Consider the following 60,948-nt stretch of genomic DNA (forward strand, 5'->3'; position numbering starts at 1 on the left):
ACAGATTTGTATGTGTACCAATAAAGACATGTGATCAATTTTAAATGCTTCTATTTCTTAAACATCAGCATAATTCTCTTGTACCACTGACGTTACTGGGAGCTGGATTAGTTCTGAACTGGGATTATAATCAGACTCCACTGACACTGACAGAGCAGTCTGAGACTCTCCAGGCTGGACTGGACTGACTGGACTGGGAGCTGGATTAGTGATGAACTGGGATTATAATCAGACTCCACTGACACTGACAGAGCAGTCTGAGACTCTCCAGGCTGGACTGACTGACTGGACTGGGAGCTGGATCAGTTCTTTACTGGGATTATAATCAGACTCCACTGACACTGACAGAGCAGTCTGAGACTCTCCAGGCTGGACTGGACTGCCTGGACTGGGAGCTGGATTAGTTCTGAACTGGGATTATAATCAGACTCCACTGACACTGACAGAGCAGTCTGAGACTCTCCAGGCTGGACTGGACTGCCTGGACTGGGAGCTGGATTAGTTCTGAACTGGGATTATAATCAGACTCCACTGACACTGACAGAGCAGTCTGAAACTCTCCAGGCTGGACTGGACTGACTGGACTGGGAGCTGGATTAGTGATGAACTGGGATTATAATCAGACTCCACTGACACTGACAGAGCAGTCTGAGACTCTCCAGGCTGGACTGGACTGACTGGACTGGGAGCTGGATTAGTTCTGAACTGGGATTACACTCAGACTTCAGGCTGGACTGTTGTGTCTTGTTTGCGAAGCCCTATAGCTGCAGGACAGTAATGTTAATGCCAAACCTCAGCACTAGGTGGCAGCACAGCGCTATTGTACAAAGTTCAGCGCTTTTCCCGCTGTCAGTGTATGAGGACTGCTGTGTGAGTGTATGGGGACTGCTGTGTGAGTGTGTGAGGACTGCTGTGTGAGTGTATGAGGACTGCTGTGTCAGTGTATGAGGACTGCTGTGTGAGTGTGTGAGGACTGCTGTGTGAGTGTATGGGGACTGCTGTGTGAGTGTATGGGGACTGCTGTGTCAGTGTATGGGGACTGCTGTGTGAGTGTGTGAGGACTGCTGTGTGAGTGTGTGAGGACTGCTGTGTCAGTGTATGAGGACTGTTGTGTGAGTGTATGAGGACTGCTGTGTCAGTGTATGAGGACTGTTGTGTCAGTGTGTGAGGACTGCTGTGTGAGTGTGTGAGGACTGCTGTGTCAGTGTATGAGGACTGTTGTGTCAGTGTGTGAGGACTGCTGTGTGAGTGTATGGGGACTGCTGTGTGAGTGTATGAGGACTGCTGTGTGAGTGTATGGTGACTGCTGTGTCAGTGTGTGAGGACTGCTGTGTGAGTGTATGAGGACTGCTGTGTGAGTGTATGGGGACTGCTGTGTGAGTGTATGAGGACTGCTGTGTGAGTGTGTGAGGACTGCTGTGTCAGTGTGTGAGGACTGCTGTGTCAGTGTATGAGGACTGCTGTGTCAGTGTATGGGGACTGCTGTGTGAGTGTATGGGGACTGCTGTGTGAGTGTGTGAGGACTGCTGTGTGAGTGTATGAGGACTGCTGTGTGAGTGTGTGAGGACTGCTGTGTCAGTGTATGGGGACTGCTGTGTGAGTGTGTGAGGACTGCTGTGTGAGTGTATGAGGACTGCTGTGTGAGTGTATAAGGACTGCTGTGTGAGTGTGTGAGGACTGCTGTGTGAGTGTATGGTGACTGCTGTGTGAGTGTGTGAGGACTGCTGTGTCAGTGTGTGAGGACTGCTGTGTGAGTGTATGGGGACTGCTGTGTCAGTGTATGAGGACTGCTGTGTGAGTGTGTGAGGACTGCTGTGTCAGTGTATGGGGACTGCTGTGTCAGTGTATGAGGACTGCTGTGTGAGTGTGTGAGGACTGTTGTGTCAGTGTATGAGGACTGCTGTGTCAGTGTATGAGGACTGCTGTGTGAGTGTATGAGGACTGCTGTGTGAGTGTGTGAGGACTGTTGTGTGAGTGTATGGGGACTGCTGTGTCAGTGTGTGAGGACTGCTGTGTGAGTGTATGGGGACTGCTGTGTCAGTGTGTGAGGACTGTTGTGTCAGTGTATGAGGACTGCTGTGTGAGTGTGTGAGGACTGCTGTGTGAGTGTATGGGGACTGCTGTGTGAGTGTGTGAGGACTGCTGTGTCAGTGTGTGAGGACTGCTGTGTCAGTGTATGGGGACTGCTGTGTCAGTGTATGAGGACTGCTGTGTGAGTGTATGAGGACTGCTGTGTCAGTGTATGAGGACTGCTGTGTGAGTGTGTGAGGACTGCTGTGTCAGTGTGTGAGGACTGTTGTGTGAGTGTGTGAGGACTGCTGTGTGAGTGTATGAGGACTGCTGTGTGAGTGTATGGGGACTGCTGTGTGAGTGTATGAGGACTGCTGTGTGAGTGTATGAGGACTGCTGTGTCAGTGTATGGGGACTGCTGTGTGAGTGTGTGAGGACTGCTGTGTGAGTGTATGAGGACTGCTGTGTCAGTGTGTGAGGACTGCTGTGTGAGTGTATGAGGACTGCTGTGTGAGTGTATAAGGACTGCTGTGTCAGTGTATGAGGACTGCTGTGTGAGTGTATGAGGACTGCTGTGTCAGTGTGTGAGGACTGCTGTGTGAGTGTGTGAGGACTGCTGTGTGAGTGTATGAGGACTGCTGTGTCAGTGTGTGAGGACTGCTGTGTGAGTGTATGAGGACTGTTGTGTGAGTGTGTGAGGACTGCTGTGTGAGTGTATGGGGACTGTTGTGTGAGTGTGTGAGGACTGCTGTGTGAGTGTATGGGGACTGTTGTGTGAGTGTATGGGGACTGCTGTGTGAGTGTATGGGGACTGCTGTGTCAGTGTATGGGGACTGCTGTGTGAGTGTATGAGGACTGCTGTGTCAGTGTGTGAGGACTGCTGTGTGGGTGTATGAGGACTGTTGTGTGAGTGTGTGAGGACTGCTGTGTGAGTGTATGGGGACTGCTGTGTCAGTGTGTGAGGACTGCTGTGTGAGTGTATGAGGACTGCTGTGTCAGTGTGTGAGGACTGCTGTGTCAGTGTATGAGGACTGCTGTGTGAGTGTATGAGGACTGTTGTGTGAGTGTGTGGGGACTGCTGTGTCAGTGTATGAGGACTGCTGTGTGAGTGTATGGGGACTGCTGTGTCAGTGTATGAGGACTGCTGTGTGAGTGTGTGAGGACTGCTGTGTGAGTGTGTGAGGACTGCTGTGTGAGTGTGTGAGGACTGCTGTGTCAGTGTATGAGGACTGCTGTGTCAGTGTGTGAGGACTGCTGTGTGAGTGTATGGGGACTGCTGTGTCAGTGTGTGAGGACTGCTGTGTGAGTGTATGAGGACTGCTGTGTGAGTGTATGGGGACTGCTGTGTCAGTGTGTGAGGACTGCTGTGTGAGTGTATGAGGACTGCTGTGTGAGTGTATGAGGACTGCTGTGTCAGTGTGTGAGGACTGCTGTGTCAGTGTATGGTGACTGCTGTGTGAGTGTGTGAGGACTGCTGTGTGAGTGTGTGAGGACTGCTGTGTGAGTGTGTGAGGACTGCTGTGTGAGTGTGTGAGGACTGCTGTGTGAGTGTATGGGGACTGCTGTGTGAGTGTGTGAGGACTGCTGTGTGAGTGTATGAGGACTGCTGTGTCAGTGTATGAGGACTGTTGTGTCAGTGTATGAGGACTGCTGTGTCAGTGTATGAGGACTGTTGTGTCAGTGTATGAGGACTGCTGTGTCAGTGTATGAGGACTGCTGTGTGAGTATATGGGGACTGCTGTGTCAGTGTGTGAGGACTGCTGTGTCAGTGTATGGGGACTGCTGTGTCAGTGTGTGAGGACTGCTGTGTGAGTGTGTGAGGACTGTTGTGTCAGTGTATGAGGACTGCTGTGTGAGTGTGTGAGGACTGCTGTGTGAGTGTGTGAGGACTGCTGTGTCAGTGTATGAGGACTGCTGTGTCAGTGTATGAGGACTGTTGTGTGAGTGTGTGAGGACTGCTGTGTGAGTGTGTGAGGACTGCTGTGTGAGTGTATGGTGACTGCTGTGTCAGTGTATGGGGACTGCTGTGTCAGTGTATGGGGACTGCTGTGTGAGTGTGTGAGGACTGCTGTGTCAGTGTGTGAGGACTGCTGTGTGAGTGTATGAGGACTGCTGTGTGAGTGTGTGAGGACTGCTGTGTCAGTGTATGAGGACTGCTGTGTGAGTGTATGAGGACTGCTGTGTGAGTATATGAGGACTGCTGTGTCAGTGTATGAGGACTGCTGTGTATGAGGACTGCTGTGTGAGTATATGAGGACTGCTGTGTGAGTGTATGAGGACTGCTGTGTGAGTGTATGAGGACTGTTGTGTGAGTGTATGAGGACTGCTGTGTGAGTGTATGGGGACTGCTGTGTCAGTGTGTGAGGACTGCTGTGTCAGTGTATGAGGACTGCTGTGTGAGTGTATGAGGACTGCTGTGTGAGTGTATGAGGACTGCTGTGTGAGTGTGTGAGGACTGCTGTGTCAGTGTGTGAGGACTGTTGTGTGAGTGTGTGAGGACTGCTGTGTGAGTGTATGAGGACTGCTGTGTGAGTGTATGGGGACTGCTGTGTGAGTGTATGAGGACTGCTGTGTGAGTGTATGAGGACTGCTGTGTCAGTGTATGGGGACTGCTGTGTGAGTGTGTGAGGACTGCTGTGTGAGTGTATGAGGACTGCTGTGTCAGTGTGTGAGGACTGCTGTGTGAGTGTATGAGGACTGCTGTGTGAGTGTATAAGGACTGCTGTGTCAGTGTATGAGGACTGCTGTGTGAGTGTATGAGGACTGCTGTGTCAGTGTGTGAGGACTGCTGTGTGAGTGTGTGAGGACTGCTGTGTGAGTGTATGAGGACTGCTGTGTCAGTGTGTGAGGACTGCTGTGTGAGTGTATGAGGACTGTTGTGTGAGTGTGTGAGGACTGCTGTGTGAGTGTATGGGGACTGTTGTGTGAGTGTGTGAGGACTGCTGTGTGAGTGTATGGGGACTGTTGTGTGAGTGTATGGGGACTGCTGTGTGAGTGTATGGGGACTGCTGTGTCAGTGTATGGGGACTGCTGTGTGAGTGTATGAGGACTGCTGTGTCAGTGTGTGAGGACTGCTGTGTGGGTGTATGAGGACTGTTGTGTGAGTGTGTGAGGACTGCTGTGTGAGTGTATGGGGACTGCTGTGTCAGTGTGTGAGGACTGCTGTGTGAGTGTATGAGGACTGCTGTGTCAGTGTGTGAGGACTGCTGTGTCAGTGTATGAGGACTGCTGTGTGAGTGTATGAGGACTGTTGTGTGAGTGTGTGGGGACTGCTGTGTCAGTGTATGAGGACTGCTGTGTGAGTGTATGGGGACTGCTGTGTCAGTGTATGAGGACTGCTGTGTGAGTGTGTGAGGACTGCTGTGTGAGTGTGTGAGGACTGCTGTGTGAGTGTGTGAGGACTGCTGTGTCAGTGTATGAGGACTGCTGTGTCAGTGTGTGAGGACTGCTGTGTGAGTGTATGGGGACTGCTGTGTCAGTGTGTGAGGACTGCTGTGTGAGTGTATGAGGACTGCTGTGTGAGTGTATGGGGACTGCTGTGTCAGTGTGTGAGGACTGCTGTGTGAGTGTATGAGGACTGCTGTGTGAGTGTATGAGGACTGCTGTGTCAGTGTGTGAGGACTGCTGTGTCAGTGTATGGTGACTGCTGTGTGAGTGTGTGAGGACTGCTGTGTGAGTGTGTGAGGACTGCTGTGTGAGTGTGTGAGGACTGCTGTGTGAGTGTGTGAGGACTGCTGTGTGAGTGTATGGGGACTGCTGTGTGAGTGTGTGAGGACTGCTGTGTGAGTGTATGAGGACTGCTGTGTCAGTGTATGAGGACTGTTGTGTCAGTGTATGAGGACTGCTGTGTCAGTGTATGAGGACTGTTGTGTCAGTGTATGAGGACTGCTGTGTCAGTGTATGAGGACTGCTGTGTGAGTATATGGGGACTGCTGTGTCAGTGTGTGAGGACTGCTGTGTCAGTGTATGGGGACTGCTGTGTCAGTGTGTGAGGACTGCTGTGTGAGTGTGTGAGGACTGTTGTGTCAGTGTATGAGGACTGCTGTGTGAGTGTGTGAGGACTGCTGTGTGAGTGTGTGAGGACTGCTGTGTCAGTGTATGAGGACTGCTGTGTCAGTGTATGAGGACTGTTGTGTGAGTGTGTGAGGACTGCTGTGTGAGTGTGTGAGGACTGCTGTGTGAGTGTATGGTGACTGCTGTGTCAGTGTATGGGGACTGCTGTGTCAGTGTATGGGGACTGCTGTGTGAGTGTGTGAGGACTGCTGTGTCAGTGTGTGAGGACTGCTGTGTGAGTGTATGAGGACTGCTGTGTGAGTGTGTGAGGACTGCTGTGTCAGTGTATGAGGACTGCTGTGTGAGTGTATGAGGACTGCTGTGTGAGTATATGAGGACTGCTGTGTCAGTGTATGAGGACTGCTGTGTATGAGGACTGCTGTGTGAGTATATGAGGACTGCTGTGTGAGTGTATGAGGACTGCTGTGTGAGTGTATGAGGACTGTTGTGTGAGTGTATGAGGACTGCTGTGTGAGTGTATGGGGACTGCTGTGTCAGTGTGTGAGGACTGCTGTGTCAGTGTATGAGGACTGCTGTGTGAGTGTATGAGGACTGCTGTGTGAGTGTGTGAGGACTGCTGTGTGAGTGTGTGAGGACTGCTGTGTGAGTGTGTGAGGACTGCTGTGTGAGTGTATGGGGACTGCTGTGTGAGTGTGTGAGGACTGCTGTGTGAGTGTATGAGGACTGCTGTGTCAGTGTATGAGGACTGTTGTGTCAGTGTATGAGGACTGCTGTGTCAGTGTATGAGGACTGCTGTGTGAGTGTATGAGGACTGCTGTGTCAGTGTATGAGGACTGCTGTGTCAGTGTATGAGGACTGCTGTGTGAGTGTATGGTGACTGCTGTGTCAGTGTATGGTGACTGCTGTGTCAGTGTGTGAGGACTGCTGTGTCAGTGTATGGGGACTGCTGTGTCAGTGTGTGAGGACTGCTGTGTGAGTGTGTGAGGACTGTTGTGTCAGTGTATGAGGACTGCTGTGTGAGTGTATGAGGACTGCTGTGTGAGTGTGTGAGGACTGCTGTGTGAGTGTATGAGGACTGTTGTGTGAGTGTGTGAGGACTGCTGTGTGAGTGTATGGTGACTGCTGTGTCAGTGTATGGGGACTGCTGTGTCAGTGTATGGGGACTGCTGTGTGAGTGTGTGAGGACTGCTGTGTCAGTGTGTGAGGACTGCTGTGTGAGTGTATGAGGACTGCTGTGTGAGTGTGTGAGGACTGCTGTGTCAGTGTATGAGGACTGCTGTGTGAGTGTATGAGGACTGCTGTGTGAGTATATGAGGACTGCTGTGTCAGTGTATGAGGACTGCTGTGTATGAGGACTGCTGTGTGAGTATATGAGGACTGCTGTGTGAGTGTATGAGGACTGCTGTGTGAGTGTATGAGGACTGTTGTGTGAGTGTATGGGGACTGCTGTGTCAGTGTATGAGGACTGCTGTGTGAGTGTATGAGGACTGTTGTGTGAGTGTATGGGGACTGCTGTGTCAGTGTATGAGGACTGCTGTGTCAGTGTGTGAGGACTGCTGTGTGAGTGTGTGAGGACTGCTGTGTGAGTATATGAGGACTGCTGTGTGAGTGTATGAGGACTGCTGTGTCAGTGTGTGAGGACTGTTGTGTGAGTGTATGAGGACTGCTGTGTGAGTGTGTGAGGACTGCTGTGTCAGTGTATGAGGACTGCTGTGTGAGTGTGTGAGGACTGCTGTGTGAGTGTGTGAGGACTGCTGTGTGAGTGTATGAGGACTGCTGTGTGAGTATATGAGGACTGCTGTGTGAGTGTATGAGGACTGCTGTGTGAGTGTATGGTGACTGCTGTGTGAGTGTATGAGGACTGCTGTGTCAGTGTATGAGGACTGCTGTGTGAGTGTGTGAGGACTGCTGTGTGAGTGTATGGGGACTGCTGTGTGAGTGTGTGAGGACTGCTGTGTGAGTGTATGGGGACTGCTGTGTCAGTGTATGAGGACTGCTGTGTCAGTGTATGAGGACTGCTGTGTGAGTGTATGGGGACTGCTGTGTCAGTGTGTGAGGACTGCTGTGTGAGTGTATGAGGACTGCTGTGTCAGTGTATGAGGACTGTTGTGTCAGTGTATGAGGACTGCTGTGTCAGTGTATGAGGACTGTTGTGTCAGTGTATGAGGACTGCTGTGTCAGTGTATGAGGACTGTTGTGTCAGTGTATGAGGACTGCTGTGTCAGTGTATGAGGACTGCTGTGTGAGTATATGGGGACTGCTGTGTGAGTGTATGAGGACTGCTGTGTGAGTGTGTGAGGACTGCTGTGTGAGTGTATGAGGACTGCTGTGTCAGTGTATGGTGACTGCTGTGTCAGTGTGTGAGGACTGCTGTGTCAGTGTATGAGGACTGTTGTGTCAGTGTGTGAGGACTGCTGTGTGAGTGTGTGAGGACTGCTCTGTGAGTGTATGGGGACTGCTGTGTCAGTGTATGAGGACTGCTGTGTGAGTGTGTGAGGACTGCTGTGTGAGTGTATGGTGACTGCTGTGTGAGTGTGTGAGGACTGCTGTGTCAGTGTATGAGGACTGCTGTGTGAGTGTATGAGGACTGCTGTGTGAGTGTATGGGGACTGCTGTGTCAGTGTGTGAGGACTGCTGTGTCAGTGTGTGAGGACTGTTGTGTCAGTGTGTGAGGACTGCTGTGTGAGTGTGTGAGGACTGCTGTGTCAGTGTATGAGGACTGCTGTGTCAGTGTATGAGGACTGCTGTGTGAGTGTATGGGGACTGCTGTGTCAGTGTGTGAGGACTGCTGTGTCAGTGTATGGGGACTGCTGTGTCAGTGTGTGAGGACTGCTGTGTGAGTGTATGAGGACTGCTGTGTCAGTGTATGAGGACTGTTGTGTCAGTGTGTGAGGACTGCTGTGTCAGTGTATGGGGACTGCTGTGTCAGCAGGTGTGAGCTCTGGACACGATACAGACTGACTGACACACACCTGGACAGAGAGAGAGAGACAGGCAGGCAGGCGGACAAGCACGCAGACAGACAGGCAGCTAGACAAGCAGGCAGGCAGGCAGACAGACAGACAAGCAGGCAGACAGGCAGGTTGGCAGACAGGCAGGTAGACAGGCAGACAGACAGACAAGCAGGCAGACAGACAGACAGGCAGAGAGACAGACACACAGGCAGGTTGGTGGTTAGACAGGTGTTGGTCTGATCGACAGGGAAGCACAGACAAACGGAGCGACAGAGGGGATTCAGGATGAGGCACACAAATGGAGTCTGACGGACTGACAGAGAGAGATCGATACATCGGCGGAGTCGACGGACTGGCGGGAGATCTGATTGACTGATCGATTGATCGATCGCGACAGGAAGACAGAGAGCGAGGCTGATAAGGCGGCGCAGTCGACGGACCGGCGGGAGATCAGATGGATCGATCGATCGACCGACCGATCCCGATCGGCTGCCGGAGCCCGGGAGCGGGCGGCTCCGAGGCGGTGTCGCTGTAGCAGCAGAACCGAGCCGCCGGGACCGGCGCCGGAACCTCGGATTGCTCCTCTCCCTCTCTCGCGCGCCGCCGCCGCCTCCTCCTCCTCCTGTCGCGCGCAGGTCCGCTCCGTTCCCGTGCCGTCTCGCCCTCGCCCCCCCCCTTCCTCCTCCTCCTCCTCCCCCTCCCCCGCAGGCTCACAGACAGAGAGACAGACAGACAGACAGGCAGACAGGCTGTTCCGAGCTCCTTCGCCGGACCACAGCGCAGCCGCGACCCAGCCGGACCGGGACCAGCCCCGAGGGGTCCAGTTTGCGAGGCGCGGCGGGGATGTAGTGTTCTGCCGGTTCCGGACGGACTGCGGATCGGCCACAGGCGAGTTCCTGTCCTCCTCGTTCTGATCCGATCGCGGGTCTTTCATTCGTGTTGTAATAACGATGCGAATATTCCGGTACTTCATCATCTAGCTCTTTGTGTCTGTGGGGTGTGTGTGTGATATATGTGGGGGTGTGTTTGTGATATATGTGGGGGTGTGTTTGTGTGTGTGTGTGATATATGTGGGGTGTGTGTTTGTGTGGGGGGGGGGTGTATATGTGTGGGGTGTGTTTGTTAATGTGGTGTGTGTGTATGTGGGGTGTGTGTGTGGGGTGTATGTGGGGGGGGTGTCTGTATGTGTGTGTAAATGTGGAGTTTGTGTGTGTATGTGGGGTGTGTTTGTGTAAATGTAGGTGTGTGTGTGTTTGTGTAAATGTGGGGTGGTTGTGTGTAAATGTGTGGTGTGTGTGTACAGTGTGTGGGGGGGGGGTGTCTGTATGTGGGGTGTGTGTGTATATGTGGGGTGTGTGTTTCTGTGTGTGTGTGGGGGGGGGTGTACATGTGGTGTGTGTGTGTGTTCCTGTGAGAAGGCAGCGTGTGTAACTGTGGGGTGTGTGTGTATGTGGTGTGTGTGTGTTCCTGTGAGAAGGCAGCGTGTGTAACTGTGGGGTGTGTGTGTATGTGGTGTGTGTGTGTTCCTGTGAGAAGGCAGCGTGTGTAAATCATTACCGTCTGCAGTTTCTCTGGACATGAACATGAAACAGACGCAGCTCGTGGGGTGTGTGTGTGTGTGTGGGGTGTGTGTGTGTGTGTATATATGTGGGGTGTGTGTGTGTGTATACAGAAAGACGCAGCTCGTTTTCACTGCTGTCACACGAATGGGTGTGTCTGCTTGGTAGGAGCACGTGTCTCGTCTGCACCCCGTCTCAGACAGACTGACCGCTGGACAGACTGACCGACAGACTGCTGGACAGACTGACAGACTGCTGGACAGACGGGTGAACAAACACAGACTGACAGACTGGCTGACAGACACACAAACTGACATACACACAGAGATACACAAACCGACATACACAGGGACACACAGACTGACGGAGACACAGACACACACACACAAACACACAGACTCATAGACTGACAGACACACAAACACACAGACTCACACAGATACACACACAGGCACACACACAGACGCACAGACGCACAGACGCACAGACTGACAGACTGACAGACTGACAGACACACAGACTCACAGACTCACAGACGCACAGACACATAGACTGACAGACACACAAACACACAGACTCATAGACTGACAGACACACAAACACACAGACTCACACAGATACACACACAGGCACACAGGCACACAGACACACAGACTCACAGATGCACAGACGCACAGACACATAGACTGACAGACACACAAACACACAGACTCATAGACTGACAGACACACAAACACACAGACACACACAGGCGCACACACAGACGCACAGATGCACAGACTGACAGACTGACAGACACAGACACAGACACACAGACTGACAGACACAGACGCACAAACTGACAGACACAGACGCACAGACTGACAGACACAGACGCACAGACACACAGACACACAGACGCACAGACTGACAGACACAGACACACAGACTGACAGACACAGACACACAGACGCACAGACTGACAGACAGACGCACAGACTGACAGACACAGACGCATAGATGCACAGACACGCACAGACGCACAGACACGCACAGGCTGACAGGTTTATAAGGGGCTCATGTTGAACTTGGATATAAACAGAGTTACAGGCGTTTGGGTGACTGGTGATGGATTATTGTGCTGTAAAAACTCCTCTGAGAATTACTACTGCATCCCTCTCTCTCTCACCCCCCTCTCTCCTCCTCTCTCCCCTCTCTCTCCTCCTCTCGCCTCTCTCTCACCCCCCTCTCCCTCCTCCTCTCGCCTCTCTCTCCCCTCTCTCTCCTCTCTCTCACCCCTCTCTCGCCCCTCTCTCCTCCTCTCTCTCCTCCTCTCTCCCCTCTCTCTCCTCCTCTCGCCTCTCTCTCACCCCCCTCTCCCTCCTCCTCTCGCCTCTCTCTCCCCTCTCTCTCCTCTCTCTCGCCCCTCTCTCGCCCCTCTCTCGCCCCTCTCTCACCCCTCTCTCCTCCTCTCTCCCCTCTCTCTCCTCCTCTCGCCTCTCTCTCACCCCCCTCTCTCTGTCCTCCTCTTGCCTCTCTCTCCTCTCTCTCTCCCCTCTCTCGCCCCTCTCTCCTCTCTCTCTCCCCCTCTCGCCTCTCTCTCCTCTCTCTCCCTCAGACCATCTGTCTCCCTCTTCCTCCATATGTCTCCTTTCTACTCTTATTTCTCAAACCCTCTCTCTCTCAGTGCAGTGTTAATGTACTGGAGTGTCCAGTCAGTGTGTCTGTATTAACCCCTCTCTCTCTCAGTGCAGTGTTAATGTACTGGAGTGTCCAGTCAGTGTGTGTGTATGAACCCCTCTCTCTCTCTCAGTGCAGTGTTAATGTACTGGAGTGTCCAGTCAGTGTGTCTGTATTAACCCCTCTCTCTCTCAGTGCAGTGTTCATGTACTGGAGTGTCCAGTCAGTGTGTCTGTATTAACCCCTCTCTCTCTCAGTGCAGTGTTAATGTACTGGAGTGTCCAGTCAGTGTGTCTGTATTAACCCCTCTCTCTCAGTGCAGTGTTAATGTACTGGAGTGTCCAGTCAGTGTGTGTGTATTAACCCCTCTCTCTCTCAGTGCAGTGTTAATGTACTGGAGTGTCCAGTCAGTGTGTCTGTATTAACCCCTCTCTCTCTCAGTGCAGTGTTAATGTACTGGAGTGTCCAGTCAGTGTGTCTGTATGAACCCCTCTCTCTCTCAGTGCAGTGTTAATGTACTGGAGTGTCCAGTCAGTGTGTCTGTATTAACCCCTCTCTCTCAGTGCAGTGTTAATGTACTGGAGTGTCCAGTCAGTGTGTGTGTATTAACCCCTCTCTCTCTCAGTGCAGTGTTAATGTACTGGAGTGTCCAGTCAGTGTGTCTGTATTAACCCCTCTCTCTCTCAGTGCAGTGTTAATGTACTGGAGTGTCCAGTCAGTGTGTCTGTATTAACCCCTCTCTCTCAGTGCAGTGTTAATGTACTGGAGTGTCCAGTCTGTGTGTATTAACCCCTCTCTCTCTCAGTGCAGTGTTAATGTACTGGAGTGTCCAGTCAGTGTGTGTGTATGAACCCCTCTCTCTCTCAGTGCAGTGTTAATGTACTGGAGTGTCCAGTCAGTGTGTGTGTATTAACCCCTCTCTCTCTCTCAGTGCAGTGTTAATGTACTGGAGTGTCCAGTCAGTGTGTCTGTATTAACCCCTCTCTCTCTCAGTGCAGTGTTAATGTACTGGAGTGTCCAGTCAGTGTGTGTGTATGAACCCCTCTCTCTCTCAGTGCAGTGTTAATGTACTGGAGTGTCCAGTCAGTGTGTGTGTATTAACCCCTCTCTCTCTCAGTGCAGTGTTAATGTACTGGAGTGTCCAGTCAGTGTGTGTGTATTAACCCCTCTCTCTCTCAGTGCAGTGTTAATGTACTGGAGTGTCCAGTCAGTGTGTGTGTATTAACCCCTCTCTCTCTCAGTGCAGTGTTAATGTACTGGAGTGTCCAGTCAGTGTGTGTATTAACCCCTCTCTCTCTCAGTGCAGTGTTAATGTACTGGAGTGTCCAGTCAGTGTGTCTGTATGAATCCCTCTCTCTCTCAGTGCAGTGTTAATGTACTGGAGTGTCCAGTCAGTGTGTCTGTATTAACCCCTCTCTCTCAGTGCAGTGTTAATGTACTGGAGTGTCCAGTCAGTGTGTCTGTATTAACCCCTCTCTCTCAGTGCAGTGTTAATGTACTGGAGTGTCCAGTCAATGTGTGTGTATTAACCCCTCTCTCTCTCAGTGCAGTGTTAATGTACTGGAGTGTCCAGTCAGTGTGTCTGTATTAACCCCTCTCTCTCTCTCAGTGCAGTGTTAATGTACTGGAGTGTCCAGTCAGTGTGTGTGTATTAACCCCTCTCTCTCTCAGTGCAGTGTTAATGTACTGGAGTGTTCAGTCAGTGTGTGTGTATTAACCCCTCTCTCTCTCTCAGTGCAGTGTTAATGTACTGGAGTGTCCAGTCAGTGTGTGTGTATTAACCCCTCTCTCTCTCAGTGCAGTGTTAATGTACTGGAGTGTTCAGTCAGTGTGTGTGTTTTAACCCTGTTGAACACTGAAATGAATGGCTGTGAGACAGGATAAATAGCTATCGTGTCTCCCTCTGCCTGTCGTCGGTAGTGCACTGCACACTGATCACTCTGTCCTTCTCTCCTCTGCTCTCTTGCTGTCACGCTGTACAGACTGGGATCTGGGACAGAGGAGAGAGAGACTAGACATCTAAAGGCAAACCTCTGAAGACACAACAGCTCGAGATGGCGTTGAATACGGAGAGCGGGCAGCCAGCCCTGGAGCAGAACAGCGCCCCCACAGTCGCGGAGGAGCAACAGCGGGACACCCAGGAGGAGGCGGAGATCCAGCCGCCGCCGGCCGCAGACCCCGCCCCCGCCTCCCAGCCAACCGCGGAGCAGCCCGCGGCCGAGCCCGCCCCCTGCCCGAGCCCCGCCTCTCCGGGCGCCGGCCCCGCCCAGCCCGAGCAGGAAGTGGTCGTGGTGAACGAGAAGAAAATCGAAAACGGTCAGTGGTGGGCGCTGCCCCCTCCCCGCCCGACCCGACCCGACCCGACCGACGTCGAATTCAGGGACCCGGGGGGGGGAGGGGAGCCGGAGCCTATCCCAGCATGCAACAGGGAGAAGAGGGGGTTTCTACGCCCTGGACGGGGGACGGGGGACGGGGGACACCAGTCCGTTACAGGACGAACACGCACAGAGACACAAACACCCCCCCCACACCAGGGCCAGTTCCCCCCAAACCGCAGCGAACTTACTGGTCAGCATGTCCAGGGCACCCAGACAAAACCCCAACCAGCATGGGAGAACGCGCGAACTCCCCACAGACAGCACCCCAGGCCCGTGATCCGGTCTGGGGCGTGAGCCCTGTGAGACAGGACTGCTGGCCCCCACAGCACCCTGCCTCACTGGGCTTCTCCAGTAATGAGTTAATTACAGCTTACTGATTCCTCAATTTTCTTCCTCTGTTAGTGTCTGAGCACTGTAATTTGCAGTCAGTGTGTCTGTATTAACCCCTCTCTCTCTCAGTGCAGTGTTAATGTACCGGAGTGTTCAGTGTGTCTGTATTAACCCCTCTCTCTCTCAGTGCAGTGTTAATGTACTGGAGTGTCCAGTCAGTGTGTCTGTATTAACCCCTCTCTCTCTCAGTGCAGTGTTAATGTACTGGTGTGTCCAGTCAGTGTGTCTGTATTAACCCCTCTCTCTCAGTGCAGTGTTAATGTACTGGAGTGTCCAGTCAGTGTGTCTGTATTAACCCCTCTCTCTCAGTGCAGTGTTAATGTACTGGAGTGTCCAGTCAGTGTGTCTGTATTAACCCCTCTCTCTCTCAGTGCAGTGTTAATGTACTGGAGTGTCCAGTGTGTCTGTATTAACCCCTCTCTCTCTCAGTGCAATGTTAATGTACTGGAGTGTCCAGTCAGTGTGTGTGTATTAACCCCTCTCTCTCTCTCAGTGCAGTGTTAATGTACTGGAGTGTCCAGTCAGTGTGTCTGTATTAACCCCTCTCTCTCTCAGTGCAGTGTTAATGTACTGGAGTGTCCAGTCAGTGTGTCTGTATTAACCCCTCTCTCTCAGTGCAGTGTTAATGTACTGGAGTGTCCAGTCAGTGTGTTTGTATTAACCCCTCTCTCTCTCAGTGCAGTGTTAATGTACTGGAGTGTCCAGTCAGTGTGTGTGTATGAACCCCCCTCTCTCTCTCAGTGCAGTGTTAATGTACTGGAGTGTCCAGTCAGTGTGTTTGTATTAACCCCTCCTTCTCTCAGTGCAGTGTTAATGTACTGGAGTGTCCAGTCAGTGTGTGTGTATTAACCCCTCTCTCTCTCAGTGCAGTGTTAATGTACTGGAGTGTCCAGTCAGTGTGTCTGTATTAACCCCTCTCTCTCTCAGTGCAGTGTTAATGTACTGGAGTTTCCAGTCAGTGTGTCTGTATTAACCCCTCTCTCTCTCAGTGCAGTGTTAATGTACTGGAGTGTCCAGTCAGTGTGTCTGTATTAACCCCTCTCTCTCAGTGCAGTGTTAATGTACTGGAGTGTCCAGTCAGTGTGTCTGTATTAACCCCTCTCTCTCTCAGTGCAGTGTTAATGTACTGGAGTCTCCAGTCAGTGTGTGTGTATTAACCCCTCTCTCTCTCAGTGCACTGCTAATGTACTGGAGTGTCCAGTCAGTGTGTCTGTATTAACCCCTCTCTCTCTCTCAGTGCAGTGTTAATGTACTGGAGTGTCCAGTCAGTGTGTCTGTATTAACCCCTCTCTCTCTCAGTGCAGTGTTAATGTACTGGAGTGTCCAGTCAGTGTGTCTGTATGAACCCCTCTCTCTCTCAGTGCAGTGTTAATGTACTGGAGTGTCCAGTCAGTGTGTGTGTATTAACCCCTCTCTCTCTCAGTGCAGTGTTAATGTACTGGAGTGTCCAGTCAGTGTGTGTGTATTAACCCCTCTCTCTCTCAGTGCAGTGTTAATGTACTGGAGTGTCCAGTCAGTGTGTGTGTATTAACCCCTCTCTCTCTCAGTGCAGTGTTAATGTACTGGAGTGTCCAGTCAGTGTGTCTGTATTAACCCCTCTCTCTCTCAGTGCAGTGTTAATGTACTGGAGTGTCCAGTCAGTGTGTCTGTATTAAACCCTCTCTCTCTCAGTGCAGTGTTAATGTACTGGAGTGTCCAGTCAGTGTGTGTGTATTAACCCCTCTCTCTCTCAGTGCAGTGTTAATGTACTGGAGTGTCCAGTCAGTGTGTGTGTATTAACCCCTCTCTCTCTCTCAGGTAATGGTGTCCCGGAGATGCCCCATGCCACCCCAGACATGAAGCGCTGTATGCGAGAGTCGAACGGCCGGCCTCGCGGGGGCAGTCGCTCTGGCTCTCTGAGTCACCTGTCAGGGGGTGCCGGCTCCCCTCGGCCCAGCCTGTCCCGCCAGCCCAGCACGGCCACCAGCAGCGCTCAGGATGGCGAGAAGCCCCGAGACTTCCTCATCCCGGCCATCTTGTCCTGCTTCTGCCCTGTCTGGCCCATCAACATTGTGGGGTTTGTCTACTCCCTGATGGTGAGATTTTATTTCACTACACAATTTCTTACTCCATTTCTCTCTCAGTGCAGTGTTAATGTACTGGAGTGTCCATTCAGTGTGTCTGTATTAACCCCTCTCTCTCTCAGTGCAGTGTTAATGTACTGGAGTGTCCAGTCAGTGTGTCTGTATTAACCCCTCTCTCTCTCAGTGCAGTATTAGTGTACTGGAGTGTCCAGTCAGTGTGTCTGTATTAACCCCTCTCTCTCTCAGTGCAGTGTTAATGTACTGGAGTGTCCAGTCAGTGTGTCTGTATTAACCCCTCTCTCTCTCAGTGCAGTGTTAATGTACTGGAGTGTCCAGTCAGTGTGTGTGTATGAACCCCTCTCTCTCTCAGTGCAGTGTTAATGTACTGGAGTGTCCAGTCAGTGTGTGTGTATTAACCCCTCTCTCTCTCTCAGTGCAGTGTTAATGTACTGGAGTGTCCAGTCAGTGTGTGTGTATGAACCCCTCTCTCTCTCAGTGCAGTATAAGTGTACTGGAGTGTCCAGTCAGTGTGTGTGTATGAACCCCTCTCTCTCTCAGTGCAGTATTAGTGTACTGGAGTGTGCAGTCAGTGTCCTCTCACCCTCAGTCCAGGAACAGTCTCCTCCAGGGGGATGTCGATGGGGCTCGTAGGCTTGGCCGGGTGGCGAAGCTGCTCAGTGTGGTGTCCCTGGTTGGCGGGATTCTGATCATCATTGCCTGCATCATCAACTGGGGCAGTGAGTCTGTGTTTTCTCTCTCTGTCCGTCTCTCTCTCCGTCGATCTCTCAGTCGGTCTGTCAGTCCTTGTCTATTTGTTTATTAACCCGTTTCAGTTTCCTTTTCTCTCGATGTTCTAGCGTTTGAGTGTGAGAGTGTGTGTGAGTGTGCGTGTGTGTGAGTGTGCGAGTATGAGAGTGAGTGTGTGTGAGTGTGCGAGTATGAGAGTGAGTGTGTTTGTGAGTGAGTGAGTATGAGAGCCAGTGTGAGTGTGCGAGTATGAGTAGGAGAGTGAGCGTGTGTGAGTATGAGAGTGTGTGTGTGTGTGAGTATGAGAGTGTGTGTGTGTGCGCGAGTATGAGTAGGAGAGTGAGCGTGTGTGAGTATGAGAGTGTGTGAGTGTGCGAGTATGAAAGTGAGTTTGTGTGAGTGTGCGAGTATGAGTGGGAGAGTGAGCGTGTGTGAGTATGAGAGTGTGTGTGAGTGTGTGAGTATGAGAGTGAGTGTGTGTGAGTGTGCGAGTATGAGAGTGTGTGTGAGTGTGTGAGTATGAGAGTGAGTGTGAGTGTGCGAGTATGAGAGTGAGTGTGTGTGAGTGTGCTAGTATGAGTGGGAGAGTGAGCGTGTGTGAGTGTGCGAGTGTGTGAGTGTGCGAGTATGAGAGTGAGTGTGTGTGAGTGTGCGAGTTTGAGAGTGTGTGTGAGTGTGTGAGTATGAGAGTGTGTGTGTGAGTGTGCGAGTATGAGAGTGAGTGTGCGAGTATGAGTGGGAGAGTGAGCGTGTGCGAGTGTGTGAGTGTGCGAGTATGAGAGTGAGTGTGTGTGAGTGTGCGAGTTTGAGAGTGTGTGTGTGTGTGAGTATGAGAGTGAGTGTGTGTGAGTGTGTGAGTTTGAGAGTGTGTGTGAGTGTGTGAGTATGAGAGTGAGTGTGTGTGAGTGCGAGTATGAGAGTGAGTTTGTGTGAGTGTGTGAGTATGAGAGTGTGTGTGAGAGTGAGTGTGTGAGTATGAGAGTGAGTGTGCGAGTATGAGTGTGCGAGTGTGTGTGATTGTGTGAGTATGAGAGTGTGTGTGAGAGTGAGTGTGTGTGAGTGTGTGAGTATGAGAGCCAGTGTGAGTGTGAAATGTGTGAGAATGTGAGGGAGTGTGTGAGCATGAGTGAGTGTGGATTCTGTGAGTGCAAGAGTGAGCGTGAGAGAGTGTGCGTGTGAGTTAGTTTGGAAGTGTGTTTGTGTGTGAGTATGAGAGTGAGTGTGTGAGTATGAGAGTGAGTGTGTGTGAGTATGAGTGCGAGAGTGAGTGTGTGAATGTGAGAGGGTGAGTGTGAGTGAGTATGTGAATGTGAGAGGGTGAGTGTGAGTGAGTATGTGAATGTGAGTGTGTGAGTATGAGAATGTGAGAGGGTGAGTATGAGTGTGTGAGTGAATGTGAGAGTGAGTGGGTGTGAGTATGAGTGTGTGAGTGAATGTGAGAGTGAGTGGGTGTATGAGTGTGTGAGAATGTGAGAGGGTGAGTGTGTGTGTGTGAGTGAATGTGAGAGGGTGAGTATGAGTGTGTGAGGGTGAGTATGAGTGTGTGAGTGAATGTGAGAGTGAGTGTGTGAATGTGAGAGGGTGAGTATGAGTGTGTGAGTGAGTGTGAGAGGGTGAGTATGAGTGTGTGAGTGAGTGTGAGAGAGTGAGTATGAGTGTGAGTGAGTGAATGTGAGAGGGTGAGTATGAGTGTGTGAATGTGAGAGGGTGAGTATGAGTGAGTGAGTGTGTGAGTGAATGTGAGAGGGTGAGTATGAGTGTGTGAGTGAATGTGAGAGGGTGAGTATGAGTGTGTGAGTGTGTGAGTGAATGTGAGAGGGTGAGTATGAGTGAGTGAGTGAATGTGAGAGGGTGAGTATGAGTGAGTGAGTGTGTGAGTGAATGTGAGAGGGTGAGTATGAGTGAGTGAGTGTGTGAGTGAATGTGAGAGGGTGAGTATGAGTGTGTGAGTGAATGTGAGAGGGTGAGTATGAGTGAGTGAGTGAGTGAATGTGAGAGGGTGAGTATGAGTGAGTGAGTGTGTGAGTGAATGTGAGAGGGTGAGTATGAGTGAGTGAATGTGCTGTTACCTGTAATATTTGTGTTGATTTTCAGGTATATATTTTCTCTGCCCCCCCCTTTACATCTCCCAGTTATTTTAAAGTCCTGAACTCGATCGGTCAGCAGCTCTGACTGGGTCCAAAGCCAACAGAAACCACAGCAGCAACATCGACTTCGACCACTTCACCGCTTCAGAGATCCCCTCCACCAGATCCCTGGCTCTGCCGATCCACTGGATCCCCTGAAGTGGACCTTGCCCTGCATCACCAGCCCACTGCTGAGCCGCCAGCCCGTCACCGGATCGCCGGGGATCGACGGGCACCGGTTCTGGGACCCATCCACAGTTGACCCAGTGGATCCCCTTCAGAAGCACAGAGATCTGCCCGATCGAGGAACGCCCTCAGGCAGCTTGCCTGATCCGGACGGCCCGGGGACTGGTGGTGCAGTTTGGGTGGCTCTGGCTTCTGTGATTCGGTGATCCGCTGGCAGAGACATCATCTGACCTCCTCTGAGCTAGTGACCTTACCCCTGGCCAGCCCAGACTGACTCTCCCCAGACCGAGCACACCCCAGAACTGGATCTACGAAGGACGCACACTGACACCGACTGATCGCCTTAACTCTGATGCTCAGTCTCACGCAACCTGCACCCTCACACACGCATGCTCTCACACCAGCGCACACGCCTCTCTCCAGCCCCTGGTCCCAGATCCCAGATCCCTGATTCCGTTCACTCCAGATCTAATTGCTGTTTTCTCCCCTCACACACACTGTCACACCTGTGCACATCTCTCTACAGTTTCTGATCCCTGATCCCAGATCCCCGATTCCAGATTCCTGATCCAATTTGCTGCAGATCTAATACTCTTTTTCTTCCTCTCACACACTCTCACACCAGCACACCCCTCTTTTCAGTCTCTGATCCCCGATCCCGGATCCTGGATCCAATTCACTCCAGATCTAATCCCGGTTTTCTCCCTACACTCCCACACTCACACCAGCGCACAAGACTCTCTCCGATCTCCGACCTCTGCTACCTGATCTTAGATCCCAGGTCCCAGATCCCAGATCCCACATCCTGGATCCAATTCACTCCAGATCTAATCCCGGTTTTCTCTCTACACTCCCACACTCACACCAGCGCACAAGACTCTCTCCGATCTCCGATCTCTGCTACCTGATCCCAGATCCCAGGTCCCAGATCCTGGATCCAATTCACTCCAGATCTAATCCCGGTTTTCTCCTTACACTCACACTAGCGCACAAGACTCTCTCCGATCTCCGATCTCTGCTACCTGATCCCAGATCCCAGGTCCCAGATCCTGAATCCAATCCAGCAGTAATCCCAGCAGGACAGGAGACACAGTGAGAGAGAGAGGAGATCACAGAGACTCCCTCAGTGATAAACACACACAGCAGGACAGGAGACACTGAGAGAGAGAGGAGATCACAGAGACTCCCTCAGTAATACACAGACACAACAGGACAGGAGACACAGTGAGAGAGGAGATCACAGAGACTCCCTCAGTAATAAACACACACAGCAGGACAGGAGACACAGTGAGAGAGAGGAGATCACAGAGAGTCCCTCAGTAATAAACACACACAGCAGGACAGGAGACACAGTGAGAGAGAGGAGATCACAGAGAATCCCTCAGTAATAAACACACACAGCAGGACAGGAGACACAGTGAGAGAGAGGAGCAGAGACTCCCTCAGTAATAAACACACACAGCAGGACAGGAGACACAGTGAGAGAGAGAGAGAGGAGATCACAGAGACTCCCTCAGTGATACACACACAGTGGACAGGAGACACAGTGATTAAATGCTGCATGATGTTTACACAGAGATCCAGCAGGGTGTGATTTGCCGAGATCACCCTGTTGGAGACGAGGCTTGTTTACAAACCCCAGGACTGGGACCCCGACCGGAGACGGGGGACAGAACGGGGGCTGACCCCCCAGTCCTGACACACTCAGCCAAAATCCGTCCCCGGTCCTTGTCCAGACCAGACAGTATACTTCCGTGCCAAAAGTGATCGTGTGTGTGTGTGTGTGTGTGTGTGTGTGTGTGTGTGTGTGTGTGTTTCAGGGCGTCTTTTGATAAATTTCTGCACAACTTTTTATCCTAGCTTCTGAAAACCACAAGTGTACAGGAAGAGACATAGTGGAGCAGAGTGTACACAACACAGCACAGATACACAACACACAGACAGACACACACACAGAGACAGACACACAGCACACAGACACAAACAGATATAACACAGAGACAGATACACAACACACACAGATACACAACACACAGACAGACACACAGCACACAGACACAAACAGATATAACACAGAGACAGATACACAACACACACAGATACACAACACACAGAGAAATACACAGACAGCTACACAACACAGACAGATACACAACACACAGTCAGATACACAACAAAGCACAACACAGACAGATACACGATACACAACAAAGATACACAACACACTGTTACACAAACAGATACACCACACACACAGTCAGATACACAACACACAGACACACAAACAGATACACAACAAACAGGCGCACACAGACAGATACACACACACAGGCAATGCATGTGTGTGCCTGGAGCCGTACCAGAACCAGACCCAATAGTAGACCCAATACTGGGTCTGATACTGGACCTGATACTGGACATGTAACCAGACCCAATACCGGGCCTAATACCAGACATGTTACCGGACCCAATACCGGACCTGATACCGGACATCTTACCAGACCCAATACCGGGCCTGATACCGGACCTGCTACTGGACATCTTACCGGACCCAATACCGGGCCTGATACCGGCCCCGCGTGGACGAGCTCCCGGCGCTGCTCCCAGAACCCCCTGCTTGTCGTTGTGCTCCTTGGCGGTGCTGCTGTCTGTGTGCGCCACTCCCATCCCTGCGGCGCCGGCGGGGCGGGGCGGGCCGGGCCCCCAGCTCTCCCCCGGCATGTTTACAGTCTTCTCCTGAACCGATCAGCCGCCTTCACTACAGCCTGAGGCCACGACGGAGCCGGCGAGCCCCCGCGAACGGACAGCCCGCGTGCGCGTGTGTGCACGTGTGCGCGCGTGCGAGCACGAGAATCCACCGGGAGAATTCCACACCTTCGCGAAACACTCGCTGTCGGTCAGCCTCCCTCGGACTGGACCGGACCGTGGGGCTGTGTTACAGTCCCTTTTGGGGTTGGCGTGAGTGTGAGTCCTGTGTAGGGGAGGGGTTGGCGTGAGTGTGAGTCCTGTGTGGGGGAGGGGTTGGCGTGAGTGTGAGTCCTGTGTGGGGGGGGAGGGGTTGGCGTGAGTGTGAGTCCTGTGTGGGGGGGGGGTTGGCGTGAGTGTGAGTCCTGTGTAGGGGAGGGGTTGGCGTGAGTGTGAGTCCTGTGTGGGGGGGGGTTGGCGTGAGTGTGAGTCCTGTGTGGGGGAGGGGTTGGCGTGAGTGTGAGTCCTGTGTGGGGGGGGGGGTTGGCGTGAGTGTGAGTCCTGTGTGGGGGAGGGGTTGGCGTGAGTGTGAGTCCTGTGTGGGGGGGGGTGTTGGCGTGAGTGTGAGTCCTGTGTAGGGGGGGGGTTGGCGTGAGTGTGAGTCCTGTGTGGGGGAGGGGTTGGCGTGAGTGTGAGTCCTGTGTGGGGGGGGAGGGGAGGGGTTGGCGTGAGTGTGAGTCCTATGTGGGGGGGGAGGGGAGGGGTTGGCGTGAGTGTGAGTCCTATGTGGGGGAGGGGTTGGCGTGAGTGTGAGTCCTGTGTGGGGGGGGGGTTGGCGTGAGTGTGAGTCCTGTGTGGGGGAGGGGTTGGCGTGAGTGTGAGTCCTGTGTGGGGGGGGGTTGGCGTGACAGCAGGTGTTTCTGTACGGGACAAGTGCCCTCCCCGCCACAGCCATCATCCACCAAGAAAAACCTTCAAAAATGAGCACCAAAACGACGCCCCAGCATTCTCACAGAGCGCCCCTGTTCTCACCAGGCAGAGATCCGCACAAGTTCAGCTCTGCGGGATTGTCACTCTCAGGATCGTGCTGTGGGTGTGGGAGGGTGCTAGGACTGCCGTTCGCCGGGGCGAGAGAGAGATACAGAAGTGGTGGAACAAGGATACTTTTTCACAATGTTTGGTGGCCAAATTCACTGGCGTTTTGTAAAGTCTGCCTGTGCATGTGTTTTGCAACAACAATGTTTGGAAAGAGAAACTGTTTAATATATTAAATGCATGAAGACATGTCAGCAGGAGTCAGTGCGTAGTTACTGATCTCTGAGTGAGGGTGTTCACCCGCAGTGTGTGGTCACCTGCAGCGTGTGAGCGTGTTCACCTGCAGCGTGTGAGCGTGTTCACCTGCAGTGTGAGTATGTTCACCTGCAGTGTGAGTGTGAGTATGTTCACCTGCAGTGTGAGTGTGTGAGCGTGTGTGTTCACCAGCAGTGTGTGAGCGTGTGAGCTCACCTGCAGTGTGTGTTCGCCTGAAGCGTGTGAGCGTGTTCACCTGCAGTGTGTGAGTATGTTCACCTGCAGTGTGAGTGTGTGAGCGTGTGTTCACCAGCAGTGTGTGAGCGCGTGAGCTCACCTGCAGTGTGAGTGTGTTCGCCTGCAGTGTGTGAGCTCACCTGCAGTGTGAGTGTGAATGTGTTCACCTGCAGTGTGTGAGTGTGTGTTCACCTGCAATGTGAGTGTGTTCACCGCAGTGTTTGAGTGTGTGTTCACCTGCAGTGTGAGGTCACCTGCAGTTTGTGTGAGTGTGTTCTCCTGCAGTGTGTGAGTGTGAGTGTGTTTACCGCAGTGTGTGAGTGTGTGTGTTCGCCTGCAGTGTGAGTGTGTTCGCCTGCAGTGTGAGTGTGTGAGTGTGTGTTCACCTGCAATGTGAGTGTGTTCGCCTGCAGTGTGTGAGTGTGTGAGCTCACCTGCAGTTTGAATGTGTGTGTTCTCCTGCAGTGTGTGAGTGTGTTTACCGCAGTGTGTGAGCTCACCTGCAGTGTGAGTGTGACTTTCACCTGCAGTGTGAATGTGTTCACCTGCTATGTGAGTGTGTTCACATGCAGTGTGTGTGAATGCATGTGGGAGTGTGTTCACCTGCAGTGTGTGTGAGTGTATTCACCTGTAGTGTGTGTTCACCTGCAGTGTGTGTGTGAGTGTGTTCACATGCAGTGTATGTGTTCACATGCAGTGTGTGAATGTGTGTGAGTGTGTTCACCTGCACTGTGTGTGTTAACCTGCAGTGTGTGTAAATGTGTGTGTGTTCACCTGCAGTGTGAGTGTGAGTGAGCTCTCCTGCAGTGTGAGTGTGTTCTCCTGCAGTGTGAGTGTGTTCTCCTGCAGTGTGAGTGTGAGTGTGTTCACCTGGTGTGTGTGTGACTGTGTGTTCACCTGCAGTGTGAGTGTGAGCGTGTGTGTTCTCCTGCAGTGTGAGTGTATTTTCTCCTGCAGTGTGTGTGAGCGTGTGTGTTCTCCTGCAGTGTGTGTGAGTGTGTGTTCACCTGCAGTGTGAGTGTGAGTGTTCTCCTGCAGTGTGAGTGTGAGCTTGTGTGTTCTCCTGCAGTGTGTGTGAGTGTGTGTTCACCTGCAGTGTGAGTGTGAGCGTGTGTGTTCTCCTGCAGTGTGTTTGTGTTCACATGCAGTGTGTGAATGTTTTCACCTGCAGTGTGTGTGTTCACATGCAGTGTGTGAATGTGTGTGTGAGTGTGTTCACCAGCAGTGTGTGAGTGTGTGTTCATCCGTAGTGTGAGTGTGTGTGTTCACATGCAGTGTGTTTGTTCACCTGTAGTGTGTGTGTGTTCACATGCAGTGTGTGAACATGTGTGTTCACCCGCAGTGTGTGAGCATCTGTATTCACCTGCAGTGTTAGTGTGTTCTCCTGCAGTGTGTGTGCGTGTGAGCTCTCCTGCAGTGTGAGTGTGAGCGTGTGTATTCTCCTGCATTGTGTGAGTGTGTTCACCTGGTGTGTGAGTGTGTGTTCACCTGTAGTGTGAGTGTGAGCATGTGAGCTCTCCTGCAGTGTGAGTGTGTTCACCTGGTGTGTGAGTGTGTGTGTTCACATGCAGTGTGAGTGTGAGCATTCATCTGCAATGTGTGTTCACCCGCAGTGTGTGAGCTCACCTGCAATGTGAGTGTGTTCACATGCAGTGTGTGTGAATGCGTTTTCATCTGCAGTGTGTGTGTGTGAACGTTTTCACAACGTGTGTGAATGTGTGTGTCTTCACCTGCAGTGTGAGTTTGTGTTTGTTCACCTTCAGTGTGTGTGTGTGCATGTGTGTGCTCACCCGCAGTGTGTGTGTGTTCACATGCAGTGTGTGAATGTGTGTTTTTACCTGCAGTGTGTATGTGTGTTCACATGCAGTGTGTGTGAATGTGTGTGTGAGTGTGTTCACCTGCACTATGTGTGTTCACTCACAGTGTGTGAGTGTGTTCACATGCAGTGTGTGAATGTGTGGGTGTCTTCACTTGCAGTGTGTGTTCACATGCAGTTTGTGAGTGTGAGTGTGTTCACCTGCTGTGAAAGTGTGTACTCACCTGCAGTATGTGTTCACCTGCAGTGTGTGTGTGAGTGTGTGTGTAAACTCACCTGTAGTGTGTGTGTTCACCTGCAGTGTGTGTCTGTAAGTGTGTATGTTCACCTGCAGTGTGTCTGTGTGAGTGTGTGTGTGTTCACCTGCAGTGTGTCTGTGTGTGTGTGTGTGTGTGTGTGTGTGTGTGTGTGTTCATCTGCAGTGTGTCTGTGTATGTGTTCACCTGCAGTGTGTCTGTGTGTGTGTTCATCTGCAGTGTGTGTCTGTGTGAGTATGTGTTCACCTGCAGTGTGTCTGTGTGTGTGTGTGTGTTCATCTGCAGTGTGTGTCTGTGTGAGTATGTGTTCACCTGCAGTGTCTGTGTGTGTGTGTGTGTGTGTGTGTGTGTGTGTGTGTGAGTATGTGTTCACCTGCAGTGTATCTGTGTGTGTGTGTGTGTGTGTCTGCAGTGTGTGTCTGTGTGAGTATGTGTTCACCTGCAGTGTCTGTGTGTGTGTGTGTGTGTGTGTGTGTGTCTGCAGTGTGTGTCTGTGTGAGTATGTGTTCACCTGCAGTGTATCTGTGTGTGTATGTGTGTCTGCGTGTGAGATGGAGAAGAATGGTTTTTGCTCCAAGACATGGGGTTGCCTAGGTAACCACACTGGAAAAGTGCTGAGAGGGTTAGAGACAGAGAGGAGAGAGGAGAGAGGAGGTGAGAGAGAGGAGAGAGAGGAGAGAGAGGAGAGAGAGGAGAGAGGAGCAGGAGAGAGAGGGGAGAGGAGGTGAGAGAGAGAGGGGAGAGGGGAGAGAGGAGGTGAGAGAGAGAGGGGGGAGAGGGGAGAGGAGAGAGGAGAGAGGGGAGAGAGGAGAGAGAGAGGAGAGAGAGAGGAACAGGAGAGAGGGGGGAGAGAGGAGAAAGTGAAGACGACAGTTTGATGGAAGAAACTCAGTTAATTTGCTCGTGAAGGTCTCATGAATAATTGAGTCCTCCAGCCCAGAGGAAGGAGTGGGAACAGGGGGGTGAGTGTGTTCCCCCCCCCCACTGAGACTCAGCAGAGAGAGAGAGAGGTTGATAAACATACAGAAGAGAGTATTCAAGTATTGGCTACACCTAAAATACAGCGACCAAAATTCCTACCACCACAGAGCCCTGCTGAGCCAAGAGCTGAGCCCAAAACACAGCCCCCTGAGCCAGCTGGTCCTGAGGCTCACCGACCTGAGCCACACCGACACTAACCAGCCTCAGGACAACACTGCAACAACACAAGACACACAACACTGCCTCACACACGGACACACGAGCTGAGCCCAAAACAGAGCCCCCTGAGCCAGCTGGTCCTGAGGCTCACCGACCTGAGCCATACCGACACTAACCAGCCTCAGGATAGCACTGCTAGTGCACCACAACCCAGACTCCACCACATCACAGCACAACACACACAACACACAACCAGCCTCAGGACAACACTGCTAGAGCACCACAACCCAGACTCCACCACATCACAGCACAACACACACAACACACAACCAGCCTCAGGACAACACTGCTAGAGCACCACAACCCAGACTCCACCACATCACAGCACAACACAAACACACAACCAGCCTCAGGACAGCACTGCTAGAGCACCACAACCCAGACTCCACCACATCACAGCACAACACACACAACACACAACCAGCCTCAGGACAGCACTGCTAGAGCACCACAACCCAGACTCCACCACATCACAGCACAACACACACAACACACAACCACCCTCAGGACAGCACTGCCAGAGCACCACAACCCAGACTCAACCACATCACAGCAAAACACACAACCAGCCTCAGGACAGCACTGCTAGAGCACCACAACCCAGACTCCACCACATCACAGCACAACACACACAACACACAACCAGCCTCAGGACAGCACTGCTAGAGCACCACAACCCAGACTCCACCACATCACAGCACAACACACACAACACACAACCAGCCTCAGGACAGCACTGCTAGAGCACCACAACCCAGACTCCACCACATCACAGCACAACACACACAACACACAACCAGCCTCAGGACAGCACTGCTAGAGCACCACAACCCAGACTCCACCACATCACAGCACAACACACACAACACACAACCAGCCTCAGGACAGCACTGCTAGAGCACCACAACCCAGAATCCACCACATCACAGCACAACACACACAACACACAACCAGCCTCAGGACAGCACTGCTAGAGCACCACAACCCAGACTCCACCACATCACAGCACAACACACACAACACACAACCAGCCTCAGGACAGCACTGCTAGAGCACCACAACCCAGACTCCACCACATCACAGCACAACACACACAACACACAACCAGCCTCAGGACAGCACTGCTAGAGCACCACAACCCAGACTCCACCACATCACAGCACAACACACACAACACACAACCAGCCTCAGGACAGCACTGCTAGAGCACCACAACCCAGACTCCACCACATCACAGCACAACACACACAACACACAACCAGCCTCAGGACAGCACTGCTAGAGCACCACAACCCAGACTCCACCACATCACAGCACAACACACACAACACACAACCAGCCTCAGGACAGCACTGCTAGAGCACCACAACCCAGAATCCACCACATCACAGCACAACACACACAACACACAACCAGCCTCAGGACAGCACTGCTAGAGCACCACAACCCAGACTCCACCACATCACAGCACAACACACACAACACACAACCAGCCTCAGGACAGCACTGCTAGAGCACCACAACCCAGACTCCACCACATCACAGCACAACACACACAACACACAACCAGCCTCAGGACAGCACTGCTAGAGCACCACAACCCAGACTCCACCACATCACAGCACAACACACAACACACAACCAGCCTCAGGACAGCACTGCTAGAGCACCACAACCCAGACTCCACCACATCACAGCACAACACACACAACACACAACCAGCCTCAGGACAGCACTGCTAGAGCACCACAACCCAGAATCCACCACATCACAGCACAACACACACAACACACAACCAGCCTCAGGACAGCACTGCTAGAGCACCACAACCCAGACTCCACCACATCACAGCACAACACACACAACACACAACCAGCCTCAGGACAGCACTGCTAGAGCACCACAACCCAGACTCCACCACATCACAGCACAACACACACAACACACAACCAGCCTCAGGACAGCACTGCTAGAGCACCACAACCCAGACTCCACCACATCACAGCACAACACACACAACACACAACCAGCCTCAGGACAGCACTGCTAGAGCACCACAACCCAGACTCCACCACATCACAGCACAACACACAACACACAACCAGCCTCAGGACAGCACTGCTAGAGCACCACAACCCAGACTCCACCACATCACAGCACAACACACACAACACACAACCAGCCTCAGGACAGCACTGCTAGAGCACCACAACCCAGACTCCACCACATCACAGCACAACACACACAACACACAACCAGCCTCAGGACAGCACTGCTAGAGCACCACAACTCAGACTCCACCACATCACAGCACAACACACACAACACACAACCAGCCTCAGGACAGCACTGCTAGAGCACCACAACCCAGACTCCACCACATCACAGCACAGATCAAACAGCAATATCTCACACACTGGGACACACACACACAAACACAATACAAACTGGAATGCTACAGAACCCTAAACAGACAATACACACTAGCTGAATATTTGACCAAGATAAGAAACAACAAACAGAAACAGACCCTGAAGAAGTACAGGCTCAGTGACCACAGCCTGGACACACACACTGGACACAGGCAGACCTGGCTGTCCAGAGAGGACAGGCTCAGTGACACAGCCTGGACACACACACTGGACACAGGCAGACCTGGCTGTCCAGAGAGGACAGGCTCAGTGACCACAGCCTGGACACACACACTGGACACAGGCAGACCTGGCTGTCCAGAGAGGACAGGCTCAGTGACCACAGCCTGGACACACACACTGGACACAGGCAGACCTGGCTGTCCAGAGAGGACAGGCTCAGTGACCACAGCCTGGACACACACACTGGACACAGGCAGACCTGGCTGTCCAGAGAGGACAGGCTGTGCTCCCACTGCCAGCGGGGAGAAATAGAGACAGAGGTGCACTTCCTACTGCACTGGGACAGATACTCTGGGATTAGAGAAACATTCTTCCCTAAACTCAGAAATCTAGTCCCAGAGTTCCCACACCTGCCAGAATCACAACAGGTCCCAATCCTACTGGGAGAGGGAGGAGGGAACTCAGTTGAACTGGCAGCCCAGTATGTGATCTCCTGTCCCAGCCTGAGGAACAGTGAGGCTGTCTCCCAATAATGCTCCAGCCGCCTACAGAATATGTCAATATTTTATAATATGTCTCTGTTGTAAATGTCTGTAACGTCTGTAGATTTTATTTTACTTTTATTTTTTGTTTTGTTCCATGTTAATTTTATTATTTTTATCTGCTTTGGCAACACTGATTGTACCCATCGGTCATGCTAATAAAGCACCTTGAATTGAACTGAATTGAGAGAGAAAGTGTGTGTGCGTGCGTGTGTGCGTGGGGAGCTGCTCCTGTCATAATGCGGCGCAGGAGAGCCCAGGAATGGGAGGAGTGTGGAGAGGAGGAGAGAAACATCCCCCAGAATCACAATTGATTATAATCCCAGTTCAGAACTAATCCAGCTCCCAGTCCAGTCAGCCCAGTCCAGCCTGGAGAGTCTCAGACTGCTCTGTCAGTGTCAGTGGAGTCTGATTATAATCCCAGTTCAGAACTAATCCAGCTCCCAGTCCAGTCAGTCCAGTCCAGCCTGGAGAGTCTCAGACTGCTCTGTCAGTGTCAGTGGAGTCTGATTATAATCCCAGTTCAGAACTAATCCAGCTCCCAGTCCAGTCAGTCAGTCCAGCCTGGAGAGTCTCAGACTGCTCTGTCAGTGTCGTCTGATTATAATCCCAGTTCATCACTAATCCAGCTCCCAGTCCAGTCAGGCCAGTCCAGCCTGGAGAGTCTCAGACTGCTCTGTCAGTGTCAGTGGAGTCTGATTATAATCCCAGTGAAGAACTAATCCAGCTCCCAGTCCAGTCAGTCCAGTCCAGCCTGGAGAGTCTCAGACTGCTCTGTCAGTGTCAGTGGAGTCTGATTATAATCCCAGTGAAGAACTAATCCAGCTCCCAGTCCAGCCTGGAGAGTCTCAGACTGCTCTGTCAGTGGAGTCTGATTATAATCCCAGTTCAGAACTAATCCAGCTCCCAGTCCAGTCCAGTCCAGCCTGGAGAGTCTCAGACTGCTCTGTCAGTGTCAGTGGAGTCTGATTATAATCCCAGTGAAGAACTAATCCAACTCCCAGTCCAGCCTGGAGAGTCTCAGACTGCTCTGTCAGTGGCAGTGGAGTCTGATTATAATCCCAGTTCAGAACTAATCCAGCTCCCAGTCCAGTCAGGCCAGTCCAGCCTGGAGAGTCTCAGACTGCTCTGTCAGTGGCAGTGGAGTCTGATTATAATCCCAGTTCAGAACTAATCCAGCTCCCAGTCCAGTCAGTCCAGTCCAGCCTGGAGAGTCTCAGACTGCTCTGTCAGTGTCAGTGGAGTCTGATTATAATCCCAGTGAAGAACTAATCCAGCTCCCAGTCCAGTCAGTCCAGTCCAGCCTGGAGAGCCTCAGACTGCTCTGTCAGTGTCAGTGGAGTCTGATTATAATCCCAGTTCAGAACTAATCCAGCTCCCAGTCCAGTCAGCCCAGTCCAGCCTGGAGAGTCTCAGACTGCTCTGTCAGTGTCAGTGGAGTCTGATTATAATCCCAGTTCAGAACTAATCCAGCTCCCAGTCCAGTCAGTCTAGATGTATTTTTAATGCCCTTAGGGGCAGTAAAGGTTAATTTAATCTCCATCCAAACAGCTTTACTTTGTATCAGTTTCAGGCAGATGGACACATTCAGCTCTGGCACCACCTGGTGGTGATATATGACCACTACACCGTCCACAGAGCTACACAAAGATAAAGAAACAGGTAACCGATTACAGAAATGATCCCTGACAATACAGAGAAACACACGTGTAAAACTGATTACACTACTCTCATGAGATCCCCACTTCTCAATACTAAGAACATTCTCAGCTACGAATGCTCAGCGCAGAGATAGCCTGGAGTCGAGAGGAGAGTCCAGCACATTGCAGTACACTCAGTGACGCAGAGCACTGAGACCAGTACAATACAGTAGGAAGAGCTGTGCGCTGAGTACCAGTACAGTACAGGAGGGAGAGCTGTGTGCTGAGACCAGTACAGTACATGAGGAAGAGCTGTGCGCTGAGACCGGTACAGTACATGAGGAAGAGCTGTGCGCTGAGTACCAGTACAGTACAGGAGGGAGAGCTGTGCGCTGAGACCGGTACAGTACAGGAGGGAGAGCTGTGCGCTCAGACCGGTACAGTACAGGAGGGAGAGCTGTGTGCTGAGACCGGTACAGTACAGGAGGGAGAGCTGTGCGCTCAGACCGGTACAGTACATGAGGAAGAGCTGTGTGCTGAGACCGGTACAGTACAGGAGGGAGAGCTGTGCGCTCAGACCAGTACAGTACAGGAGGGAGAGCTGTGTGCTGAGACCAGTACAGTACATGAGGAAGAGCTGTGCGCTCAGACCGGTACAGTACAGGAGGGAGAGCTGTGCGCTCAGACCGGTACAGTACAGGAGGGAGAGCTGTGTGCTGAGACCAGTACAGTACAGGAGGAAGAGCTGTGCGCTCAGACCGGTACAGTACAGGAGGAAGAGCTGTGCGCTCAGACCGGTACAGTACAGGAGGGAGAGCTGTGCGCTCACTGGTACAGTACAGGAGGGAGAGCTGTGCGCTCAGACCGGTACAGTACAGGAGGAAGAGCTGTGCGCTCAGACCAGTACAGTACAGGAGGGAGAGCTGTGCGCTCAGACCGGTACAGTACAGGAGGGAGAGCTGTGCGCTGAGACCGGTACAGTACAGGAGGGAGAGCTGTGCGCTCAGACCGGTACAGTACAGGAGGGAGAGCTGTGCGCTCAGACCGGTACAGTACAGGAGGGAGAGCTGTGCACTGAGACCGGTACAGTACAGGAGGGAGAGCTGGGTGCTGAGACCGGTACAGTACAGGAGGAAGAGCTGTGCGCTGAGACCAGTACAGTACAGGAGGAAGAGCTGTGCGCTCAGACTGCTATGGTTTATCTAACAGAAATGCCACAACATCCCACTGGAAGCACAGACAAGTTTATTACATCAGAGAAAATAAATATAAAACAAGAGGGACGATATTAAAAACTCACAGCAAGTAAAGCCCTGCGCGCTCGTAGGCATCACATCTGAAACATCCCAGACATACTCAGGAAACCACACAGAAACCCAAGACATGCCACCCCCCAGAGAGGATCTGGGAGGATGCAGCACTTGCAGGAACAGACATGTTTATATCCGGACCCGTCCAAGACGCCACTGAGGTGACTGGAAAACTGGCGCTCTCACCCAGCTCCCAGCCCACTGGAGCCCAGCAGGGGGCGCTCTCACCCAGCTCACAGCCCACTGGAGCCCAGCAGGGGGCGCTCTCACCCAGCTCCCAGCCCACTGGAGCCCAGCAGGGGGAGCCTGGCCAGTACCTGGAGGGGAGACTCCTGGGAGAGGTGTGAGTGGGGCCAGCAGGGGGCGCTCTCACCCAGCTCCCAGCCCACTGGAGCCCAGCAGGGGGAGCCTGGCCAGTACCTGGAGGGGAGACTCCTGGGAGAGGTGTGAGTGGGGCCAGCAGGGGGAATCTCACCCAGCTCCCAGCCCACTGGAGCCCAGCAGGGGGCGCTCTCACCCAGCTCCCAGCCCACTGGAGCCCAGCAGGGGGAGCCTGGTCAGTACCTGGAGGGGAGACTCCTGGGAGAGGGGTGAGTGGGGCCAGCATGGGGCGCTCTCACCCAGCTCCCAGCCCACTGGAGCCCAGCAGGGGGAGCCTGGCCAGTACCTGGAGGGGACACTCCTGGGAGAGGGGTGAGTGGGGCCAGCAGGGGGCGCTCTCTCCCTGCGCTCTGTGTGGGTCCTGATGCCCCAGTACAGTGATGGTGAGCTATAAAAGACTAGGGCTGGACACTGACGGGGACACTGGACTGTAAGAGGGCTCCGTCCTTCAGAGGAGACGTAAAACCGGGGTCCTGACTCTCTGTGGTCATGAACAATCCCGGGGTGTCTCTATAAAAGAGTCGGGTGTTACCCCGGTGTCCCCCTGGTCTTGACCAGTCCTGGCCTCCTAGTAACCCCTGATGACCTCTGACCTGTCCTCATCGCTCTGAGAGCTGCTGTGTGTGAGCGCACTGGTGGGGCTCCACACTGCTGCTGCTGGAGAGGGGGGGTCCAGAAAGGCGCTATATATAAGGGTCAGCATTAAGATCATGGATTCCTGAGCCTTCGGAAACAAGGCCACAGAAGTGGGAGCAGAATCAGCGCTGCGTGACGACGGCGGGACGAACAGGCGAAGGTGCGCTCGGCGGCGAGCAGGGGACAGGCCTTCCCACCGCGGAGTACACCCGGAGCCCCTCCTGGGCCGCCCGCTGCGGTCGCCAATCAGAGCCGGACTGATCCCCAGCGGCTCGGGGAAGGCCCTCCCCTCCCCGCCCCGCCCCGCAGGGAGGAGGCTGGGAACCGGCTGCGCTCCGTCGCCTGCGAGGGGGGGGGGCTCAGTGTAAGAGTGGAGCGCACCCCCGCGGTGTGTGCCGCGGGGGAACCCAGGGGTCTCTGGGGCCGGCGCCGGCAGCGAGCCGCTTCGGAAAGACCGCTGGCCGCAGGGCAGGGGCCGAGAGATGGCGGGAGAGCGCTGGGGACCCCCAGAGCGCTGGGCTTCTCCTCTCAGGGTCAGGGTCAGGGTCAGGGTCAGGGTCAGGGTCCACGCGCTGGCCAGCAGGGGGCGAGAGAGAGGGAGGACGAAGGAAGAAGCTGGGTGTGTGTGATGATGCAGGCTGGAGGTCGGAGGTCGGAGCCCAGCTCAGGGGGTGTCCAGGCACGCTGTCCTCCTCACACACGCTCTCCGGGGTGCCAGGCCCGGTCCGGTCCGGTCGGGCTGCGAGGCTGATCAGTGGCCCAGCATGCACAGCACGTTCACCTGGACAGGAGAGGGGGGCGGTCACACCGCGTCACAGCCAGAGCCGGGCGCCTGCCCTCCGGACCGGGGCGACGGCGGCAGCTCACCTTGATGAACGAAGACAGACGCTTCGCCGATATCCCCTCCAGCTGCTGCAGGTCCTCGATCTGAACGAGAGAGAGACAACAGCCTGTCACAGCGAGCCCGTCTCTCAATAATAATACAGTGTGTGATCTCCTGTCCCAGCCTGAGGAACAGACAGTGAGCCTGTCTCTCAATAATAATAATACAGTGTGTGATCTCCTGTCCCAGCCTGAGGAACAGACAGTGAGCCTGTCTCTCAATAATAATAATACAGTGTGTGATCTCCTGTCCCAGCCTGAGGAACAGACAGTGAGCATGTCTCTCAATAATAATAATACAGTGTGTGATCTCCTGTCCCAGCCTGAGGAACAGACAGTGAGCCTGTCTCTCAATAATAATACAGTGTGTGATCTCCTGTCCCAGCCTGAGGAACAGACAGTGAGCCTGTCTCTCAATAATAATAATACAGTGTGTGATCTCCTGTCCCAGCCTGAGGAACAGACAGTGAGCCTGTCTCTCAATAATAATAATACAGTGTGTGATCTCCTGTCCCAGCCTGAGGAACAGACAGTGAGCATGTCTCTCAATAATAATAATACAGTGTGTGATCTCCTGTCCCAGCCTGAGGAACAGACAGTGAGCCTGTCTCTCAATAATAATAATACAGTGTGTGATCTCCTGTCCCAGCCTGAGGAACAGACAGTGAGCCTGTCTTTCAATAATAATAATACAGTGTGTGATCTCCTGTCCCAGCCTGAGGAACAGACAGTGAGCCTGTCTCTCAATAATAATAATACAGTGTGTGATCTCCTGTCCCAGCCTGAGGAACAGACAGTGAGCCTGTCTCTCAATAATAATAATACAGTGTGTGATCTCCTGTCCCAGCCTGAGGAACAGACAGTGAGCCTGTCTCTCAATAATAATAATACAGTGTGTGATCTCCTGTCCCAGCCTGAGGAACAGACAGTGAGCCTGTCTTTCAATAACAATAATATAGTGTGTGATCTCCTGTCCCAGCCTGAGGAACAGTGAGCCTGTCTCTCAATAATAATACTACAGTGTGTGATCTCCTGTCCCAGCTTGAGGAACAGTGAGCCTGTCTCTCAATAATAATACTACAGTGTGTGATCTCCTGTCCCAGCCTGAGGAACAGTGAGCCTGTCTCTCAATAATAATAATACAGTGTGTGATCTCCTGTCATAGCCTGAGGAACAGTGAGCCTGTCTCTCAATAATAATAATACAGTGTGTGATCTCCTGTCCCAGCCTGAGGAACAGACAGTGAGCCTGTCTCTCAATAATAATAATACAGTGTGTGATCTCCTGTCCCAGCCTGAGGAACAGACAGTGAGCCTGTCTTTCAATAATAATAATACAGTGTGTGATGTCCTGTCCCAGCCTGAGGAACAGTGAGCCTGTCTCTCGATAATAATACTACAGTGTGTGATCTCCTGTCCCAGCTTGAGGAACAGTGAGCCTGTCTCTCGATAATAATACTACAGTGTGTGATCTCCTGTCCCAGCCTGAGGAACAGACAGTGAGCCTGTCTCTCAATAATAATAATACAGTGTGTGATCTCCTGTCCCAGCCTGAGGAACAGTGAGCCTGTCTCTCAATAATAACAATACAGTGTGTGATCTCCTGTCCCAGCCTGAGGAAAAGACAGTGAGCCTGTCTCTCAATAATAATAATACAGTGTGTGATCTCCTGTCCCAGCCTGAGGAACAGACAGTGAGCCTGTCTTTCAATAATAATAATACAGTGTGTGATCTCCTGTCCCAGCCTGAGGAACAGTGAGCCTGTCTCTCAATAATAATACTACAGTGTGTGATCTCCTGTCCCAGCTTGAGGAACAGTGAGCCTGTCTCTCGATAATAATACTACAGTGTGTGATCTCCTGTCCCAGCCTGAGGAACAGACAGTGAGCCTGTCTCTCAATAATAATACTACAGTGTGTGATCTCCTGTCCCAGCCTGAGGAAAAGACAGTGAGCCTGTCTCTCAATAATAATAATACAGTGTGTGATCTCCTGTCCCAGCCTGAGGAACAGACAGTGAGCCCGTCTCTCAATAATAATAATACAGTGTGTGATCTCCTGTCCCAGCCTGAGGAACAGACAGTGAGCCCGTCTCTCAATAATATTAATACAGTGTGTGATCTCCTGTCCCAGCCTGAGGAACAGACAGTGAGCCTGTCTCTCAATAATAATAATACAGTGTGTGATCTCCTGTCCCAGCCTGAGGAACAGACAGTGAGCCTGTCTCTCAATAATAATAATACAGTGTGTGATCTCCTGTCCCAGCCTGAGGAACAGACAGTGAGCCTGTCTCTCAAGAATAATACTACAGTGTGTTATCTCCTGTCCCAGCCTGAGGAACAGACAGTGAGTCTGTCTCTCAATAATAATAATACAGTGTGTGATCTCCTGTCCCAGCCTGAGGAACAGACAGTGAGCCTGTCTCTCAATAATAATACAGTGTGTGATCTCCTGTCCCAGCCTGAGGAACAGTGAGCCTGTCTCTCAATAATAATAATACAGTGTGTGATCTCCTGTCCCAGCCTGAGGAACAGTGAGCCTGTCTCTCAATAATAATAATACAGTGTGTGATCTCCTGTCCCAGCCTGAGGAACAGACAGTGAGCCCGTCTCTCAATAATAATAATACAGTGTGTGATCTCCTGTCCCGGCCTGAGGAAAAGACAGTGAGCCTGTCTCTCAATAATAATAATACAGTGTGTGATCTCCTGTCACAGCCTGAGGAACAGACAGTGAGTCTGTCTCTCAATAATAATAATACAGTGTGTGATCTCCTGTCCCAGCCTGAGGAACAGTGAGCCTGTCTCTCAATAATAATAATAATACAGTGTGTGATCTCCTGTCCCAGCCTGAGGAACAGACAGTGAGCCTGTCTCTCAATAATAATAATACAGTGTGTGATCTCCGGTCCCAGCATGAGGAACAGTGAGCCTGTCTCTCAAGAATAATAATACAGTGTGTGATCTCCTGTCCCAGCCTGAGGAACAGACAGTGAGCCTGTCTCTCAAGAATAATACTACAGTGTTGGATATCCTGTCCCAGCTTGAGGAACAGTGAGGCTGTCTCTCGATAATAATACTACAGTGTGTGATCTCCTGTCCCAGCCTGAGGAACAGACAGTGAGCCTGTCTCTCAATAATAATACAGTGTGTGATCTCCTGTCCCAGCCTGAGGACCAGACAGTGAGCCCGTCTCTCAATAATAATACTACAGTGTGTGATCTCCTGTCCCAGCCTGAGGAACAGACAGTGAGCCTGTCTCTCAATAATAATACAGTGTGTGATCTCCTGTCCCAGCCTGAGGAACAGACAGTGAGCCTGTCTCTCAATAATAATAATACAGTGTGTGATCTCCGGTCCCAGCATGAGGAACAGTGAGCCTGTCTCTCAAGAATAATAATACAGTGTGTGATCTCCTGTCCCAGCCTGAGGAACAGACAGTGAGCCTGTCTCTCAAGAATAATACTACAGTGTGTGATATCCTGTCCCAGCCTGAGGAACAGCAAGCCTGTCTCTCGATAATAATACTACAGTGTGTGATCTCCTGTCCCAGCCTGAGGAACAGACAGTGAGCCTGTCTCTCAATAATAATACTACAGTGTGTGATCTCCTGTCCCAGCCTGAGGAAAAGACAGTGAGCCTGTCTCTCAATAATAATAATACAGTGTGTGATCTCCTGTCCCAGCCTGAGGAACAGACAGTGAGCCCGTCTCTCAATAATAATAATACAGTGTGTGATCTCCTGTCCCAGCCTGAGGAACAGACAGTGAGCCCGTCTCTCAATAATATTAATACAGTGTGTGATCTCCTGTCCCAGCCTGAGGAACAGACAGTGAGCCCGTCTCTCAATAATAATAATACAGTGTGTGATCTCCTGTCCCAGCCTGAGGAACAGACAGTGAGCCTGTCTCCCAATAATAATACAGTGTGTGATCTCCTGTCCCAGCCTGAGGAACAGTGAGCCTGTCTCTCAATAATAATAATACAGTGTGTGATCTCCTGTCCCAGCCTGAGGAACAGACACTGAGCCTGTCTCTCAATAATAATAATACAGTGTGTGATCTCCTGTCCCAGCCTGAGGAACAGACAGTGAGCCTGTCTCTCAATAATAATAATACAGTGTGTGATCTCCTGTCCCAGCCTGAGGAACAGACAGTGAGCCTGTCTCTCAAGAATAATACTACAGTGTGTTATCTCCTGTCCCAGCCTGAGGAACAGACAGTGAGTCTGTCTCTCAATAATAATAATACAGTGTGTGATCTCCTGTCCCAGCCTGAGGAACAGACAGTGAGCCTGTCTCTCAATAATAATACAGTGTGTGATCTCCTGTCCCAGCCTGAGGAACAGTGAGCCTGTCTCTCAATAATAATAATACAGTGTGTGATCTCCTGTCCCAGCCTGAGGAACAGTGAGCCTGTCTCTCAATAATAATAATACAGTGTGTGATCTCCTGTCCCAGCCTGAGGAACAGACAGTGAGCCCGTCTCTCAATAATAATAATACAGTGTGTGATCTCCTGTCCCGGCCTGAGGAAAAGACAGTGAGCCTGTCTCTCAATAATAATAATACAGTGTGTGATCTCCTGTCACAGCCTGAGGAACAGACAGTGAGTCTGTCTCTCAATAATAATAATACAGTGTGTGATCTCCTGTCCCAGCCTGAGGAACAGACAGTGAGCCTGTCTCTCAATAATAATAATACAGTGTGTGATCTCCTGTCCCAGCCTAAGGAACAGACAGTGAGTCTGTCTTTCAATAATAATAATACAGTGTGTGATCTCCTGTCCCAGCTTGAGGAACAGACAGTGAGCCTGTCTCTCAATAATAATAATACAGTGTGTGATCTCCTGTCCCAGCCTGAGGAACAGTGAGCCTGTCTCTCAGTAATAATAATACAGTGTGTGATCTCCTGTCCCAGCCTGAGGAACAGTGAGCCTGTCTCTCAATAATAATAATACAGTGTGTGATCTCCTGTCCCAGCCTGAGGAACAGTGAGCCTGTCTCTCAATAATAATAATACAGTGTGTGATCTCCTGTCCCAGCCTGAGGAACAGACAGTGAGCCTGTCTCTCAATAATAATAATACAGTGTGTGATCTCCGGTCCCAGCATGAGGAACAGTGAGCCTGTCTCTCAAGAATAATAATACAGTGTGTGATCTCCTGTCCCAGCCTGAGGAACAGACAGTGAGCCTGTCTCTCAAGAATAATACTACAGTGTTGGATATCCTGTCCCAGCTTGAGGAACAGTGAGGCTGTCTCTCGATAATAATACTACAGTGTGTGATCTCCTGTCCCAGCCTGAGGAACAGACAGTGAGCCTGTCTCTCAATAATAATACAGTGTGTGATCTCCTGTCCCAGCCTGAGGACCAGACAGTGAGCCCGTCTCTCAATAATAATACTACAGTGTGTGATCTCCTGTCCCAGCCTGAGGAACAGACAGTGAGCCTGTCTCTCAATAATAATACAGTGTGTGATCTCCTGTCCCAGCCTGAGGAACAGACAGTGAGCCTGTCTCTCAATAATAATAATACAGTGTGTGATCTCCGGTCCCAGCATGAGGAACAGTGAGCCTGTCTCTCAAGAATAATAATACAGTGTGTGATCTCCTGTCCCAGCCTGAGGAACAGACAGTGAGCCTGTCTCTCAAGAATAATACTACAGTGTGTGATATCCTGTCCCAGCCTGAGGAACAGCAAGCCTGTCTCTCAATAATAATAATACAGTGTGTGATCTCCTGTCCCAGCCTGAGGAACAGACAGTGAGCCTGTCTCTCAATAATAATAATACAGTGTGTGATCTCCTGTCCCAGCCTGAGGAACAGTGAGCCTGTCTCTCAGTAATAATAATACAGTGTGTGATCTCCTGTCCCAGCCTGAGGAACAGACAGTGAGCCTGTCTCTCAATAATAATAATACAGTGTGTGATCTCCTGTCCCAGCCTGAGGAACAGACAGTGAGCCCGTCTCTCAATAATAATAATACAGTGTGTGATCTCCTGTCCCAGCCTGAGGAACAGACAGTGAGCCCGTCTCTCAATAATAATAATACAGTGTGTGATCTCCTGTCCCAGCCTGAGGAACAGACAGTGAGCCCGTCTCTCAATAATAATAATACAGTGTGTGATCTCCTGTCCCAGCCTGAGGAACAGACAGTGAGCCTGTCTCTCAATAATAATAGTACAGTGTGTGATCTCCTGTCCCAGCCTGAGGAACAGACAGTGAGCCCGTCTCTCAATAATAATAATACAGTGTGTGATCTCCTGTCCCAGCCTGAGGAACAGTGAGCCTGTCTCTCAATAATAATAATACAGTGTGTGATCTCCTGTCCCAGTCTGAGGAACAGTGAGCCTGTCTCTCAATAATAATAATACAGTGTGTGATCTCCTGTCCCAGCCTGAGGAACAGACAGTGAGCCTGTCTCTCAATAATAATAATACAGTGTGTGATCTCCTGTCCCAGCCTGAGGAACAGACAGTGAGCCTGTCTCTCAATAATAATAATACAGTGTGTGATCTCCTGTCCCAGCCTGAGGAACAGACAGTGAGCCCGTCTCTCAATAATAATAATACAGTGTGTGATCTCCTGTCCCAGCCTGAGGAACAGACAGTGAGCCTGTCTCTCAATAATAATAATACAGTGTGTGATCTCCTGTCCCAGCCTGAGGAACAGACAGTGAGCCTGTCTCTCAATAATAATAATACAGTGAGTGATCTCCTGTCCCAGCCTGAGGAACAGACAGTGAGCCTGTCTCTCAATAATAATAATACAGTGTGTGATCTCCTGTCCCAGCCTGAGGAACAGACAGTGAGCCTGTCTCTCAATAATAATAATACAGTGTGTGATCTCCTGTCCCAGCCTGAGGAACAGACAGTGAGCCTGTCTCTCAATAATAATAATACAGTGTGTGATCTCCTGTCCCAGCCTGAGGAACAGACAGTGAGCCCGTCTCTCAATAATAATAGTACAGTGTGTGATCTCCTGTCCCAGCCTGAGGAACAGACAGTGAGCCTGTCTCTCAATAATAATAATACAGTGTGTGATCTCCTGTCCCAGCCTGAGGAACAGACAGTGAGCCTGTCTCTCAATAATAATAATACAGTGTGTGATCTCCTGTCCCAGCCTGAGGAACAGACAGTGAGCCTGTCTCTCAATAATAATAATACAGTGTGTGATCTCCTGTCCTAGCCTGAAGAACAGACAGTGAGCCTGTCTCTCAATAATAATAATACAGTGTGTGATCTCCTGTCCCAGCCTGAGGAACAGACAGTGAGCCTGTCTCTCAATAATAATAATACAGTGTGTGATCTCCTGTCCCAGCCTGAGGAACAGACAGTGAGCCTGTCTCTCAATAATAATAATACAGTGTGTGATCTCCTGTCCCAGCCTGAGGAACAGACAGTGAGCCTGTCTCTCAATAATAATAATACAGTGTGTGATCTCCTGTCCCAGCCTGAGGAACAGACAGTGAGCCTGTCTCTCAATAATAATAATACAGTGTGTGATCTCCTGTCCCAGCCTGAGGAACAGACAGTGAGCCTGTCTCTCAATAATAATAATACAGTGTGTGATCTCCTGTCCCAGCCTGAGGAACAGACAGTGAGCCCGTCTCTCAATAATAATAGTACAGTGTGTGATCTCCTGTCCCAGCCTGAGGAACAGACAGTGAGCCCGTCTCTCAATAATAATAATACAGTGTGTGATCTCCTGTCCCAGCCTGAGGAACAGACAGTGAGCCTGTCTCTCAATAATAATAATACAGTGTGTGATCTCCTGTCCCAGCCTGAGGAACAGACAGTGAGCCTGTCTCTCAATAATAATAATACAGTGTGTGATCTCCTGTCCCAGCCTGAGGAACAGTGAGCCTGTCTCTCAATAATAATAATACAGTGTGTGATCTCCTGTCTGTGTATGTTGATAATCCAGTACCTGAGTGAAGGGGCCGTTCACTGCCCGCCAGCCCAGGATCAGCTTGGCCTTCTTGTCTCCGATCTGCTGCAGGGACTTCAGGTCCTTCAAGCTGCCCGTATTGAGGACCTGCAGGATTTTCTGACGAGACTTTTCAAGCAGTTCAGAGTCCAGCTGGGCTTCCCAGTCAAGACTGCAGGCATTCTCCTTCATCTCTGGAGAAACAGCCTGACAGAGACACACAACACCGTACATTAACACTGACTGGACACTCCAGTACATTAACACTGCACTGAGAGAGAGAGGGGTTAATACAGACACACTGACTGGACACTCCAGTACATTAACACTGCACTGAGAGAGAGAGGGGTTAATACACACACTGACTGGACACTCCAGGACATTAACACTGCACTGAGAGAGAGAGGGGTTAATACACACACACTGACTGGACACTCCAGTACATTAACACTGCACTGAGAGAGAGAGGGGTTGATACAGACACACTGACTGGACACTCCAGTACATTAACACTGCACTGAGAGAGAGAGAGGGGTTAATACAGACACACTGACTGGACACTCCAGTACATTAACACTGCACTGAGAGAGAGAGGGGTTAATACAGACACACTGACTGGACACTCCAGTACATTAACACTGCACTGAGAGAGAGAGGGGTTAATACACACACACTGACTGGACACTCCAGGACATTAACACTGCACTGAGAGAGAGAGGGGTTAATACAGACACACTGGACACTCCAGTACATTAACACTGCACTGAGAGAGAGAGGGGTTAATATAGACACACTGACTGGACACTCCAGTACATTAACACTGCACTGAGAGAGAGAGGGGTTAACACAGACACACTGACTGGACACTCCAGTACATTAACACTGCACTGAGAGAGAGAGGGGTTAATACACACACACTGACTGGACACTCCAGTACATTAACACTGCACTGAGAGAGAGGGGTTAGTACAGACACACTGACTGGACACTCCAGTACATTAACACTGCACTGAGAGAGAGAGGGGTTAATACAGACACACTGACTGGACACTCCAGTACATTAACACTGCACTGAGAGAGAGGGGTTAATACAGACACACTGACTGGACACTCCAGTACATCAACACTGCACTGAGAGAGAGAGGGGTTAATACACACACACTGACTGGACACTCCAGTACATTAACACTGCACTGAGAGAGAGGGGTTAATACACACACTGACTGGACACTCCAGTACATTAACACTGCACTGAGAGAGAGGGGTTAATACAGACACACTGACTGGACACTCCAGTACATGAACACTGCACTGAGAGAGAGAGGGGTTAATACACACACTGACTGGACACTCCAGTACATGAACACTGCACTGAGAGAGAGAGGGGTTAATACAGACACACTGACTGGACACTCCAGTACATGAACACTGCACTGAGAGAGAGAGGGGTTAATACACACACTGACTGGACACTCCAGTACATGAACACTGCACTGAGAGAGAGGGGTTAATACAGACACACTGACTGGACACTCCAGTACATTAACACTGCACTGAGAGAGAGAGGGGTTAATACAGACACACTGACTGGACACTCCAGTACATTAACACTGCACTGAGAGAGAGAGGGGTTAATACAGACACACTGACTGGACACTCCAGTACATTAACACTGCACTGAGAGAGAGGGGTTCATACAGACACACTGACTGGACACTCCAGTACATTAACACTGCACTGAGAGAGAGAGGGGTTAATACAGACACACTGACTGGACACTCCAGTACATTAACACTGCACTGAGAGAGAGAGGGGTTAATACAGACACACTGACTGGACACTCCAGTACATTAACACTGCACTGAGAGAGAGAGGGGTTAATACACACACACTGACTGGACACTCCAGTACATTAACACTGCACTGAGAGAGAGGGGTTAATACACACACACTGACTGGATACTCCAGTACATTAACACTACACTGAGAGAGAGAGGGGTTAATACACACACACTGACTGGACACTCCAGAGAGAGGGGTTAGTACAGACAGTACAGAAAGGACTGTCACCTGTTTGTCTCTCTTCTTGCTGTGAGCTGGCTCTGGTCTGCAGACGATGGCACACTTCTGGAGGGGCGGCACCACTGCAGAGAGAGAAGAGTCAATACAGGCTACATCACCCAGCTCCCAGCCCACTGGAGCCCAGCAGGGGGCGCTCTCTCCCAGCTCACAGCCCACTGGAGCCCAGCAGGGGGAGCCTGGCCAGTACCTGGAGGGGACACTCCTGGGAGAGGGGTGAGTGGGGCCAGCAGGGGGCGCTCTCACCCAGCTCCCAGCCCACTGGAGCCCAGCAGGGGGAGCCTGGCCAGTACCTGGAGGGGAGACTCCTGGGAGAGGGGTGAGTGGGGCCAGCAGGGGGCGCTCTCACCCAGCTCCCAGCCCACTGGAGCCCAGCAGGGGGAGCCTGGCCAGTACCTGGAGGGGAGACTCCTGGGAGAGGGGTGAGTGGGGCCAGCAGGGGGCGCTCTCACCCAGCTCCCAGCCCACTGGAGCCCAGCAGGGGGAGCCTGGCCAGTACCTGGAGGGGACACTCCTGGGAGAGGGGTGAGTGGGGCCAGCAGGGGGCGCTCTCACCCAGCTCCCAGCCCACTGGAGCCCAGCAGGGGGAGCCTGGCCAGTACCTGGAGGGGAGACTCCTGGGAGAGGGGTGAGTGGGGCCAGCAGGGGGCGCTCTCTCCCTGCGCTCTGTGTGGGTCCTGATGCCCCAGTACAGTGATGGTGAGCTATAAAAGACTAGGGCTGGACACTGACGGGGACACTGGACTGTAAGAGGGCTCTGTCCTTCAGAGGAGACGTAAAACCGGGGTCCTGACTCTCTGTGGTCATGAACAATCCCGGGGTATCTCTATAAAAGAGTCGGGGTGTTACCCGGTGTCCCCCTGGTCTTGACCAGTCCTGGCCTCCTAGTAACCCCTGATGACCTCTGACCTGTCCTCATCGCTCTGAGAGCTGCTGTGTGTGAGCGCACTGGTGGGGCTCCACACTGCTGCTGCTGGAGGGGATCCCCACCACCAGCGGGGCGTCCAGAAAGGCGCTATATAAGTATAAGGGTATTATTAATAACCCCTGATGACCTCTGACCCGTCCTCCTCGCTCTGAGAGCTGCTGTGTGTGAGCGCACTGGTGGGGCTCCACACTGCTGCTGCTGGAGGGGATCCCCACCACCAGCGGGGCGTCCAGAAGCAGCGAGACCCCGCTCCCCCCCAGCTGCTCTCACCGTGCACGGGGGGCACCACCGCCTGCAGGACCTGCCGCGGGGCTGCAGCGCACTGCTTCCTCTGCAGGGGGCGCCGGTCAGCACAGAACAGCCCCGCGGAGCTGCTGGAGGGGCAGGAGGGCAGTTCGGACTTCCCCTCCTGCTGGCTCTGTCTCTCCTGCAGCTTCTGGAGACGCAGCGGGTCAGAGAGAGACACAGAGACAGACAGCGGGTCAGAGAGAGACACAGAGACACAGAGACAGACGGCAGGTCAGAGAGAGAGACAGAGACACAGAGACAGACAGCAGGTCAGAGAGAGACACAGAGACACGGAGACAGACGGCAGGTCAGAGAGAGAGACAGAGGCACAGAGACAGACAGCGGGTCAGAGAGAGACACAGAGACAGACGGCAGGTCAGAGAGAGAGAGACAGAGGCACAGAGACAGACAGCGGGTCAGAGAGAGACACAGAGACAGACGGCGGGTCAGAGAGAGACACAGAGACAGACGGCGGGTCAGAGAGAGGGACAGAGACAGACAGAGACAGACGGCGGGTCAGAGAGAGGGACAGAGACAGACAGAGACAGACGGCAGGTCAGAGAGAGAGACAGAGACACAGAGACAGACGGCGGGTCAGAGAGAGGGACAGAGACAGACAGAGACAGACGGCAGGTCAGAGAGAGACACAGAGACACAGAGACAGACGGCGGGTCAGAGAGAGGGACAGAGACAGACAGCAGGTCAGAGAGAGACACAGAGACAGACAGCGGGTCAGAGAGAGAGAAACAGAGACAGATGGCAGGTCAGAGAGAGAGAAACAGAGACAGATGGCAGGTCAGAGACAGACAGAGACAGACGGCAGGTCAGAGAGAGAGACACAGAGAGACAGAGACAGCGAGTCAGAGAGAGAGAGACACAGAGACAGACAGCGGGTCAGAGAGAGAGAGACACAGAGACAGATGGCAGGTCAGAGAGGGACAGAGACAGACGGCGGCTCAGAGAGAGGGACACAGAGAGACAGAGACAGCGAGTCAGAGAGAGAGAGACACAGAGACAGACAGCGGGTCAGAGAGAGGGATAGAGAAAGAGAGACAGCGGGTCAGAGAGAGGGACAGAAACAGACAGAGACAGCGGGTCAGAGAGAGAGGGACACAGAGACAGACAGCGGGTCAGAGAGAGAGGGACACAGAGAGACAGAGACAGCGAGTCAGAGAGAGAGAGACACAGAGACAGACAGCGGGTCAGAGAGAGGGACAGAGAAAGAGAGACAGCGGGTCAGAGAGAGGGACAGAGACAGACAGAGACAGCGGGTCAGAGAGAGAGGGACACAGAGACAGACAGCGGGTCAGAGAGAGAGGGACACAGAGACAGACAGCGGGTCAGAGAGAGAGAGACACAGAGACAGAGAGAGGGACAGCAGGGAGAGAAAGTCGCTCCAGCGAAGGAGACTCCGAGGGGGCAGAGGCAGGTGTCCAGCCGGACCTGGATGTCCTTCCTGGACTGCTTCATGCTCTCCAGCACCATGCGCCTCTGGCCCTGCGGGGTCCCCAGGATCAGCCTCTCCAGCGTCTTCAGCCTCTCGAGCACCGCCGGGTCTGTGGAGCTACAAGAGGGGAGTCTATTACACACCGGGGCAGCAGAGAGAGAGAGGGGTGAGTCTATTACACACCGGGGCAGCTCTGAGAGAGAGAGGGGTGAGTCTATTACACACCGGGGCAGCTCTGAGAGAGAGAGGGGTGAGTCTATTACACACCGGGGCAGCTCTGAGAGAGAGAGGGGTGAGTCTATTACACACCGGGGCAGCTCTGAGAGAGAGAGGGGTGCCCCTGTGTCTGGGACAGACAGGGGAACACAGACAGCCGTACCCCTGTGTCTGGGACAGACAGGGGAACACAGACACCCGTACCCCTGTGTCTGGGACAGACAGGCGAACACAAACACCCGTACCCCTGTGTCTGGGACAGACAGGCGAACACAAACACCCGTACCCCTGTGTCTGGGACAGACAGGCGAACACAGACACCCGTACCCCTGTGTCTAGGAACAGACAGGCGAACACAGACACCCGTACCTCTGTGTCTAGGGACAGACAGGCGAACACAGACACCCGTACCCCTGTGTCTAGGGACAGACAGGCGAACACAGACACCCGTACCTCTGTGTCTGGGACAGACAGGCGAACACAGACAGCGGTGCCCCTGTGTCTGGAACAGACAGGCGAACACAGACAGCCGTACCCCTGTGTCTGGGACAGACAGGCGAACACAGACACCCGTACCCCTGTGTCTGGGGACAGACAGGCGAACACAGACAGCGGTGCCTCTGTGTCTGGGAGAGACAGGCGAACACAGACACCCGTACCCCTGTGTCTGGGACAGACAGGCGAACACAGACAGCCGTACCCCTGTGTCTGGGACAGACAGGGGAACACAGACACCCGTACCCCTGTGTCTGGGACAGACAGGCGAACACAGACAGCGATACCCCTGTGTCTGGGACAGACAGGCGAACACAGACAGCCGTACCCCTGTGTCTGGGACAGACAGGCGAACACAGACAGCGGTGCCCCTGTGTCTGGGGACAGACAGGCGAACACAGACAGCGGTGCCCCTGTGTCTGGGACAGACAGGCGAACACAGACACCCGTACCCCTGTGTCTGGGACAGACAGGCGAACACAGACACCCGTACCCCTGCGTCTGGGACAGACAGGCGAACACAGACACCCGTACCCCTGCGTCTGGGACAGACAGGCGAACACAGACACCCGTACCTCTGTGTCTAGGGACAGACAGGCGAACACAGACACCCGTACCCCTGTGTCTGGGACAGACAGGCGAACACAGACAGCGGTACCCCTGTGTCTGGGACAGACAGGCGAACACAGACAGCGGTGCCCCTGTGTCTGGGACAGACAGGCGAACACAGACACCCGTACCCCTGCGTCTGGGACAGACAGGCGAACACAGACACCCGTACCCCTGCGTCTGGGACAGACAGGCGAACACAGACACCCGTACCCCTGTGTCTGGGACAGACAGGCGAACACAGACAGCCGTACCCCTGTGTCTGGGACAGACAGGCGAACACAGACACCCGTACCCCTGCGTCTGGGACAGACAGGCGAACACAGACACCCGTACCTCTGTGTCTAGGGACAGACAGGCGAACACAGACACCCGTACCCCTGTGTCTGGGACAGACAGGCGAACACAGACAGCGGTACCCCTGTGTCTGGGACAGACAGGCGAACACAGACAGTGGTGCCCCTGTGTCTGGGACAGACAGGCGAACACAGACACCCGTACCCCTGCGTCTGGGACAGACAGGCGAACACAGACACCCGTACCCCTGCGTCTGGGACAGACAGGCGAACACAGACACCCGTACCCCTGTGTCTGGGACAGACAGGCGAACACAGACACCCGTACCCCTGCGTCTGGGACAGACAGGCGAACACAGACACCCGTACCCCTGCGTCTGGGACAGACAGGCGAACACAGACACCCGTACCTCTGTGTCTAGGGACAGACAGGCGAACACAGACACCCGTACCCCTGTGTCTGGGACAGACAGGCGAACACAGACAGCGGTACCCCTGTGTCTGGGACAGACAGGCGAACACAGACAGCGGTGCCCCTGTGTCTGGGACAGACAGGCGAACACAGACACCCGTACCCCTGTGTCTGGGGACAGACAGGCGAACACAGACACCCGTACCCCTGTGTCTGGGGACAGACAGGCGAACACAGACACCCGTACCCCTGTGTCTGGGACAGACAGGCGAACACAGACACCCGTACCCCTGTGTCTGGGACAGACAGGCGAACACAGACAGCCGTACCCCTGTGTCTGGGACAGACAGGCGAACACAGACACCCGTACCCCTGTGTCTGGGACAGACAGGCGAACACAGACACCCGTACCCCTGTGTCTGGGACAGACAGGCGAACACAGACAGCGGTACCCCTGTGTCTGGGACAGACAGGCGAACACAGACACCCGTACCCCTGTGTCTGGGACAGACAGGGGAACACAGACACCCGTACCCCTGTGTCTGGGACAGACAGGCGAACACAGACAGCGGTACCCCTGTGTCTGGGACAGACAGGCGAACACAGACAGCCGTACCCCTGTGTCTGGGACAGACAGGCGAACACAGACAGCCGTACCTCTGTGCCGGCTGTGGGCTCGGCCCCTGGTCCTGGCCCTGTCGCTGCCCCTCCTTCGGTCTCTTCTTCTGGGGCTGTGCACTCACTCCAGCCCCCTGCTCGTCACGCGGCCTCTTCATCAGCGGCTCTGCGGAGCGGCGACAGTGAGACGGCGCAGTCGAGGGACACAAGCGCACTCAGAGGGGCGGGACGAGGGACACTCAGAGGGGCGGGACGAGGGACACAAGCGCACTCAGAGGGGCGGGACGAGGGACACAGACTCACCCGGCGCCCGCAGGCTCTCCTGGACGAGGGGCAGGAGGGGTACAGACTCACCCGGCGCCCGCAGGCTCTCCTGGACGAGGGGCAGGAGGGGGCAGGAGGGGTACAGACTCACCCGGCGCCCGCAGGCTCTCCTGGACGAGGGGCAGGAGGGGTACAGACTCACCCGGCGCCCCCAGGCTCTCCTGGACGAGGGGCAGGAGGGGGCAGGAGGGGTACAGACTCACCCGGCGCCCCCAGGCTCTCCTGGACGAGGGGCAGGAGGGGGCGGGAGGGGTACGGACTCACCCGGCGCCCGCAGGCTCTCCTGGACGAGGGGCAGGAGGGGGCGGGAGGGGTACGGACTCACCCGGCGCCCGCAGGCTCTCCTGGACGAGGGGCGGGAGGGGTACAGACTCACCCGGCGCCCGCAGGCTCTCCTGGACGAGGGGCAGGAGGGGGCGGGAGGGGTACGGACTCACCCGGCGCCCGCAGGCTCTCCTGGACGAGGGGCAGGAGGGGGCGGGAGGGGTACGGACTCACCCGGCGCCCGCAGGCTCTCCTGGACGAGGGGCAGGAGGGGGCGGGAGGGGTACAGACTCACCCGGCGCCCGCAGGCTCTCCTGGACGAGGGGCAGGAGGGGGCGGGAGGGGTACAGACTCACCCGGCGCCCGCAGGCTCTCCTGGACGAGGGGCAGGAGGGGTACAGACTCACCCGGCGCCCGCAGGCTCTCCTGGACGAGGGGCAGGAGGAGGCAGGAGGGGTACAGACTCACCCGGCGCCCGCAGGCTCTCCTGGACGAGGGGCAGGAGGGGGCGGGAGGGGTACGGACTCACCCGGCGCCCGCAGGCTCTCCTGGACGAGGGGCAGGAGGGGGCGGGAGGGGTACGGACTCACCCGGCGCCCGCAGGCTCTCCTGGACGAGGGGCAGGAGGGGTACAGACTCACCCGGCGCCCGCAGGCTCTCCTGGACGAGGGGCAGGAGGGGTACAGACTCACCCGGCGCCCGCAGGCTCTCCTGGACGAGGGGCAGGAGGGGGCAGGAGGGGTACAGACTCACCCGGCGCCCGCAGGCTCTCCTGGACGAGGGGCAGGAGGAGGCAGGAGGGGTACAGACTCACCCGGCGCCCGCAGGCTCTCCTGGACGAGGGGCAGGAGGGGGCAGGAGGGGTACAGACTCACCCGGCGCCCGCAGGCTCTCCTGGACGAGGGGCAGGAGGGGACAGGAGGGGTACAGACTCACCCGGCGCCCGCAGGCTCTCCTGGACGAGGGGCAGGAGGGGGCGGGAGGGGTACAGACTCACCCGGCGCCCGCAGGCTCTCCTGGACGAGGGGCAGGAGGGGTACAGACTCACCCGGCGCCCGCAGGCTCTCCTGGACGAGGGGCAGGAGGGGGCGGGAGGGGTACGGACTCACCCGGCGCCCGCAGGCTCTCCTGGACGAGGGGCAGGAGGGGTACAGACTCACCCGGCGCCCGCAGGCTCTCCTGGACGAGGGGCAGGAGGGGTACAGACTCACCCGGCGCCCGCAGGCTCTCCTGGACGAGGGGCAGGAGGGGGCGGGAGGGGTACAGACTCACCCGGCGCCCGCAGGCTCTCCTGGACGAGGGGCAGGAGGGGACGGGAGGGGTACAGACTCACCCGGCGCCCGCAGGCTCTCCTGGACGAGGGGCAGGAGGGGGCGGGAGGGGTACAGACTCACCCGGCGCCCGCAGGCTCTCCTGGACGAGGGGCAGGAGGGGGCGGGAGGGGTACAGACTCACCCGGCGCCCGCAGGCTCTCCTGGACGAGGGGCAGGAGGGGGCGGGAGGGGTACGGACTCACCCGGCGCCCGCAGGCTCTCCTGGACGAGGGGCAGGAGGGGGCGGGAGGGGTACAGACTCACCCGGCGCCCGCAGGCTCTCCTGGACGAGGGGCAGGAGGGGTACAGACTCACCCGGCGCCCGCAGGCTCTCCTGGACGAGGGGCAGGAGGGGGCGGGAGGGGTACGGACTCACCCGGCGCCCGCAGGCTCTCCTGGACGAGGGGCAGGAGGGGTACAGACTCACCCGGCGCCCGCAGGCTCTCCTGGACGAGGGGCAGGAGGGGTACAGACTCACCCGGCGCCCGCAGGCTCTCCTGGACGAGGGGCAGGAGGGGGCAGGAGGGGTACAGACTCACCCGGCGCCCGCAGGCTCTCCTGGACGAGGGGCAGGAGGGGGCGGGAGGGGTACAGACTCACCCGGCGCCCGCAGGCTCTCCTGGACGAGGGGCAGGAGGGGACGGGAGGGGTACAGACTCACCCGGCGCCCGCAGGCTCTCCTGGACGAGGGGCAGGAGGGGGCGGGAGGGGTACAGACTCACCCGGCGCCCGCAGGCTCTCCTGGACGAGGGGCAGGAGGGGGCGGGAGGGGTACAGACTCACCCGGCGCCCGCAGGCTCTCCTGGACGAGGGGCGGGAGGGGTACAGACTCACCCGGCGCCCGCAGGCTCTCCTGGACGAAGGGCAGGAGGGGGCGGGAGGGGTACAGACTCACCCGGCGCCCGCAGGCTCTCCTGGACGAGGGGCAGGAGGGGGCAGGAGGGGTACGGACTCACCCGGCGCCCGCAGGCTCTCCTGGACGAGTGGCAGGAGGGGTACAGACTCACCCGGCGCCCGCAGGCTCTCCTGGACGAAGGGCAGGAGGGGGCAGGAGGGGTACGGACTCACCCGGCGCCCGCAGGCTCTCCTGGACGAGGGGCAGGAGGGGTACAGACTCACCCGGCGCCCGCAGGCTCTCCTGGACGAAGGGCGTGTTGACGATGCTCTTGGACTTGGCGGCGAAGTTGAGTGCGGTCAGCGTGTCGTAGTAGTGCTTGAACTCGGGCGCGATGTTGGTGATCATCACCGAGTGAGCAGAGCCGCCCAGAGAGTCCTGCACACACAGAGACACTGAGAGCACAGCACACACCCCTACACAACACACCTCTACACACACACCACAGCCCAGAGAGTCCTGCACACACAGAGACACTGAGAGCACAGTACACACCCCTACACAACACACCTCTACACAACCCCACAACACACCCCTCACACACACCACAGCCCAGAGAGTCCTGCACACACAGAGACACTGAGAGCACAGCACACACCCCTACACAACACACCCCTACACACACACCACAGCCCAGAGAGTCCTGCACACACAGAGACACTGAGAGCACAGCACACAGCCCTACACAACACACCTCTACACAACCCCACAACACACCCCTCACACACACACCACAGCCCAGAGAGTCCTGCACACACAGAGACACTGAGAGCACAGCACACACCCCTACACACACCACAACACACCCCTCACACACACACCACAGCCCAGAGAGTCCTGCACACACAGAGACACTGAGAGCACAGCACACACCCCTACACAACACACCTCTACACACACACCACAGCCCAGAGAGTCCTGCACACACAGAGACACTGAGAGCACAGCACACACCCCTACACAACACACCTCTACACAACCCCACAACACACCCCTCACACACACACCACAGCCCAGAGAGTCCTGCACACACAGAGACACTGAGAGCACAGCACACACCCCTACACAACACACCCCTCACACACACACCACAGCCCAGAGAGTCCTGCACACACAGAGACACTGAGAGCACAGCACACACCCCTACACAACACACCTCTACACACACACCACAGCCCAGAGAGTCCTGCACACACAGAGACACTGAGAGCACAGCACACACCCCTACACACACCACAACACACCCCTCACACACACACCACAGCCCAGAGAGTCCTGCACACACAGAGACACTGAGAGCACAGCACACACCCCTACACACACCACAACACACCCCTCACACACACACCACAGCCCAGAGAGTCCTGCACACACAGAGACACTGAGAGCACAGCACACACCCCTACACAACACACCTCTACACAACCCCACAACACACCACAGCCCAGAGAGTCCTGCACACACAGAGACACTGAGAGCACAGCACACACCCCTACACAACACACCTCTACACACACACCACAGCCCAGAGAGTCCTGCACACACAGAGACACTGAGAGCACAGCACACACCCCTACACAACACACCTCTACACAACACACCAACACGCCCCTCACACACACACCACAGCCCAGAGAGTCCTGCACACACAGAGACACTGAGAGCACAGCACACAGCCCTACACAACACACCTCTACACAACCCCACCACACACCACAGCCCAGAGAGTCCTGCACACACAGAGACACTGAGAGCACAGCACACACCCCTACACACACCACAACACACCCCTCACACACACACCACAGCCCAGAGAGTCCTGCACACACAGAGACACTGAGAGCACAGCACACACCCCTACACAACACACCTCTACACACACACCACAGCCCAGAGAGTCCTGCACACACAGACACTGAGAGCACAGCACACACCCCTACACAACACACCTCTACACAACCCCACCACACACCACAGCCCAGAGAGTCCTGCACACACAGAGACACTGAGAGCACAGCACACACCCCTACACAACACACCCCTCACACACACACCACAGCCCAGAGAGTCCTGCACACACAGAGACACTGAGAGCACAGCACACACCCCTACACAACACACCTCTACACACACACCACAGCCCAGAGAGTCCTGCACACACAGAGACACTGAGAGCACAGCACACACCCCTACACAACACACCTCTACACAACCCCACAACACACCCCTCACACACACATCACAGCCCAGAGAGTCCTGCACACACAGAGACACTGAGAGCACAGCACACACCCCTACACACACCACAACACACCCCTCACACACACACCACAGCCCAGAGAGTCCTGCACACACAGAGACACTGAGAGCACAGCACACACCCCTACACAACCCCACAACACACCCCTCACACACACACCACAGCCCAGAGAGTCCTGCACACACAGAGACACTGAGAGCACAGCACACACCCCTACACAACACACCTCTACACAACCCCACAACAAACCCCTCACACACACACCACAGCCCAGAGAGTCCTGCACACACAGAGACACTGAGAGCACAGCACACACCCCTACACAACACACCTCTACACACACACCACAGCCCAGAGAGTCCTGCACACACAGAGACACTGAGAGCACAGCACACACCCCTACACAACACACCTCTACACAACCCCACAACACACCTCTACACACACACCACAGCCCAGAGAGTCCTGCACACACAGAGACACTGAGAGCACAGCACACACCCCTACACAACACACCTCTACACACACACCACAGCCCAGAGAGTCCTGCACACACAGAGACACTGAGAGCACAGCACACACCCCTACACAACACACCTCTACACAACCCCACAACACACCTCTACACACACACCACAGCCCAGAGAGTCCTGCACACACAGAGACACTGAGAGCACAGCACACACCCCTACACACACCACAACACACCCCTCACACACACACCACAGCCCAGAGAGTCCTGCACACACAGAGACACTGAGAGCACAGCACACACCCCTACACACACCACAACACACCCCTCACACACACACCACAGCCCAGAGAGTCCTGCACACACAGAGACACTGAGAGCACAGCACACACCCCTACACAACACACCTCTACACAACCCCACAACACACCCCTCACACACACCACAGCCCAGAGAGTCCTGCACACACAGAGACACTGAGAGCACAGCACACACCCCTACACACACCACAACACACCCCTCACACACACACCACAGCCCAGAGAGTCCTGCACACACAGAGACACTGAGAGCACAGCACACACCCCTACACACACCACAACACACCCCTCACACACACACCACAGCCCAGAGAGTCCTGCACACACAGAGACACTGAGAGCACAGCACACACCCCTACACAACACACCTCTACACACACACCACAGCCCAGAGAGTCCTGCACACACAGAGACACTGAGAGCACAGCACACACCCCTACACAACACACCTCTACACAACCCCACCACACACCACAGCCCAGAGAGTCCTGCACACACAGAGACACTGAGAGCACAGCACACACCCCTACACAACACACCTCTACACAACCCCACCACACACCACAGCCCAGAGAGTCCTGCACACACAGACACTGAGAGCACAGCACACACCCCTACACACACCACAACACACCCCTCACACACACACCACAGCCCAGAGAGTCCTGCACACACAGAGACACTGAGGGCATAGCACACACCCCTACACAACACACCTCTACACAACCCCACAACACACCCCTCACACACACACCACAGCCCAGAGAGTCCTGCACACACAGAGACACTGAGAGCACAGCACACACCCCTACACACACCACAACACACCCCTCACACACACACCACAGCCCAGAGAGTCCTGCACACACAGAGACACTGAGAGCACAGCACACACCCCTACACACACCACAACACACCCCTCACACACACACCACAGCCCAGAGAGTCCTGCACACACAGAGACACTGAGAGCACAGCACACACCCCTACACACACACCAACACACCCCTCACACACACACCACAGCCCAGAGAGTCCTGCACACACAGAGACACTGAGAGCACAGCACACACCCCTACACAACACACCAACACACCCCTCACACACACACCACAGCCCAGAGAGTCCTGCACACACAGAGACACTGAGAGCATAGCACACACCCCTACACACACCACAACACACCCCTCACACACACACCACAGCCCAGAGAGTCCTGCACACACAGAGACACTGAGAGCACAGCACACACCCCTACACAACACACCTCTACACACACACCACAGCCCAGAGAGTCCTGCACACACAGAGACACTGAGAGCACAGCACACACCCCTACACAACACACCTCTACACACACACCACAGCCCAGAGAGTCCTGCACACACAGACACTGAGAGCACAGCACACACCCCTACACACACCACAACACACCCCTCACACACACACCACAGCCCAGAGAGTCCTGCACACACAGAGACACTGAGAGCACAGCACACACCCCTACACAACACACCTCTACACACACACCACAGCCCAGAGAGTCCTGCACACACAGAGACACTGAGAGCACAGCACACACCCCTACACAACACACCTCTACACAACCCCACAACACACCCCTCACACACACACCACAACACACCCCTCACACACACACCACAGCCCAGAGAGTCCTGCACACACAGACACTGAGAGCACAGCACACACCCCTCACACACACACCACAGCCCAGAGAGTCCTGCACACACAGAGACACTGAGAGCACAGCACATACCCCTACACAACACACCTCTACACACACACCACAGCCCAGAGAGTCCTGCACACACAGAGACACTGAGAGCACAGCACACACCCCTACACACACCACAACACACCCCTCACACACACACCACAGCCGAGAGTCCTGCACACACAGAGACACTGAGAGCACAGCACACACCCCTACACAACACACCCCTCACACACACACCACAGCCCAGAGAGTCCTGCACACACAGAGACACTGAGAGCACAGCACACACCCCTACACACACCACAACACACCCCTCACACACACACCACAGCCCAGAGAGTCCTGCACACACAGAGACACTGAGAGCACAGCACACACCCCTACACAACACACCTCTACACAACCCCACAACACACCCCTCACACACACACCACAGCCCAGAGAGTCCTGCACACACAGAGACACTGAGAGCACAGCACACACCCCTACACAACACACCCCTACACACACACACCACAGCCCAGAGAGTCCTGCACACACAGAGACACTGAGAGCACAGCACACACCCCTACACACACACCAACACACCCCTCACACACACACCACAGCCCAGAGAGTCCTGCACACACAGAGACACTGAGAGCACAGCACACACCCCTACACAACACACCTCTACACACACACCACAGCCCAGAGAGTCCTGCACACACAGAGACACTGAGAGCACAGCACACACCCCTACACAACACACCTCTACACACACACCACAGCCCAGAGAGTCCTGCACACACAGAGACACTGAGAGCACAGCACACACCCCTACACACACCACAACACACCCCTCACACACACACCACAGCCCAGAGAGTCCTGCACACACAGAGACACTGAGAGCACAGCACACACCCCTACACACACCACAACACACCCCTCACACACACACCACAGCCCAGAGAGTCCTGCACACACAGAGACACTGAGAGCACAGCACACACCCCTACACAACACACCTCTACACAACCCCACAACACACCACAGCCCAGAGAGTCCTGCACACACAGAGACACTGAGAGCACAGCACACACCCCTACACAACACACCTCTACACACACACCACAGCCCAGAGAGTCCTGCACACACAGAGACACTGAGAGCACAGCACACACCCCTACACAACACACCTCTACACAACACACCAACACGCCCCTCACACACACACCACAGCCCAGAGAGTCCTGCACACACAGAGACACTGAGAGCACAGCACACAGCCCTACACAACACACCTCTACACAACCCCACCACACACCACAGCCCAGAGAGTCCTGCACACACAGAGACACTGAGAGCACAGCACACACCCCTACACACACCACAACACACCCCTCACACACACACCACAGCCCAGAGAGTCCTGCACACACAGAGACACTGAGAGCACAGCACACACCCCTACACAACACACCTCTACACACACACCACAGCCCAGAGAGTCCTGCACACACAGACACTGAGAGCACAGCACACACCCCTACACAACACACCTCTACACAACCCCACCACACACCACAGCCCAGAGAGTCCTGCACACACAGAGACACTGAGAGCACAGCACACACCCCTACACAACACACCCCTCACACACACACCACAGCCCAGAGAGTCCTGCACACACAGAGACACTGAGAGCACAGCACACACCCCTACACAACACACCTCTACACACACACCACAGCCCAGAGAGTCCTGCACACACAGAGACACTGAGAGCACAGCACACACCCCTACACAACACACCTCTACACAACCCCACAACACACCCCTCACACACACATCACAGCCCAGAGAGTCCTGCACACACAGAGACACTGAGAGCACAGCACACACCCCTACACACACCACAACACACCCCTCACACACACACCACAGCCCAGAGAGTCCTGCACACACAGAGACACTGAGAGCACAGCACACACCCCTACACAACCCCACAACACACCCCTCACACACACACCACAGCCCAGAGAGTCCTGCACACACAGAGACACTGAGAGCACAGCACACACCCCTACACAACACACCTCTACACAACCCCACAACACACCCCTCACACACACACCACAGCCCAGAGAGTCCTGCACACACAGAGACACTGAGAGCACAGCACACACCCCTACACAACACACCTCTACACACACACCACAGCCCAGAGAGTCCTGCACACACAGAGACACTGAGAGCACAGCACACACCCCTACACAACACACCTCTACACAACCCCACAACACACCTCTACACACACACCACAGCCCAGAGAGTCCTGCACACACAGAGACACTGAGAGCACAGCACACACCCCTACACAACACACCTCTACACACACACCACAGCCCAGAGAGTCCTGCACACACAGAGACACTGAGAGCACAGCACACACCCCTACACAACACACCTCTACACAACCCCACAACACACCTCTACACACACACCACAGCC

At 54.0% G+C, this 60,948-nt stretch overlaps 3 protein-coding genes across 4 annotated transcripts in view; 2 read left to right on the forward strand and 1 right to left on the reverse strand.

The window, feature by feature from the left end:
• LOC148834059 (cytosolic sulfotransferase 3-like) overlaps positions 1-46 on the forward strand; it is an 11,526-nt gene extending 11,480 nt beyond the window's left edge. For both annotated transcript variants that reach the window (XM_088915328.1, XM_088915329.1), the window contains exon 8: positions 1-46. This exon is cut by the window's left edge and continues 263 nt beyond it. The gene's annotated coding sequence lies outside the window, so the exon portion shown is untranslated.
• A 9,500-nt stretch (positions 47-9,546) lies between these two features.
• Positions 9,547-24,060, forward strand: LOC148834060 (uncharacterized). The gene is made up of 5 exons (XM_088917085.1): positions 9,547-9,866; positions 14,179-14,512; positions 16,762-17,039; positions 17,635-17,764; positions 19,907-24,060. The coding sequence occupies exons 2-5, from the start codon at positions 14,251-14,253 to the stop codon at positions 19,921-19,923; spliced, it is 687 nt and encodes a 228-aa protein (XP_088773211.1). The 5' UTR covers positions 9,547-9,866; positions 14,179-14,250; the 3' UTR covers positions 19,924-24,060.
• A 9,515-nt stretch (positions 24,061-33,575) lies between these two features.
• LOC148834061 (kinesin-like protein KIF22) lies at positions 33,576-54,051 on the reverse strand. Its single transcript, XM_088916510.1, has 8 exons — positions 53,887-54,051; positions 50,906-51,032; positions 48,217-48,337; positions 46,756-46,921; positions 45,549-45,622; positions 43,479-43,685; positions 35,542-35,601; positions 33,576-35,455 (listed from the first exon to the last, which is right to left on the reverse strand). The coding sequence occupies exons 1-8, from the start codon at positions 54,008-54,010 to the stop codon at positions 35,426-35,428; spliced, it is 909 nt and encodes a 302-aa protein (XP_088772636.1). The 5' UTR covers positions 54,011-54,051; the 3' UTR covers positions 33,576-35,425.
• Between the last annotated feature and the right edge of the window lie 6,897 nt (positions 54,052-60,948).

The sequence above is a fragment of the Atractosteus spatula genome, chromosome 5 (genome assembly GCF_055471065.1).
Source record: "Atractosteus spatula isolate fAtrSpa1 chromosome 5, fAtrSpa1.hap1, whole genome shotgun sequence".
Taxonomy (NCBI): domain Eukaryota; kingdom Metazoa; phylum Chordata; class Actinopteri; order Semionotiformes; family Lepisosteidae; genus Atractosteus; species Atractosteus spatula.

Excerpts from the sequence above, each read along its gene's own strand:
- LOC148834061 (XM_088916510.1), bottom strand. The coding sequence starts at position 54,010 with ATGATCACCAACATCGCGCCCGAGTTCAAGCACTACTACGACACGCTG. Across the intron at positions 45,623-46,755 it reads GGTGGTGCCCCCCGTGCACG|TGGTGCCGCCCCTCCAGAAG; the intron begins GTGAGAGCAGCT and ends CTCTCTCTGCAG. Across the intron at positions 35,602-43,478 it reads TGAACGGCCCCTTCACTCAG|ATCGAGGACCTGCAGCAGCT; the intron begins GTACTGGATTAT and ends TCTCTCGTTCAG.
- LOC148834060 (XM_088917085.1), top strand. The coding sequence starts at position 14,251 with ATGGCGTTGAATACGGAGAGCGGGCAGCCAGCCCTGGAGCAGAACAGC. Across the intron at positions 14,513-16,761 it reads CGAGAAGAAAATCGAAAACG|GTAATGGTGTCCCGGAGATG; the intron begins GTCAGTGGTGGG and ends TCTCTCTCTCAG. Across the intron at positions 17,040-17,634 it reads GGTTTGTCTACTCCCTGATG|TCCAGGAACAGTCTCCTCCA; the intron begins GTGAGATTTTAT and ends TCTCACCCTCAG.